The following is a 72089-nucleotide window of genomic DNA, read 5'->3' as shown; positions in this document are numbered from 1 at the left end:
CACGACCAGCCACCGTCTGACTCAGCCTTCGGACGGGAACAAATCTGGCGCCATCTGTGGGAAACACAATAGCCTGATCCGAAGCGTGAAGATGGAGGACTCTGGCCGAAGTTCCAGCAGGAGGATTAATGTCACCATGACTGCGGGGGAGTACGAGCTCTTCAAGGAGGTCATGAAACAAGCCGCCTCTGAAAAACAAGGAACGGTTTCACGACCTCGCTTGGCGCCTGAAGCGTCTAAAGAACCAGCTCCTGCCTCCGACAGGGGCTCAAAGAGGAAGCAGCAGGAAGAACTCCCTCGTACTTCATTCTAGGAGCCTCGCCGCAACTACCATCAGCCTGGGCCTCGCGAGCATAGTCCGAAGAAAGAAGAGCCACAGGCGTCGGTGGCAGAGAGCTCTCTACATCCACCCCGGGATGCAGGGAAGGGAAAAGCTATAGCCTCCGCCAGAGATCTGCCTGAAGATCCAGACGACAAGGTACCTTTCTCGGCTCAGATCCTGAGGGAAAGCCTGCCTAGGGGTTACCGAGCCCCGAACATTTGAGAATACGATGGGAGCAAGGATCCGGAAGAGCACCTGCGGAAGTTCAAGAACGCGACTATCTTGTATCAATACAGCGATGCTGTCAAATGCCGAGTATTCCTACACACCCTGTCCGGGTCGGCGCAGAAGTGGTTCAATGGGTTGCCCCCAGAGTCCATCAATCACTTCATGGATTTCAAAACGGCCTTCCTACGCCGTTTCGCCAGTAGCCGTAAGTATCAAAAAATCGACCACTGTCTTTTTGCTCTCAAGCAAGATTCGACCGAGCCCTTGCGAAGCTACATCCACCGGTTCAGTCAGGTGGCCAATGACGTCCCCTCCGCCACCTCAGAAATATTGATGAGCGTCTTCTCCCACGGATTGCGAGAAGGGGAATTCTTTAGGGACCTCATCAAGAACCCCGCCCGGAGTTTTGATGATATGGTGGAGAAAGCTTCTTGCTACATCAAGGTGGAGGAAGCTCAGGCCGCTAGGCGGAAGGCTGAAAAGACGGTGAGTCCTGGCAACCGACCGAAGGAGAGCACCACGGCTCACGCCCTTCCAGTAGCTGACCAACCGTGTGCCCCTCGGCCCGCTCAGGAGTTAGGCCCGCATGAAGTCGCCATACACGCGCCCAGGCCCCAAGGGGAGCACCATATTGCACATATCATCGGTCCAAGACGCACGATCTCGAATCGCTTCCACCCGCTCCGTGACTCCAGCGGTGCAGGCGGCTTGCCTCCAAGTTGGCGCCCAAATACGAGAATGGAAGAAGAACGGCCGCACTGGGCGTGCTCGACAGACCGGCCCGACCTAGGGCCCACTAACCCAGGTGGCCTCGGGAAGATCAAGAGATGCCGAGAGAGAACCGGCAACTGTGCCTTGAGATCGGTATGATTCGTGAGGGCCCACCGACGGGGACTCAGGCCGAGCCGTAAGTCACACAGTCGGCGATTGTATGTGGGAGCTGTGGGGTGCAGCAAGCTGCATGCCCGTCATTAGCTTTGGGCCACAAGATTTGGAGGGTCTGCACGACGACGCCCTCATAATCAAGGCCGTTAGTGCTAACGAGTGGCTCGGGTCTTTGTGGATACCGGAGCTCGGTCAACATTTTATTCGAGGCTGCGTTAGGAGATGCTGATTGGCCGTGAGCTCCAACCCGTAACCACTTCTTTACGGGTTCACGTGCAAGTCAAGCCCATGGGTCGATGGCCGGCCATCTCCTGGCACCGAGCCACCGTGCGCAAGGAGTACCTTTATAGTGGTGGATTCGCCTTCCTCCTACAACGTCATCCTGGGAAGGCCAGCTCTGCATGAGTTCCGGGCTGCCGTCTCCACTTTTCACCAAAAGATCAAGTTTCCGGTCGACGAGCAGGTCGGGGAAGTCAAGGGAGAGCAGAAGGTGTGCCGCAGCTGCTACATTGACATGGTCCGTGTGGAGGCGCGCAAGAGCCGGAGGACACAGGATGGGGGAGTACACTCCATCCAAGAGGAGCCTCTGCCTATTGCCGAGGAGCTTATCCCTTGGGAAGAAATTCGGCTGCATGCGGATAGAGTAGAGAGCATCACTCGCATTACCAGTGACTTACCACCGGAGCTTAAGTTGGAGCTGATACAGTGTCTGATCCGCAATAGGGACGTTTTTTCTTGGTCACCGGAAGAGCTGCCCGGGGTCAAACCAGAAGTAGCTGAGCACAAGCTGCATATTATACCCGAGGCCAAGCCAGTCAAGAAGAAGAAGAGAAACTTCTCTGCCGACCAGAATAAGATTATCCGGGCTGAAGTGGATCAGCTCAGGAAGGCAGGACATGTTCGAGAGGTGCAATTCCCGTCCTTGCTTTCTAACGTTGTATTGGTGAAGAAGCCCAACAACAAGTGGAGGGTGTGCATAGACTTCCGCGACCTCAACAGGGCCACCCCCAAAGACTGTTATCCTCTCCCGCGGATCGATCAGGTGGTGGATTCAACAGCTGGCTGTGAGAGGATATGCATGATGGACGCTTATCAAGGATATCATCAGATACCCTTGGCTAGGGAGGATCAGGAGAAAGTTAGCTTCATAACAGCCGACGGTACTTTTTGCTATACGGTCATGCCATTTGGACTTAGGAACGCTGGGGCTACCTACCAAAGGATGATGGACAAAGTCTTTCGGAGTCAGATCGGGCGGAACGTAGAGGTCTATGTTGATGACATCATGATCAAGTCCCCCCTGGCGTCCAGTCTAATAAAAGATGTAGAAGAAACCTGTGGGACTCTGAGGCAATATGGGATAAAGCTGAATCCCCTGAAATATCTGTTCGGGGCCAAAGGAGGGAAGTTTCTGGGCTACCTGGTGACTGAACGAGGGATAGAAGCTAATCCTGAGAAGGTTCAAGCGCTTCGGAATATGCAGATCCCTCAGAATCTGAAGGAAACACAGAAGCTGGTCGGCAGGATAACAGCACTGTCCCGATTCATCTCCATATCTGCAGATCGAGCGGCGCCCTTCTTCAAAGTGCTGTGAAGCGGCAAGTTTCAGTGGACGGAAGAATGCACACAGGCCTTTGAGGAGCTAAAGCAATACAGGAGTCCTTGCCATCATCAAGTTGTGGAGAGGCCCTGGGTCTACTTGTCACCACCGAGGCCGGGGTCGTCGGTTAAAGAGATGCGGTGTACAATGGCCGGTGTATTTTTTAGTCATCTATTGAAGGGGGTCGAGTCTCGGTACATGGAAAAGTTAGTTTACGGACTTGTTCTAATGGCTCGGCGCCTCCGACCGTATTTTTTAGCGCATCAACCGTCCGACAAGTATAATGGGCCGAGCTCTCACCAAGGTGGAGGTAGCGGGTCGGCTTATCAAATGGGCGAACGAGCTAGGGGAATATTATATACAGTATCAGCCTCGAACCGCGATCAAAGCACAGGCTCTGGCGGATTTCTTGACAGAAGTTTATCAAGCAGACTCGGAGGAGGTCTGGAAAATTTATGTAGACGGATCAGCTACCCAGCGGGGAAGTGGTATAGGTGCACTTCTAATATCTCCACAGGGAGACATTATGCAGCTGGCTGTACGGCTAAATTTTAGAGCTACCAACAATGAGGCAAAGTATGAAGCCCTGTTAGCAGGTTTGCAAGCAGCTCGACATGTGGGGGCAAGACGAGTCGTAATATACTCGGATTCGCAGCTAGTAACTCAGCAGGTGACCGGACATTTTGAAGCAAACAACGAAAATATGCAAGTTTACAAGGAAGCCTATGAGAAGATGAGGAAAGATTTTAAAGAAGTCACAGTCACCAAGATTCCCAGGTCGGAAAATGAAAGGGCAGATGAACTAGCTAAAATGGCCAACTCCCTGACTACTTGGGTACTTGACAGATCTATAGCGCAGACCTTCCTTATAGCTCAGATCGATCTACAAAATAACCTGGGAGGAGTTATTGATTGGAGGGCACCCATAATGAGTTTCCTCCAGCAGGGAATTGTACCCGCCAACCTAGAAGAGGCACGTATGCTCAGGAGACAGGCCCATTCTTATGTTATGATTGGAGATCAACTGTACAAAAGGTCTTTCTCCAGACCTCTGCTCAAGTGCTTGAATATGGAAGAAGCAGACCAGGCCTTGCGGGAGATACATTTGGGATGCTGTGGCAACCACGCAGGTGGAAGAACGCTGGCTCGGAAGAAGTTATTGGCCGGGTATTTCTGGCCTACCTTGTAGAGGGATGCACAGAAGCTGGTGAATACTTGTTTGTCATGCCAAAGGTACCAGAACCTGACGCACCGACCTACAGAGCTGCTGAGAACTTCCATAGTGTCTTGCCCTTTTGACCAGTGGGGTATGGACATCGTAGGACCTTTCCCGATGGCTACCGGGCAAAGACGTTTCTTATTGGTAGCAGTAGATTACTTCTTCAAATTCGGCTTGCCTCACAAATTGGTGTCGGACAATGGCAGACAATTTCAAGGACGCAAAATACAAAATTGGTGCAAGGGGTTCGGCATAACTCAGGCCTTCACTTCGGTGGCTCATTCGCAAAGCAATGGTCAGACAGAGGTAGTCAATCGAGAAATAGTGCGGGGGCTCAAAGTCAAGCTAGATCACACTGGAGGCAGTTGGGTGGACGAGCTGCCGAGCATTTTGTGGGCATATCGTACGACACCCCGAGAAAGTACAAGTCTGACACCTTTCCATTTAGTATATGGCAACGAAGCAGTGGTACCTCTGGAGGTCGGGATACCGTCCGTGAGAAGAATGATGTATGATGAAGGGAACGCAGAGCGACGGCTGGCTGAGCTAGATTTCATCAGCGAAATCCGTGAACAAACAGCTGCCAGGTTGGAGGCCTATAGACAGAGAATGAGGCAAAACTATAATAGAAGGGTGATCCCCCGATTCTTCGGAGAAGGTGACCTGGTCTGGAAGCAGGTGAAACCCTTGGGGGAAGTGACAAAGTTGGCGCCTCAATGGGACGGACCTTACAAAGTCATCAAGAAGTTGGCGTCGGGGGCCTATTATTTGCAAGACACTCAAGGAAGAAAGCTAGACCGACCTTGGAGTGCTAACTATCTACAACCCTATCGGGTGTAAGGGATGCCAACCCTGTTGCTGTAAGCCAGGTCGGCCGAGGGGGCTAGAGATAGCATGGTAGTCAAGCCAAAACTCAAAGATACGTATGTACATGTAAAAATTTCATCGGTTTAAGCAGTTGGTACAGATCATTTGAAAGGAGCAAAAATATCATCTGGAAAGCCTTGAATGATTTGATGGCGATCCAAAAAGTCTGTGGGGGGGGGATGGAGCTCAAGAAGCCCTGCGCGTGCAACTGACGGATAACCCCGGCCGCCGTGTATGGTATGGTCACAGAGAAGCGTGCCCCAGCCTGGGATAAAAAGTCGGAGGAGGTCAGATAGGACATTCGACTTCGCAGGCAACGATCCTCCTCTCCTTCTTGATAGACGGCCAAGGCGGTGGATACTCCCGACAGAGCCGCTCGGGGCTGGGACAGTTCTGCTTTCAGAGCCCTCAGTTCAGCTGCTTGAGTCTCCAGTTGAGCTGCCTGAACCTCCAATCTCTCGCCCCTCTCCTGTAGAAGGGTATCCTTGGACTGTATCTCTTGAGCTTGGTGGGCTAGTTGTTGCCGATAACCCGCCTCAGATGCAGTTCTCTCCTCCCTCATGGCTCGGAGCTCATCTTTCACCTGTATCAGGGATCGTTTCTGACGGTCGGTCTGATTGGTTAGGGCTTGAATCTCCGCTCGCAAAGCATAGCTGGCTTGGGCAGGGTCGTTCAGTTGTAGCTCTAATTCGGAGACTCTCTCCCGGAGTTCTTTGCTTTCATGATGGAGGGTGTGGAAGGATTGGTTCAGCACCAAAGATTCGGTGTGAGTTTGGGCGGAAGATATAACCTTCAGTTAAGGCAATACAATAGCAAGGGTAAGGTGAGGAGTACATACTTTGGCCCAGGACTTCGAGAACCTATCCATCTGGACTAACGGCGGCGCATTACCCATCTGATCCATGCTCTCTGCTCACAAACTGCCGAGGCAGCCTTTCATCATCAGAAGGCTCGTAGGGGTGTCAGACCGCCGAGCTAGAGCAGCTTCAGGGGGATGGTGGTCCTGTAACGATGGCGGGTGGAGGAGGAAGGTTGAGAAGGGTCGGCGTCAGCACCAGGAGGGGCAGGAGGTGGCTCGGGAATGGGCTCAGTAGGCGCGGGGTTTTGATGATCACCTGGGTTGTCTTCCTCTGCAGTAGTAGGGGCAGAGCGGAACGCAGCTGGTCGTCCCCTATAGGGGTTGGGAGAGGCTGCCAGATAAAGAAAACAAAAATAAAGAGGGAAGTGATGTCAGAGCCAGTCACGACGGCAGCAAGGGGCAATGTGTTAGTATAAGGAACAGAATCAAGCGTTAATAAAGTCAGACCTGGTTTTCGGCGCCGCCTGTGAAGCAAGGGCTGGTTATCAGAGTCAGAGTCATCAGAGCGAGGCTGACCCTGTGAAGAGGCTGCAGCACCCCGGTCTGGGGCGTCTTGATCAGATGAACCTCGACCTGCGCGACGAAGGGCGGCACGACCACGTCTAGAGGCTCGGAAGGCTCCTCGGAAGACACATCTGGCCGGACAAGCAGCTTGATCACGACCCCGACCTCGGCCCAGGGCGGCAGATGAAGGAGAAGCGCTGTGTGAGGCGGGGTTGGAAGTAGGCTGGGTCGCTGCCCCGAATGAGGCGGATCCAAGATGAGGGAGTAGCCTCCTCCCCAAGATTGCCTGACCGCGTCGCAGTATTTCCAGATCATCGAGGGGCAAAGGCATAACCTCTGAGGCGCGATGCAGAACCTCAGCTATAGGCACCAACACGAAAGGTTATTCTAGCGGAGAATATGATCGCAAGGGAGGTGGAGCTCAGCGTGAACTTACCCAAGGAGTACGATGTTTCAGAGGAAACGAAGCTCAGCCGGAAAAAGGAAAGTAGGTCTTCAGACAACAGTCTCGTTAGATTCAAGCGCCAATCCTCCATTCGAGTGGCAGCCGTAGCATAGGGGAGGTCCATGTGGAATTCGTCCAACGCCGGAGTCGGAGGCAGCGCAGATTGCCATCGCAGAGGCCAGTCTACTTCTTCAGGAAATCGGAGAAAAAAGAATTTTTTTTTTCCTCCAGTTAGCACTGGGAGGAGGAAGAGGAGAGAAGAAAGCGGTATGACTGCGAGCTTGGAAGTCAAAAAGACCATCAGCGTGCCGAGCAAGAGCAAAGAAGCAGTGAAAGAGGGGAGCGGACCAGGAAACCTCGCAAACTTCGCAGAGTATTACAAAGCCACACAAAATCTTTATGGAATTGGGAGTTAGCTGACCTAAGGGGATCTTAAAGTAGCGGCACACTCCAGACAGAAAAGGATGCGGGGGTAGACGAAGACCAGATACAAATTGCTCAGTAAAGAAAGTACAAAAACCAGGCGGGGGATCGAAGTACAAGTTCCCGTAGGGATGATGGGGCGAAAGCTAGTAGGGATTTCGTAAGTGTACCGTAGGTCGTCCCAATCCAACTCAGCGAAAGTTGAGCGCCTGGGAAGTGCTCCGCCAACAAGGAAACCCAAGAAGGAGAGGTCATTGCAAGGGAGATTATCTCAGGAGGTAGAAGGAACAGACGAAGAGAGGGGGTTAGGAAAAAAGGAAGGAGCGCGGCGTGATCTCGGAGAAAGTCAGTCGGCGGCGGCGGCGGCGTTTGAGTACTCCGTGGTGATGGCGAAGCATAACAGAAGGGAGAGAGGAAGAAGATACTTATAGGTATGGTGGAGGAAGGATATTCTCGTACATTAACAACGGATGGTGGATACAGGGGCGGAAATAGACAAGGAGCGCTCTACGATGAACATCGAGAATATAACCAGAGGGCATTATGGGAAAGGCAAAGGCTCGAAGTACGAGGCGCCTCATGAGGTGATTGCCTCGTAAGGACAAAGGTGGGCGGAAGCGGCCGTCAGAGAGAAAGGTGGAGCAGATCAGCGAGCTGCATGGACACGCGTCAAAGACAAAAAGTGAAAACTGGCCCTCGCCAAGCTCGGTATAAAAGTGACTATTGGGAGGAGAGCGACGTAGCAAAGACAAAATAAGCAAAAGCAAGCTAAGAACAGCCATTCAAAGTTCAGTGGGACCACGCGAATAAGTACAATCACGGAAGGTTCAGCATCAACACATAAAAGGTGAACATTACAATACATCGCTCATCATACGACATCCGGGGGAGAAGGCGCAGAATCAACGAAGGCCAGCGGAAGGAGCCCGGGGTCGGCTGGCACTATGTCGGGAGACGCAGGATCAGCGGACGCAGCAGGTGCAGCAACAGGAGGGGCCTGGGCAGAGATATCCCCGGGAGCTGGATCGGCCGCAGGGGGAGGAGCCTCCAAGAGGAAAAGTCCCTCATCCGCTTCAAAGGAAGGGAAGGTTTCCTGCGGCAATTCCCTGGTTAGGTGAGCTGTGTCCAAGAAGGTGGCAGGAGGTGCCGAGCGTAGGAAACCTTGCTCAAAGGCCTGTCTGACTCCACCAGCGGCCCCATGACAGAGCAACAAGACCATCCAGCGTCCCAGCTTATGGAGGAAGAAAGAAGAGCGGACGTAGGCCAGTCTGTACGCCTTTAGCCGCTCTGATTCGTCAGCCCGGTACACCTCCAAACTGTTTCAGTTCTCCGCAGCCTCGGCGCGGGCCACGGACAAATCGCTCTGGCCTTGAGACACCGCTTCCTGGGCCTTCGATAACTCCGCTTGCAAGGATTGGAGAGTGGCTTGGCAAGCTTCCCACTAGGTCCGCATGGTTGCTTCCCACTGAGTCTGCATGGTTGCTTCCCGGCTAGCGGCAGCACTAGCCAGGGCCTGGGCATCGGCCAACCCCATTTGCAAGAGCTCCTGACCTTGCTGTAGCAGCGCCAACTCCTCTGATTGGGAGAGCAGCTCTGCCTCTTTGGCTTTCGGCTCAGAAACTGTCGCTTGATGACGATCCGCTTCAGAAGCCATGGAAGACTCACTCGTCTTCAAAGCTGCCTCCAACTGTTGAAGTTTAGTGAAGGCAGCATGGGAAATGGCCCGAGCAGAGGCCGCCGACTCCCCGGCGGCACGCAGATAAGCATCCAGGCTTCCAAGAGAAGGCTCAGGAGGAGCTGAGGGAGCTGTAGGGTGCTCTAGTTCCTGAAGACGTTCCTTGAGCGCCGCGTTCTCTCGCTGAAGCTCAGCCGCTCGTTGCACGGCGCTCAGACTAGCGGAGCAGGTCTGCCAGTAGCCGGAAGAAGGGAAAGGAGGTTACGGAAACACATGGACACCAGGAAGAAGAAGAGAAAGAGCTTATCGCTACCAGGGAGCGAGCAACTTGATCGAACTCCTCCAAAGGGGAACTGCTCTCCCAGAACTGCCGATTGGCTGATTGCCAGGAAGTAGCCAAGGCCCCATAGAAATTGACCCTACCAAAGATAGGAGATAGGTCGGCAGCGGATGTGTAGGCCGGGTCGATCTCTGAGGGAAGCCTCCAAGAAGCCTCAAAGGCCAGGTCCGCAGATGGCAGTTCCAGAGTCTGCACGGCTGAGCTCACAGGCACGAGAGGAGGAGAAGTTGAGCGAGTTAACGAGCCCAGGGGCTGATCGCTGGAGGACGAAGGTGGGGCAGGTAATATACTCTGTATTGGCAGCGGAGCGGTCAGGTCCGATGGCCGGTCTGCCACCTCCAGATCAAAGGCCTTCTCCCGGGCCCCGCTTGTCTCTTGGGTCGAGCTCATGTCCGAGGACCTGGTGGGGGAAGAGATGCTCACTACGCGTTGACGGCGAGGAGGTGGAGGAGAAGTTGCGGCGACTGGGGCCGTCCTTTTGCCCTTGCGTGCCAGGCGCAACTTCATAGTTGGAGGGAGAGAAGGCACTTGTCCTGCAGGCGATGGCTCAGCCGTAGGTTGATCAGAGATGCGGGGTAGGGCTGGGTTTGCAGGGTTGAGAGCAGGTGGCTCAATAAGCATCGGGGCGTCCTCCGCATCAGAAGTCCGGGGTTCCGAAAGCTACGGACCGGCGGCGACGGCGGGATCAGAAGGTGGATCCTGTGTTAGCTCCTCATTCAGAGCTTGCAGAACGGCCACCGAGGGCGTCTCCTGACTGGCGAAGGAACGGAGGATGGCAGCCACTACAAAAATAAGAAGAAAAAGCACCTCAGTTAGCGAAGAGCGGTATACAAAAAGATAACAACTTACCAAAAGGAGCTCCGATTTCTGTAGAGACAGGACTAAGGCCAAAAGCGTGCAGAATGCCTTCTAGCATCAGCACAGACAGACGAACAACAACACCTTTCAGCTTGTCCACAGCCGCGGAGCATGCAGGTTCATGGACATGCGAAGGGAAGTCCGAAGCGAGGAGGAGACGCCATTGGGAAGGCCCGGCTAAGGGGTCGGGGGGCTTGAGGAAGAAAAAGCGAGACCTCCAGCCTTTATTGGAAGAAGGTAGGTCATCAAAGAACTTATGGCCCGGCTTGGCCTGAACGTTGAATACCCCTGCTTCGGCTCGCCGGAAGGAATAGAAGTGATGGAATAGTCTAGCGGTCAAGGGGATTTGGTAAATGCGGCACAAGATGATAGTTCCGCAGACCGCTCGGAATACATTGGGGGCAAACTGAGAGATACTAATGTCGCAATACTGACTCAACTCGGAGAAAAATGGATGCAAAGGAAAGCGAAGACCACCAAAGATTTGGTCCCTAAAAACAGTGATAAACCCTTCGGGAGGAGAAGAAGGATGCTCATCTGGCGAGGGAAGACGAAACTCATATGCGACGCCTAGCCCCAGATTGGATTGCAATGAAGACAGATCATGATGGTCTAAATCAGAGATGTAACGGGAATACCAGAAGAGTTCCTTACCATCCATGATTACAAGGAGTAAGCAGGCGAGGGGAAGGAAAACGAGAGGGGTCACAGGTCGGGCACAAGCAGGAGAACGAGTAGTTGCACTGCCAGAAACGGACGCGAACTAGAGGAGGAGGATAACGAAGCGTCGAAGTAAGGAAAGCGGACTGCCTTTAGGGTTTATAAAGCTCATTCAATCCTAAGAAACCTCGAGAGTCGAGCCGAGTATCTTTTTGGGTAACGCGCCTCAACGCCGTCGGATGTAAATAAGCGTCGAAGGGTGCAAAAAAGGGGTCAGAGGCTGCCGTCAGGGGGCGTGCACAGTAAAGGCGTCGGACAGGTGTCACCGCGAGAAGAAGCGCATTAAAGGTCGATAAGGCAAGGTAATCATGAAGGGGCGTGGCCTCAAAAAAGAAGCGTTCTTCATGAAAGGTTCAAGGCTAGGCGGGAAGTTTCATGAAGCTGCAGAAGTCTGGCAATTCAAAAGGGTCGCGAATGAGGCAAGCTAGCCGTGTGCATCGCGGGAACCATGGGGTCATCATAAGCTGCAAGAACACTGTGGCCCAGGGGTTGAGTAAGGTCTCTACGCTCCCTCCTCTATTCTTAATTCTATATTGTACATAGCGTAATTGCAGGAAGAAATGCGACGCGTAAAGCCAACAATAACGACCAGATCAACCAAAGTGATCAGGTCGGCATGGGCGAGACGAATGGAGGCGAAGAAGAGCCATGCATCTATGCCTTTGCCGTGTGGAGTTCTTACTGGTCTCAGACCAGCGCCATCGCCACCGGTCTCGGACCGGAGTATCATTACTGGTCTCGGACCAGCACCATCGCCACCGGTCTCGGACTGGAGTATCATTACTGGTCTCGGACCAGCGCCATCGCCACCGGTCTCAGACCGGAGTATCCTGCACTCGCCTGCATGCGGTTATAAGTGAGCTCTCTCACGCCCAACGACTTTCGTGTCGGCTACCATGCGAGAATTATAAGTGAGCCACGTGCTCATGTCCAACGACCTTTAGGTCGGTAGGTCCTCACGCCTCGTGCCAGTTATAAGTGAGCTCTGTTCTCACTCCCAACGACCTTTGTCGGCTCCCATCCGAGAATTATAAGTGAGCCCTGCTCACGCCCAACGACATTTTATGTCGGAGACTCTCACCTCAAGGCGAGTTATAAGTGAGCCTGTTCTCACGCCCAACGACCTTCTAGGCTCCCATGCGAGAATTATAAGTGAGCCCCGTGCTCACGCCCAACGACCTTTAGGTCGGTAGTCCCAGAATCTCGCCGGTCCGAGTTATAAGTGAGCTCTGCTCACGCCCAACGACCTTCCCGGCTCCCATGCGAGAATTATAAGTGAGCCCTGTGCTCACGCCCAACCCAGGATTCCAGACTCTCGCCTCAGTGCGAGTTATAAGTGAGCTCTGTTCTCACGCCCAACGACCTTTCAGGTCGGCTCCCATGCGAGAATTATAAGTGAGCCATGTGCTCACGCCCAACGCCCTTTTAGGTCGGTAGTCCCAGACTCTCGCCTCAGTGCGAGTTATAAGTGAGCTCTGTTCTCACCCCCAACGACCTTTTAGGTCGGTAGTCCCAGACTCTCGCCTCAGTGCGAGTTATAAGTGAGCTCTGTTCTCACACCCAACGACCTTTCAGGTCGGCTCCCATGCGAGAATTATAAGTGAGCCCTGTGCTCACGCCCAATGACCTTTTAGGTCGGTAGTCCTAGACTCTCGCCTCAGTGCGAGTTATAAGTGAGCTCTGTTCTCATGCCCAACGACCTTTCAGGTCGGCTCCCATGCGAGAATTATAAGTGAGCCCTGTTCTCACGCCCAGACTCTCGCCTCAGTGCGAGTTATAAGTGAGCTCTGTTCTCACGCCCAACGACCTTTCAGGTCGGCTCCCATGCGAGAATTATAAGTGAGCCCTGTGCTCACGCCCAACGACCTTTTAGGTCGGTAGTCCCAGACTCTCGCCTCAGTGCGAGTTATAAGTGAGCTCTGTTCTCACGCCCAACGACCTTTCAGGTCGGCTCCCATGCGAGAATCAAAAGTGAGCTCTGCCCTCACGCCCAACGACCTTTCAGGTCGGCCCTCACGCGGGGATCAAAAATCAACTCCCCTGCGAAAACCATAAGTGAGCTCGGCGCCCACACCTGACTACCTTTCAGAGAGAGATGCCTCACATTGAGCGGAGCATTTTCAATAATCAGGTCAGCTACATCTGGCTTTATTTTACGCAAATTGCAAATATGCAGCAAATACGCAGGGCAAGGGATGCGGGAGGCCATATACCCTACTCCTAGAGCGTCAATCTTAACTACGAAATCAGGTTTTGCACGTTCATTACAGTTTTAAGTCTCAAGCACTAGGTCGGTTTTATTATCCAAAATTCGTACATAAAAATGAGTCATGAGGCAACTCTTGTCTCTTACATATGGGCCAGTTTCTAAGAATGCTTGCTAGATGAAAATTGAGCAGGAAAGACTATGCCGGAAAAGGATAGACAGACAAGTACAGCGACACAGTGCAATGAGTAGGTGATACAGCTGAGGCTACAAGAGGGAACGTCTTGCGGGAAAGGAGCCACTGAGACAATTATCACCCAGACCAGCTTTAACTCGGGGAAGGGATTGGTCATGGAGAATGAGCACTGCCGTGTGAAGAAATGTCTGGGGACTCAGGAGCCTCTGGGGCATTCAAGGCTCGAGCCAGCCGCGCGTGTAAGGAGTCAATGACTGTTTGCTGCTGAGCGATCGTATGTTTCTTGTCGTCGAGACGCGCACGGAGGAGAGACAGCTCCGTTTCATGCTCTTGCTGCAAACGTTCCTGAAGACTAAGTTGGCGCTGCAGGCTAGCCTGGCATTCCTCTTTCCTCGCCTTCTCCGCATGCACGCAATACTTTGCGAGACGATACTAAGCTTCCATGGAATGCAGGGCGGTCGTCTGGCGAGCCCGATCTTGGGACACGCGCTCCAGTTCGCGTTCCCTCGTGGAAAGTAGCGAGGCGAGTTGATTGATCATCACTTGGGAGGGTGGTTGATCAACCTCCTCAGAAGAAGGAGAAGGCATCATGTGGCAAAGAAGCTGGTAGCACACGGGTTAGCAAAAGGAAGTAGGAAGGCATGAAAGAGGAAGGATGGAATAAAGAAGTGACCGTGAGGCTCTTTATAAAGAAGGCGGGTGGCCAAGTCAAAGCAAAACTACGTGGGCACGGTACCCCAAGCGACTGGCAAAGCAATTAAGGAGGCAAGGTATCCCAGGCGACGCGACACAAAGGTTGATGCGTGAGGCAGGAAGCAAAACGCGCAGAGATATGCTGAGGCTTAGGTCACAAAGATATGCTGAGATCTTCAAGATCTGCTGAGGTCTAGTCAGTCAGACTTTCGTCCTCCTTCGACTAGACTTGTGAGGGAGGCTTGTGATACGGGTGGCAATGGAGGGGCCCAAGAGGAAAGGGTTAGAAAAGTCAAGGCTATGTAGCGGTCAAAAGTCAAGAGGACGTGGCGGTCAATAGTCAGGGTGATTCAGCAGTCAATGGTCAGGTTGGCTAGGCAGTCAAAGGCAAGCATGTGAGGCAGTCAGAGGTCAGGCGGACTTGTTGACCAAGGAGGCCAAGTAGTCGAAAGACAAGGGGAGATGACAGGCGGAACACCGGGTATAGGTCGGGAGCGGCAGAGCTATGTAGAGACAACCCAACCTACGGGCTTACGGTCAAGGGCCAGCAAGTACTCATAGGTCGGGAGCGGCAGAGCTATGTAGAGACAACCCGATCTACGGGCTTACGGTCGAGGGCCATCAAGTACTCATAGGTCGGGAGCGGCAGAGCTATGTAGAGACAACCCGACCTACGGGCTTACAGTTAAGGGCCAGCAAGTACTCATGGGTCAGGAGCGGCAGAGCTATGTAGAGACAACCCGACCTACGGGCTTACGGTCAAGGGCCAGCAAGTACTCATAGGTCGGGAGTGGCAGAGCTGGGTAGAGACAGCCCGATTTACAGGTCTGCAATGTGAAGGCCTGGAAGCGCAAGAAACAATCATAGATCGGAAGCGATGGGGCTGGGTACAGACGGCTCGGTCTGCAAGTCTGCGACTCAAAGGCCCGGAAGCGCAAGCCATAAGTCACAGGTCAGAAGCAACAGGGCTACGTAGGGTCAGCCCGGCTAACAAGTAGCGCTTAGAGGCGAGATCTGGTTGAGGGGTGCGAGGTAGATGCCGACCGCGACAAATAGGATGAGCCAAGCTATGCAGGAATGGAAGGATCACAATTGTCCGTCAAGGTTAATCATCACATACCAGTGAGATGTGTGAAAGCGAAGGTTTCTAAAGGAGAAGATGCTCTCATGACCAATAGCGGCCTGACAGGTGTCCCTCACTACAAGACAAATCCCATGTGTAAAGGCGGAGGTTCCTAAACAGGAAGATGCCTTCACGACCAATAGCAGCACGACAGGTGTCCAGGACTACGCGACAAAGCCCAGCGTCTAACGTTTTCTGACAGGAGGGGCAGGTTCTAGAAGCGAGGCGGGTGCATAAAAAGAGGGAGATTCCTCGTACGCGGGTACGCGCACTCTCGTCACTTTTTTCCTTTCACAACTTTTCATTTTCGATTCTCTCTGTTTCTTCTGGAGAAAAAGGGACCTGACTTGAGCGTCGGAGGGCCTGATCCGGGGACTTTTTCCCTGGGTTCTGGTCTCTAACGTGAGGAGGGGGATTGTCTGAGTGTGCGCAGGGTCCTGCAACAGCGTCAGCCACCCGTGGGAGCCGGATCACCTACGACTTTCCGTCAACAACCAGACCACCGCGACCAGCCTCCGTCCGACTCAGCCTTCGGACGGGATCAGGTTCGGCCACAAAGAGAAGAAGAAGAGAAGAAGGAAGGGCCGGCCACACCACCAAGGAAAAGAGGAAGAAAAATAGAATAGAGTCGTTCACCTTGAAGCCTCCTCTACCCCCCTCTTTTATAATCCTTGGTCTTGGCAAATAAGGAAAATTTAATAAAAATTTCCTTAATTCTTTTTCCATTGAAAAGAAATATTATTTAATTAAAAATAATTTTCTTTTTCAAATACAATGGCCGGCCACCTCAAGCCCCAAATCAAGGAAAGTTTTAATTAAAACAAGAATTAAAACTTCCTAATTTGTTTCTGGAAATTTATAAAAATTTCTCCAATAATTTAATCCATTCATGATTGGTTTATAAAAAGGAAATTTCATAAATTAAAATAAACTTTTAAACATGTGGATAAAAAGAAAGTTATCTCTAAAAATTAAAATCTCTTTTAATCTACAAATAAGGAAAGATATCAAGTCTTTTCTTAATCTTTTGTAGAAACTAATAAAAGAGAATTATTAATTTTTAAACTTTCTTTTAAATCATGAACATGGTTAAAAAGGAAAGTTTTCTTAAAATTTAAAATCCTCCTTTAATCAACAAATAAGGAAAGATTTCAAATTTTAAACTATCTTTTAAACATGTAAATGATTTACAAATAAGGAAAGTTTTTACCAAAAATTAAAACCATCCTTTTAAACTACAAATAAGGAAAGAGATTAATCTCTTCTCTTAATCTTTTGTAGAAAGTTATAAAAGGAAATTTTTAATTTTTAAACTCTCTTTTAAAATCATGATATCCACATAAGAAATAATTTTAATAAAAATCCTTTTTAATATTCTAGTGGTCGGCCACCTAAGCTTGGGACCCAAGCTTTGGCCGGCCACCTACATGACTCATCCACTTGATCTTGGCCGGCCCTAGCTTGGGTTCCAAGCTAGCTTGGCCGGCCCTATTGGATGGGTAAGAAGGTGGGTATGCGGTGGTTATAAATCTCTATATACTAGAGGCTACGATAGGGACCGAGAGGAGGAATTGGTTTGTCTCCCGATGAAATTAAGCATCCTTCGCCCGAACACACAACTTCATCAATAATAATTCATTCCACTAAAGAACTATTATTGAACTATCGCACAATCCCAAATTACATTTTGGGCTCCTTCTTATTATGAGTGTGTTAGTCTCCACGTGTTTAAGATAACAATGTCCACTAATTAAGTAAGTTACCGACAACTCACTTAATTAATATCTAGCTCCAAGAGTAGTACCACCAACTTCATCATCATGTCGGACTAAGTCCACCGCAGGTTTAACATGACAATCCTTATGAGCTCCTCTTGGGGACATTCTCAACCTAGATTACTAGGACACAGTTTCCTTCTATAATCAACAACACACACTATAAGTGATATCATTTCCCAACTTATCGAGCTTATTGATTCATCGAACTAAATCTCACCCATTGATAAATTAAAGAAATAAATATCAAATATATGTGCTTGTTATTATATTAGGATTAAGAGCACACACTTCCATAATAACTGAGGTCTTTGTTCCTTCATAAAGTCAGTATAAAAGGATTGACCTCAAATGGTCCTACTCAATACACTCTAAGTGTACTAGTGTAATTATATAGTTAAGATAAACTAATACCTAATTACACTACGACCTTCCAATGGTTTGTTCCTTTCCATCTTGGTCGTGAGCTACTGTTTATAATTTATAAGGAACCAATAACATAATCTTCTGTGTGTGACACCACACACCATGTTATCTACAATATAAATTAATTGAGCAATTACATTTATCATAAATGTAGACATTTGACCAATGTGATTCTTATTTCTAGATAAATATTTATACCAAAACCTAGGCTTTTAGTATACACTCTAACAAGCGGAACCCCCTGTCATAAGGTTTGAAGTACGGCCTAGTCCTAGAGCATGACCGCTGTCAGATGTTCCTCGTCCTTCTCTCCCTATTCCATGTCGGGGCGTCCGGCCGGCCGGCACTCACCTCCCGTCCGGCCGGCCGGCACCCACATCACGTCCGGCCCTCCATATGCTCTAGTATGCTTGGAAGATCCTTGATAATGTGCTATGTGGGTTGTTCGCAGTATGCTACCTTATGTCTTCGACCGAGCGTGCCATCCGCTCGGCCCTATGATCCTGTTCAGCGAGCGTCGGAACCCCGACTCCAGCCGGGGCACCTTTTGCCATCATTTAGACACCGGTGGGCCGTCCGGGCGGTCGACCGACCCTTATCCGGTCGGCCATGTAGCCCTTTGACTTCCACGTGACGTTGATTCCCCAGAACGGGAGTCCCCTGTTCTTACCGCCGGATCACTTGCCTCCCCTTCAAGTCTAGTCGAAGGAGGCGATTAGTCCGACTGACTGGACTGCGAATATACCCGAGCGGTGCCTTTGTACCATTATCCGCCGCTTGGCCGTCCGCAGGGATATCCTTGGTAGTCATCAGCAACATTCCTTGAATCTCCTCGTAATCTGTGCCAATCTTTGACATTAAGGCTGAGCATGCGCTCATTAAATGCTTCGAATGGCTGAATGCCACGTGGCGCACTGTCGTCATCGTACGGAGGCGGCGGCGTGGTGCTTTGATGGGATCGAAGTGGTTCGAAATGAACGGCATGATGCGCGCTTTAATTCTCGTGACCTGGATCCAACGGTGGAGGCCGCCCGGCCTCCACCCTATAAAATCTTCGTTTTCTCCGCCGTTGCCTCACTCCTTCTTTCGCGTGCCCCGGTTATTCTTCGCGTTCTAGAGCTCCGGCGATCGTGTTCTCCTGCTTCCGTCGATCCCCGGTGTTCTTCCCTCGATCCTCCTTTTTCCCGTAAGATTCTCCTCTCTTCTGTTAGAGTGTATACTAAAAGCCTAGCTTTTGGTATAAACATTTATCGAGAAATAAGAATCACATTGGTCAAATGTCTACATTTATGATAAATGAAGTTGTTCAATTAACTTATATTGTAGATAACATGGTGTGTGGTGTCACACACAGAGGATCATGTTATCAGTACCTTATAAATTATAAACAGTAGCTCACGACCATAATGGAAAGGAACAAACCATTGGAAGGTCGTAGTGTAATTAGGTATTAGTTTATCTTAACTATATAATTACACTAGTACACTTAGAGTGTATTGAGTAGGACCATTTGAGGTCGTTCCTTTTATACTGACTTTATGAAGGAACAAAGACCTCAGTTATTATGGAAGTGTGTGCTCTTAATCCTAATATAATAACAAGCACATATATTTGATATTTATTTCTTTAATTTATCAATGGGTGAGATTTAGTTCGATAAATCAATAACCCCGATAAGTTGGGAAATGATATCACTTATAGTGTGTGTTGTTGATTATAGAAGGAAACTGTGTCCTAGTAATCTAGGTTGAGAATGTCCCCAAGAGGAGCTCATAAGGATTGTCATGTTAAACCCTGCAGGTGGACTTAGTCCGACATGACGATGAAGTTGAGTGGTACTACTCTTGGAGCTAGATATTAATTAAGTGAGTTGTCAGTAACTTACTTAATTAGTGGACATTTGTTATCTTAAACACAGGGAGACTAACACACTCATAATAAGAAGGAGCCCAAAATGTAATTTGGGATTGGTGCGGTAGTTCAATAATAGTTCTTTAGTGGAATGAATTATTATTGATGAAATTAAGTTGTGTGTTCGGGGCGAACACGGGATGCTTAATTTCATCGGGAGACCAAAACCAATTCCTCCTCTCGGTCCCTATCGTAGCCTCTTAATTATAGAGTACTATACCCACCTATACCCACCTTCTTACCCATCCCATAGGGGTCGGCCAAGCTAGCTTGGAGACCAAGCTAGGGCCGGCCAAAGTTTGGTTCATGGGTGCTTCAAGGTGGTCGGCCCTAGCTTGAACTCAAGCTTAGTGTGGCCGACCCTAATTAAAATAAAAAGTAATTTTATTTTTTAAAATTTTCTTATGTGGATAACATGATTTAAAAGAGAGTTTAAAAATTTAAATCTTTCCTTTTATAAGATTCTACAAAAGATTAAGAGAAGAGTTTAATCTCTTTCCTTATTTGTAGATTAAAAGGTTGATTTTAATTTTGGTAAAAACTTTCCTTTTAATCATGTTCATGATTTAAAAGAGAGTTTAAAAATTAAATATCTCTTTTATAAAGCTTCTACAAAGATTAAGAAAAGATTAGATATCTTTCCTTATTTGTAGATTGGAAGAGATTTTATTTTTTAAAGATAACTTTCTTTTTATCCACATGTTTAAAAGAAAGATTTTAATTTATTTCCTTTTTATAAACCAATCATGAAGGGATAAAAATTATTGGAGAAATTTTTATAAATTTCTGGAAGCAAATAAGGAAGTTTTAATTGTTGTTTAAAATTTTATTTGCTTGGAAAATTTATGTAGTGGCCGGCCATTACAAGTTGAAAAGAAAAATTGTTTTTAATTAAATAAATTTTCCTTTTCAATGGCAAAAGAATTAAGGAAGTTTTTATTTAATTTTCCTTATTTTCCAAGACCAAGGATTATAAAAGAGGGGGTAGAGGAGGCTTCAAGGCTTAGAACTCTATTCTATTTTTCTCCCTCTTTTCTTCCTTGGGTGTGGCCGGCCCTTTTCTTTTCTCTCCTCTCCTTTGTGTGGCCGAAACTCTCTCATGGTGGAGATAGCTTTGGTGGCCGGATCTAAGAAGGAGAAGAAGGAGAGAAAAGAAGCCTCTTTTCTAGCATCCCTTGGAGCATGGTGGTGGTGGCCGAACCTCTTCATCCTAGAAGAAGTTTAGATGGCCGAAACTTACAAGGAAGAAGAAGGTGCTTGGTGGTTCTCATCTCGGAAGATCGTTGCCCACACAACGTCCGAGGTTAGAAGAGGAATACGGTAGAAGATCAAGAGGTTTTTCTAAAAGGTATAACTAGTATTTTTCTTTCCGCATCATACTAGTTATTTTTGGAAATAATACTAAATACAAGAGGCATACGATTCTAGTATTTCGAATTTGTTTTCGATATAGTGTTCTTTTGTTTTTCTTTTCCTTGTGATTTGATTGTTGTTTTCGGTTAACCTAAAGTTATTTTAGGAAATTAAATATTAGCTTTCCATAAAAGGTTTTGTCTAGTCGGTGGTGGTTGCTCCCATATCCAAGAAGGCCATGTGCCTCGCCACGTCAGTACTGGGAACCAATTATGGAAATTAATATTTAATGGAATTAATAACTTAAGGTGATTTGGGTCGAACGTGTTAAGTTCCGCAGGAGACCCAAGTCAAAACCTAAAAGAACGAATAGATTAAGTTTTGGATCAAACGTGTTAAGTTCCGCAGGCGATCCAAAATTTAATTTAAAAGAACACATGGTAGCTAGGAAAAGGTTCAGACCTTTGTACAAAATTTTTGTACAGTGGAACCTCTAGGTTTTCCGAGTAGCAACCAACATCTTCTTTCTCGTTTCCGGTGCTTCCTTCGCATTTCTTTTCCCAGTTTTCGCTTGCTGCCGTCTTCCTTCTACCTTTCTACCTTTTTGATTTCTCCCGCTCGGATCATGGCTAGTTCTTCTCATCCGGAAGACCAGTCCCTCGGCCCATGGTACACTACCATGCAGTCCCGATTCGACCAGCGTGACTTCGATGTTCTGACAGACAATTTTGAAATCCCATTTGATTTTGAACTTCTTTTGGTCGGTCCCTCCACTCGGCCACACAGGCCGCCACGCGGAGCCTTCTGTGTCTTCCGCGACCAGTTTACCGCTGGTCTGCGTTTCCCTGTACATCCTTTCATTATAGATGTTTGTAACTTTTTCGGTGTTCCGCTCGGTAGTCTAGTACCCAACACTTTTCGCCTTCTCTGCGGGGTTGTTGTTTTGTTCAAAATCCACAACATCCCCCTCCGACCGAACGTCTTTTTTTATTTCTATTACCCCAAGCAATCCGAGTCGGGCACCTTCATGTTCCAAGCTCGGCCCGGCCTAGTCTTCTTTAACAAACTGCTTTCTTCCAATAAATATTGGAAGGAGTATTTTTTCTATATCCGTATGCCCGAGCAGGCCAATTTCCGGACCAAGTGGCAGGTCGACCTACCTCCCACTCCTGAGCTGAAGAAATTCAAGACCCGACCGGACTACCTCCATGCTGCAAATATGCTAGCCGGTCTACGGCTCGACATCAATAAGTTTCTTCACGAAGGAGTGATGTACATCTTCGGTCTGAGTACCATGCGGACTCCCCTTCCGAGCAGCTTCGGTAAGAATTTAACTTGGGCATATACTTTGATTGCTAACTGATTTCTCTTCTTTCCTATGCAGCGAACATCGTCATGGAGTCGGTAATGGCCGGCATTTTGAAGAGAAAAGCGGCGGCGCTCGAAGCCGCGGCAACAAAGGAAATGGAGACGCTTGGCATCCAGCCGGTGGGCTCTCAAGAAGAAGAGAGCGGGACACATGCTGGGGAGTCGGCCGCTCAGGCTTCTCTCCCAGAGCCAGCGGCTGGGGCAACCCTCATCCAGGAGCCCTCCGCTCGGGGTGACGGCTCAGCTCCAGAAGAAGAGCAGCCTCATCCGAAAAGGCGCCGAGTGGAGACACCCGTCCGCTCAGCCACATCTGCTGTTCAACCCTCCGCCCGAGCCACTGCAAGTGCTCGCGGAAAGGCTCTGGAGATCGAAGCCATTTCGTCCGATCGGACTCCTTCGGAATGGGACGAGCCGGAGGCCCCTATTGAGGCTATTCTGGTCAGCACCCTTCCGCCCCCTCAACCAGTCAGGCGTTCAACCATCCACTCTCAGTTTTCGGCGCCGGCCTCTGATCCTCTTCTGGAAGCCGGTCGGACGACCCAAGGTCATGGCCGTACAATACGAGTCACTCTTCATCTTCCAACGGAAGAACTGCTGCCAGAGGCTGACCAACCAACAGCGCCCGAGCATACCATCACTTTGAAGGGTCCACTAGCTGAGATGTGGGCCGACGCTCGGGCACGCGTCGCGCTCATCCCCCTCCGAAATTTGGCCAATAGCCATATGCAGCAGGCCACGGGGGTAAGTTTATTCTCTTTTTTGAGTTTTGTATGCATTCCTTCCGATCGGCTAATAACAATTTCTTATTTCTTTTGTCAGAGATGGGTGGAGGAGATTGCTGTCTCCAACCGCCTTGCCTTGGTAGATGAAGAACTAAGGCAACTGAAGGCGGCCGTTGGTCCGTCCGGCTCTAAAGGCCCCTCCTATTCTGAGCTGCAAAAGGAGCTGAAGAGAGCTCAAGATTTGTTGGCGGCCGAGCAGAAAAAGACGGCCGATCAGGCCCATGCCTTGGCCGAGTCCGAGCGACAAGTCAAGTCGCTCGACACAAAAATAACCTTGGCCACCACTCGAAAAAACACGGCCATTTCCGACTTGGAGAAGAAGAACGTGGAGGCTCGGGGCCTGGAGCTGAAGGTAAAGGAGCTGACGGAGCAGCTTGATAGAGAGAGGGCGGGCCGTTCGGCCGACGCGGACAAGCTTCAAAATCTGAAGGATTCCCTTACTGCGTCCCAGGCGACCCTCAAAGAATATCAAGAGGCTGAGCCGAGTCGGGTCGCTGCCTTAAGACAGAGCTACATCCGGTCGCCTGAATTCTCGGAGAAAATCTGCGAGCGGATGTACATAGCCTTCGACTTGGCTATGACCGCCACTACTACGTATCTGAAGTCTAAGGGTCTTCTTCCGGAGTCCACTACTATTCCGGCCAGCGATCAAGTGGCGCTCTTGGAAAACATCCCCAAGGACCTTTATGATTACATTGAGTAGACGTCTTTATATGTAGTTAGGCTGCTAGGCCAAAAAATGATCTTTTTTTGTACTTAGGTCGCTCGGCCTAAAGTTTTAATTTTAATGCAATGTTTTCCTTTCGCGTACTTTGTCCTTTTGCTAGTTAATGCGTGTTGCCCACTCGCCTATTATCACACCTCTGGTATTCGAAAAGGGTTTCTACGAAGTATTTGGCGTTGCCCTTCCGCTCGGCTATATATGTAATATTCCGCTTTGATAGCAGGGATCGCTCGGGTTCTGAACCGAGCAGAACGTAGAGACGGTCGAACGATATTGACGGCGAGTTGGACACTTGCAGTCCTTTTTATTGGCCTCTTCCGCTCGGATGATTTATAGACGCCGGCTCGTCTCTCGATATTTAACGTCGGAGCTCGACGATCTTCCGCTCGGCGGGTTTATAGACGCCGGTTCGTCTCTCGATATTTAACGTCGAAGCTCGACGGTCTTCCGCTCGGAGAGTTTATAGACGCCGGCTCGTCTCTCGATATTTAACGTCGGAGCTCGATGTCTTCCGCTCGGAGGGTTTATAGACGCCGGCTTGTCTCTCGATATTTAACGTCGGAGCTCGACGGTCTTCCGCTCGGAGGGTTTATAGACGCCGGCTCGTCTCTCGATAAGGTTTATCTCGATATTTAACGTGAGCTCGGCGGTCTTCCGCTTGGAGGGTTGCCCGCTCGTCTCTCGATATTTAACGCCGGAGCTCGATGTCTTCCGCTCGGAGGGTTTATACGCTCGTCTCTCGATATTTAACGTCGTTCGGCGGTCTTCCGCTCGGAGGGTTTATCTCGATATTTAACGTCTGAGCTCGACGGTCTTCCGCCGGGGTTTATAGCTCGTCTCGATTTTAACGTCAAGCTCGGCGGTCTTCCGGAGGGTTTATAGCGCTCGTCTCTCGATATTTAACGTCGGAGCTCGACGGTCTTCCGCTCGAAGGGTTTATAGACGCCGGCTCGTCTCTCGATATTTAACGTCGGAGCTCAACGGTCTTCCGCTCGGGGGTTTATAGACGTCGGCTCGTCTCTTGATATTTAACGTCGGAGCTCGACGGTCTTCCGCTCGGAGGGTTTATAGACGTCGGCTCGTCTCTCGATATTTAACGTCGGAGCTCGACGGCCTTTAAGGCTAACTTGACACAACCGTTCGGCGAGGCTATTTGCCATCCTTCAATTATTTTGGCTTCCTGCATTACAGGTACATGGGCGACCAAAACGTATACGAAATTACATCAGCCCGTCTTCGTCTTCCAAATAATAAGCGCCCGAGCGGAGCTTTTCGATGATTTTGAAGGGGCGCGCCCAAGGAGCTTCTAGCTTGCCGACGTCGCCAGCCGGCTTCACTTTCTTCCAGACAAGGTTGTCGACCTGGAATGATCTGGGGATGACACGCCGGTTGTAGTTTTGCTTCATCCGTTGTCAGTACGCCATCAGCCGGACGGACGCCTTGGCTCGCTCCTCGTCAACGAAATCTAGCTCCATGTTCCTCCGCTCGGTGTTGCCATCATCATAATTCTGGATCCGGGCGGACTCGACGCCGACTTCAACAGGAATCACCGCTTGGCCGTCGTACACCAGATGGAAAGGCGTGACGCCCGTTCCTTCCTTTGGGGTCGTTCGGATGGCCCACAGAACGCCCGGCACTTCATCCACCCAACTTCCTCCCAGATGGTCGAGTCGAGCGCGCAAAATATGAAGAATTTCCCGATTGGCTACTTCGGCTTGACCATTGCTTTGAGGATATGCCACGGACGTGAAGTGTTGCTCGATGCCATAGCTTCTGCACCAATCTTCGAGCAACTTTCCTGTGAATTGCCGACCGTTGTCTGAAACAAGTCGACGGGGGATGCCGAACCGGCAGATGATATGTTGCCAGATAAATTTCTTGACCATCTGCTCAGTGATCTTGGCTAGCGGCTCGGCCTCCACCCATTTGGAAAAATAATCAACCGCCACCAATAAAAATTTCCGCTGTCCGGTCGCTATAGGAAACAGACCCACAATATTCATTCCCTATTGGTCGAACGGACAAGACACAGTAGCTGCCTTCATTTCTTCCGCCGGTCGGTGAGAGAAATTATGATACCTTTGGCAAGAAAGGCACGTCGCGACGGTCCGAGCGGCGTCTGCTTGTAAAGTTGGCCAGAAATATCCGGCCAGCAGGATTTTCTTAGCCAGCGACCGTCCGCCCGGATTCCCTCCGCGGGATCCTTGATGCACTTCTTGGAGGATGTACGCCGCGTCTTCCGAGCTCACGCATTTCAACAGTGGGCGAGAGAAAGCCTTCTTGTATAGTTGGTCTCCAATGAGCGTGAACCGTCCGGCTCTCCTCCTTAGTAGCTGGGTTTCATCTCGATCGGACGGTGTAGCTCCTGAGCGGAGGAATTCCATGATGGGTATCCGCCAGTCGATCGGAAACGAGAGGCCCTCCATCCGATCAACGTGATCCACCAGCAAAACTTATTCAATTGGCTACTGGATGGCGACCGACGTTATTGAGCTTGCGAGTTTGGCTAACTCATCGGTCGCTTGGTTCTCCGCTTGGGGTATCTTCTGGATAATAACCTCTCTGAAGTCGGCCTTGAGTTTCTTGAAAGCTTGAGCGTAAAGCTTGAGCCGAGCGTTGTTGATTTCAAAGGAGCCTGAGAGTTGTTGAGCGACCAATTGAGAGTCTGAATGTAGCGTCACCCGTCCGGCCCCTACATGCCGGGCAGCCTGTAAGCCGGCTATAAGGGCTTCATACTCTGCTTCATTATTCGTAGCTCTATAATCAAGCCGGACGGATAGATACATCTTTTCTTCATGGGGAGAAAGCAACAATACACCAATACCACTCCCGAGCCGAGTGGCCGATCCGTCCACAAATATCTTCCACATGGCTTCGGGTTCTGGCCTTTGTACTTCGGTGACAAAATCCGCCAAGGACTGCGCCTTTATCGCCGACCGGGGCTGGTATTGGATGTCGAATTCGCTCAACTCCGTCGTCCATTTAATGAGCCGTCCGGACGCTTCGGGATTCAACAGCACTCTTCCCAATGGGCTATTCATCCGGACGATGATAGTATGAGCCAAGAAATAAGGACAGAGGCGCCGAGCGGCGAGGACCAAAGCGAAAGCCAGCTTCTCGAGACCAATGTAGCGAGATTCAGCATCCTTTAAAATATGACTCAGAAAATATACAGGCTCTTCTCCGCTCGCCCTTACTAATGCTGAGCCGACGGCTTGTTCAGTTGAAGATAAGTAGATACAAAGTGGCTCACCCACGGCTGGCTTGGCTAGTACCGGAAGAGAATTCAAATATGTCTTCAGATCTTCGAACGCCCGATCGCATTCTTCGTCCCAGTGAAACTTGGTGGCCTTGCGCAAGATTTTGAAAAATGGGAGACTCCGATCGGCGGTCTTCGAGATGAATCTAGACAATGCTGTTATCCGACCGGTCAAGCGCTGCACTTCCCTCAGATTTCTTGGAGGCGGCATATCTTGTAAGGCTTTCACCTTGCTGGGATTTGCTTCGATACCCCGCTCGGTCACTATGTAACCCAGGAAACGTCCTCCTTTTGCTCCGAACAGACACTTCAGGGGATTTAGTTTAACTTCATACCTTCTTAGCGTTTGGAAAGTCTCCTCCATGTCTCCAAAGAGATCGGTCGCTCGGACGGATTTGATGAGAATGTCGTCCACGTATACTTCCAGATTTCGCCCGATCTGCTCCTTGAACACTTTGTTCATCAAGCGTTGATAAGTGGCTCCCGCGTTCTTTAGTCCGAACGGCATCACATTATAGCAGTAGGTGCCGTCGGTCGTAACGAAGCTTACTTTTTCTTGATATTCCCGGGCGGGCGAGCTGCCAGTTGATCCCCTCATACTTCTCCCACTTTGTCCTCGACGGGGAACTTGATCTTCTGGTGGAAGGTGGAAACGGCCGCTCGGAATTCACTGAGAGCTGGTCGCCCCAATATGACGTTATATGCCGACGGAGAATCCACCACGACGAAGTTTGTAGTATGCGTCCTTCTGAGCGGCTCCTCTCCCAGTGATATGGCCAGCCGGATCTGTCCGACCGGCTAAAGGGGTTGTCATGGGCAGCAGCTCGGCTCGATCAATTTGCAGTTGATCGAATGCCTTTTTGAATATGATATTGACCGAGCTTCCTGTGTCAATAAAAACGCGGTGAATAGTGTAATTGGCTATTACCGCTTTGATGAGAAGAGCGTCGTCATGGGGGACTTCAACTCCTTCCAAGTCCCTGGGCCCGAAATTGATTTCGGGTCCACTTGCCCGTTCCTGGCTGCAGCCGACCGCATGGATCTGGAGCTGTCGGACGCTCGCCTTCCTTGCTCGGTTAGAGTCGCCTCCGGTCGGCCCGCCAGCAATAATGTTGATCTCGCCTCGGGAAGTATTACTTCTATTTTCTTCTTCCCGAGCGGACGGTGGGGGCCGTTCTCTAGACATCCGGAGATTCTCCCGCCTCGGAGAGCGATGCCGCTCGGGAGTCTGTTGTTGTCGCCTGTCAACTTGCGTCCGATCGGCTTCACGAGGCCTCTGTCGCATGTCGGCTGATGGCGATCGATGACCGCCACTCCGGGGAACGGGATGAGCGATCAAGGGAAGACTTCGACAATCCCTTGTGTTGTGCGTATCCGTTCGGTGAAAGGAGCAGAACATTGGGGTCCATTTCTTCTTTGGCTTGGGCCGAGCGGAAGCTACCTCTTGCACATGGGACCTAGCATGGGGGGAGCGGATTGCTTCGGCCCTTGGTCCTCTGGGTGGCTGATGAGCGGCGTGCTGCTTTCGCTCGGCAGGGGGAGCCCGCTCGGTTGGAGTTTCTTTTTTCCGGGCCGCTTGGGCTTCTTCCACGTTGATGTATTCGTTGGCCCGGTGTAGCATGCGGTCGTAGTCTCGGGGCGGCTTCCGAATGAGTGATCGGAAGAAATCCCCATCCACGAGGCCTTGTGTGAAGGCATTCATCATGGTCTCCGAGGTGGTCGTTGGAATATCCATGGACACTCTGTTGAACCGCTGGATGTAGGCTCGGAGCGATTCGCGGGCTTCCTGTTTGATGGCAAACAGACTAACACTGGTTTTTTGATAGTGCCGACTGCTTGCGAAGTGGTGGAGGAAAGCCGTTCGGAAGTCTTTGAAACTTGAGATAGATCCGTCCGGCAGTCTCCGAAACCACCGTTGAGCCGATCCAGAGAGGGTGGTGAGGAAAACCCGACACTTCACCCCATCTGTGTATTGATGCAGGGTTGCCGTGTTATCAAACTTACCCAAATGATCATCCGGATCGGTGGTTTCATTGTATTCGCCGATCGTCGGAGGCACATAGTGCTTGGGCAGAGGGTCTCGTAGAATAGTCTCTGAAAATTGGCGATTGATCCGCTCGGACGATGTGTCCGTTCGGGGGGCTTTCTCTTTTTTTTCGTCTCGTCTTGACATTTCATCTGAAAAAGATCCCCGATCTCGATTAGTTGCTGCGGCTTCAGGGGTACGGAATAGAGCCCGATGGAATGCAACTGTGGCCTGCGGTGCTTCCGCTCGGCCGCCTAATGCTGATGTCGCTTGCTGCTCCGCCCGCTCAGCTTGTGACTTTTGTCTCTGTTCCATGATCTTGGCGGCTCTTGTCTCGATCAAAGCATCGAGCTCCTCTGTGGAGAGCATCACCGAGTGCGGTCGTCCAGCTTCGTCCATTGTTTCCGATCGGATACAGGGGCGTTCCCACAGACGGCGCCAAATTGATCCTATCCGAAAGCTGAATCAACGGACGCTGGGCACGTGGCGCTCCCCAAGTCACTGACGTGGATCTCCGTCCGGTCATACGGTCCTCCGGCGAACCTGCACGGAAGTCGGGCCGGGAAGGGGTTCCCGGCGGCGACCCTCCGACGCTCAAGTCAGGCAAAGCTCAACAAGAAAGTGGCTCCAAGAATCGTAGAATACGTACCTCCAGCGAAGGATGAGAGCCTTTATATAGGGCTGTGGAGAAGCGGGTGCACATATATCGAGGTGTACACGTGTCCTCAGCCTATACCCCAGTAAAGGCCTATCAGTGAGCTTACCTGACCCCATACTGCTACAGTCCAAGCACGTCTTCGATGGGACAGCGGAACCCCCTGTCATAAGGTTTGAAGTACGGCCTAGTCCTAGAGCATGACCGCTGTCAGATGTTCCTCGTCTTTCTCTCCCTATTCCATGCCGGGGCGTCCGGCCGGCCGGCACTCACCTCCCGTCCGGCCGGCCGGCACCCACATCACGTCCGGCCCTCCATATGCACTAGTATGCTTGGGAGATCCTTGATAATGTGCTATGTGGGTTGTTCGCAGTATGCTACCTTATGTCTTCGACCGAGCGTACCATCCGCTCGGCCCTATGATCCTGTTCAGCGAGCGTCGGAACCCCGACTCCAGCCGGGGCACCTTTTGCCATCATTTAGACACCGGTGGGCCGTCCGGGCGGTCGACCGACCCTTATCCGGTCGGCCACGTAGCCCTTTGACTTCCACGTGGCGTTGATTCCCCAGAACGGGAGTCCCCTGTTCTTACCGCCGGATCAATTTGTCATAAAGTTAGGTTGACAAAATAATAAAATTAATGGATAAAATCTCCTGTTTGGATTTCTATACGTCCACAATAACGTGGCATACAGAATTCACGGGGATTTTAAGGTGTTGGTCTTGACCAAATATTTTTGTTATTCTTAGGATTTTAAATGTTAGTCAATCCCCTAGATGTTAGACTGTAGAATAAACTTAGTAGTCCCAATTATGATTGGAAACAAAACTTGGACTATAAGATGGGTTGTCCTCTCAAAAAGAGAACAATAAAAGTGTATTTAATTCATTAGTTGTTAAAACATGTTTAGTGGTATTATCTACCGGTACCTGGTGTGTAGATACGAGAGCCACTGATCATGTCTGCAATTCATTGCAGGGGTTCCAGGAAACATGACAACTATATGAAAGGGAAAATACCATCTACATGGGCACTGCTGCAAAAGTAGTAGCTGTTGCAGTGGGAGATGTTTATCCTCTGATAGGAATAAAATATGGATTTTAAGAAATTGTCTTTACGTACCAAGTTTAGAAAGAACTTAATTTCGGTTTCTAAACTATCAAAGAACTTGATATTCTGTCTCTCTTGATAACAAAGTTGTTATCAAGAAAAAGAGGGAAGTTATCAATTCTGGTACGTTGATTGACAATTTATAAATCCAATAACTTCCACGATGCAACAAATGGAAATTAATAACACATCATCTAACTTTAATAAGAGAAAAGCAACCTTTGAAAATGAACCAATCATATCTTTGGCATCTAAAGCTAGGATATATTAACTTGAGTAGAATTCAAAGGATAATAACCGATGAACTCTTGGGTTCATTGGTAGTGGAAATCTTTTCCAACCAGCGAATCTTACTTGGAAGGAAAAATAACTAAGAAGCTTTTAAGTCTAATGGATAAGGAGTCCGGAAGGGATCCAAGCGTCCAGAAGGGATCCAGGCGCTCGAAGTCGGTCCGGGCGCCCGAAGTCCGGGCGCTTGGAAGGCAAAAGTTATCCTGACAGCTAGGCGAGCGCTGATTGGATGGCCGACGTCACGGTCCAGGCAACCGAAAGGGATTTGGACGCCCCAAGCATGCCTATAAAAGAAGGCCTCCACGGAGCATCAACAACAACTGCTTCCTACGACTTTTCTATTGTGCTTTGCTCCTGCGACGTGACGACGCTTCTCCGACAACTTGCGGCTCAAGTTATTTAAAATTGTTGTTGGTATATTGTTTTAACGAGTTCTTGTACTTTCATTTGTAAACACTTTTTGAACTACTAGTGAATTATCCAACGAAAGCACTCGATGAGTGAGAGCCTTGGAATAGGAGTCGACGAAGGCTCCGAAACATGTAAAACTGGTTTGAGTTAGCGTTGTGATTTTTATTTTTCCATTGGATACTCACTTCAAATTTTTGATCGCTATTCATCCCTCCCCTCTTACGACTTCTACGATCCAACAAAAGGAAATATTGGAAACTACATCAATAGAAAAATAAAATAACAAAATAGAAAAATAAGAACAAGAGAAAAAATAAAACTAGTGTACAACCTAAAAACAAATGAACACCACTGAGTTCCCCAACAATGACGCTAAAATTGTGATCGTGTGTCTGTCACTGTCACGCCCCGGGGAAGTCCCTGCCAGAAGAAATTTCAACAGCATCTCCCCTGTACATGTGACAATCTGAAACTTATCTACATAGCCCTCAGGGCTCGCACTCATCAGCCAACACAGCTAGAATATATATGATATACAAAAACAAATAATCCACGCAGTTATAATATATCAGCCTCCGGGTGTCATCACAATATGAAAAGAAATCGAGAACAACATCCAAACTTACCTCTTCTGCCTACCGGCAGGTGCGTAGCTAAACATACCAAATAGAAAATCCACCGAGCAAGCAAAAGTTCAACCATTACAATACCTTAGACAAAACACATAAAATCCAGAGTACAAAATCAAAACAAGTCTGAAACATAGTTCTAAGCAAATAAACTGAAACCCAAAAGACCAAAGTGAAAATCCTTGTGGCAAGGGGACTAGCAGCTGGAACCTCCTAACAATTTCAACCTGAAATAGGAATAAATCAATGGTGCGAGTTCAACAACTCAGTGGATACTAGATAGACATGCATAATAAGTTATAACTAGTAGTAATAATCATGCGGTATAGTTTTATAAACAATAAAAGGGAATACAAACTGAAAAGGTTGAAGAAAAATTGTACTCACCATGACCTCCTATCTAAATATAAGGGTCATCAGACTAGATACAAAATGTCACCTGTATGTATGTCAAACATATACAACCCAAACAAATGCAGCATCCAAAATGCAGCAATCACAAATAATCCTTACATATGATGCAAAAATGACATGGTCACCCCTGACACCGGTCAGCCATCTCATACGCGATGGTGAGACCGAGTGAGTAGGGCTATGACAACTGTGCACTCTACCATCACTGCTCCTGAGTGACCGAGTGGACAGAATGTTGTCGGAGTACACCTATCCTCCTACCCCAAACAAAGTGGGGCAGCTCAATACTCTCATCTCCATGAGACAGTCCAGAGGAGGGATCCCTGCCCGCTACCACGCTGCAATCACACTACCAATGAGCGGACCAGCGAAGCTCTGATAGAGCAAACTGCACACACCCTGCCTGATATACAACTAACCCATGAGTGGTTGTGTGTGTAAATCATGTAATTGGCGACGTGCTCAACAATAATGGAGCTGACAATCGCTCAGCATGCAATCATGAAAGATGGTGCATGACACTAAATATGTAGATACCGACAGTATACACCTCCATATAATATGTACCAAAAAGGAAATAAATCCACACAAATATCTAGGTAACAATAAACCAAGTAAACAAATCAGATATGTCAAATAACTAGTCTACTACATAATAGGGCAATGTATGTCACTATTTCTTTGAACAGGAGTAAACATGGTAACAATCAAGATAATATAAGCATGAATGCATAACAGATAAGAATATAGGCAACTACAAGAACTAAATAGTGACATACCAAAGCAAATACAAACATAATCATTACTACTAGCTATAAACTACTATGTATATCTAAAATGACCATATCAAGGAGATAAGTCAAAGGTACCCGTCTCAAAAAGAAGATCGAATAAAAAAATCCTACATCGAGACGCTCGTCTCTAATCAGAGTCCTGCATAAATCAATATATATATATATATATATATATATATATATATATATATATATATATATATATATATATATATATATATATATATATATATTATTTAGCTAAATTCATATGAATTAAATAGTTAAATAAAATCCCCAAAGCTAGTTAAGGAAAACCCTAATCAATATGATCATTAACCCTAACTACATATAACTCATTGGTCAACTAGCTAGGGTTAGTTTCCTTAACCCTAGACAACCCACTTTACAATTTTGTTTTAAGTCTAAACCTAAATCAATTCTAGTGATGATTCATGCTTCACTTAGCTACCAAAAACCTAAATCAACCTAAATTAAGTATCTTACCTCAACTCACAGCCTCTGCACAGCTAGGGTGTTGCTGCCGGAAAGAAGTAGCTGCTGGAACTAGAGGAAACCGCTGTCTGCCAAACCAAAAACCCTACATTAGCAATCCCACATCCAAAACAAGTGCCCAAACCAACCATAAGCTAGACAACCCACCTTCAATCAGTCCTTGTCAGCGAAACGGAGCCGCATAGGAGAGACGAAGAACATGGGTCGGGCTTGAGGCAATCGACTGCAGGGATCTTGGGCAGAAACGCGAGAGGAAGCTCGGCACTTGCTGGCTAGCCCTTGTAGCGGCTGGAGGTGGAAGATATCTTGTTGCCGGCACTAGGACAGGGAGAAGTTGACCGGTGCTAGGTCACAAGGACGGCGGCACTGCTCAGGTCGAGAGACAATAGCAGTGTTGGTAGGGCGGCACAGGTCAGCGAGCAGGAAGCAAAGATGGCTCGATTTCCTTTCCAACGAGCTTCTGGTGTCTACGAGGAGAGGGAAAAAGAAGCTCGGCAGCTGGCGATCGAGGCGACGCGAGAGAAGGATGGCTGAAGGAGATCAAGAGAAGAGGAAGCTTGGCCAACGGTGGCTCGAACGTCACCGGCGGCAATGGATGTGGGGAGACGCGAGGAAGAGGAAAGAAGAAAAAGAGAGAAGATGACAGCGTGCGGCTCGGGAGAGAAGGGAAGATCGGGCAGCGATGAGTTGAGGAGAGGAAAGTTTTCGGCAGGGAAGAAATAGGGCATGGGAAGGAAAATAAGGAAAAAGGAAAAGAAACATTTAAAGAAATTAAACATTTCCTCGTTCAAATAGGGTAGGTTAAACAAGCTTTTCCTTAGCCCAATAATTTATCCCCTTAACATACGTCATACGAGCTCCGAAAAATTCTCAGAAAATTTATAAAAATTCCCTTAAGGTTATATTTAGGTACCGTATTTTACAGTCACTCACTCAAATCAAAATTAACAATTTATAATCAATTGAACCCCTTAACATATACTAAACAAGTATAGTAGAGGACTCGGGTCATCTCTCTCTCTCGCTCGCGGAACCAATAGTAGGACATTTGCTTCCAGATAAAATCACATAAAAGCGGTTTTATTTAGGGGTTTTATTCTCTAAACCTAATGCAACAAATAAAGTCCTAACTAACAATCAATGATGAATTCATAATCATTGTCACTATACACTACAGATAATACCATCAATAGGAATAACATGCAAGAAGAAGTAACTAACAGTCCTATCTAACTATTAATAATAAACCTTCATCGCATTATCACCCTACAACACAAGCATCATCATCAATAGACATGATATAAACACAAATGGAAGTGCAAAGCAATAGTCAAACAAATGTAATTGAACTAAACAAACTTAAACAACAATTAAACCCTAATTAACCAATCCCTATTCTTGAGCAACCACAAAAAGTATCCCTCCTATCACGAACGGAATCGTCGAGGAAGAAATCTGCTGTCACTTGGAACCATCCTAACTTTGATGGATGGTTGACATTGCTAGTCGGAGTTGTAATCTTCGATGGTGGAATGACAACTTCCTACAAGCCACCACTCCTAGAAAGTCAACTGAATGAACAGAAACTCTGACCAAGACCCAGTATCCCTAACTTCGGACTCTTCACCACTTTGCCCAACGTAAGGTGGTCTAGAAATCTGAGCTTGGAGAAAAACCATGGAACTTCTCCGGCAAAGGTGAAAATGGTTGTTGAAACTTTAAGTTGTTGCTACCTTCTTCACTACTTCCAGCAGAATACTCTGAGCATAGACGCTAGAGAAGCGATATGAATGAACAGTAGAGAAGAACCAAAACTCAAAACCCCATTGGGAAGTCACTACTTTCTTCACCGTTTCCAGTAGAAGCTCGCTCAAAATGGGATGTGAGAGAGATGGCAAACCTCGCTAGAGAAACCACTCCGACAAAGTCTAGTGATCCTCGTTGATGTAGCTCAACTAGAAGTTGCCTCCGTCTACTTCGTCGATGGTTGCTCGGGAGAAATAGGAAGGGGGCTGTGGGAAGAAGAGATGTACAAAACCGAGCCCAACCCCTCCTTGAACCAGAATTGCCTTTTAAAGCTCCAATTGAACCGGACCGGTTCTGATGAACCAGATTTAAATGAATCAAACCAAATCAGTTCGATTGTAATAAGGATTTGGTTTCTTTTTGGATTTTTGCAATTGGGCTTTGTATGAGGCTTTGATATTTGATTTCTATATTGAGCATTTCTTATCCTTTTATCTAACAATTGAACTAAATAATAATTTGAACCATTTTAGACTAAACTATCATTCTTCTCCTCAATTATTATCTCCTTCATTTCCTATAAAATAAAATATAATCTAATAATAGTCATAATATCCATCAAATAAATAGGAATTCAAATGAATACTACAAAATATCTAAACTCATGAAACACACTAAAAACCTAGTTTTTGATACAAGAGATGATACAAACATTGAAAAATAACACTAAAATAATCGGTCCAGATGCTAGTTATAAACGCTACATCAGCAATGGTCATTTTTTGACCAGTGTGCTATAAATAGAGCCCTTGAGCTCGAAATGATTACAACACACTCATTCTTAATCTCTGTAATCAGTTTTTAAATCTGTACTTTTAACTACTGTAAGAGGCTTCTCTGCTTCTAACCATTGTCGAAGAAGGAGATCTTTAGTGAGGTATCATTGCTTTAGATTAGCAACCTCTTTGGTTGTAAAACAAGTAAATCCGGAGTCCCTACTTCCAATTTTATGTTATTTTTTAACTAACCTATAGTGTGTCCTTACTAAGTAGAAAGTAAGATATTTGAATTTTTATTTTCAGGCTGTTCGTCCCCTCTAGCCGGTCCAACAATCTTAACAAGTGGTATAAGAGCCTAACCATCTTAGAAAGACTGACCATCGACTAAAGCAACAAAGAAGATGTCTGAATCAAATATTCATCCACCAAAGTTTAAGAGGGAATTCATGCTTTAGAAACGTCAAATGGAGATATTTTTCAAAACAGACTTTGATACATTGTTAACTATTAAATATGATTTTGAAGTACCTAAGGATGAAGATGGAAAAGAAAAGGAAGAGTACCAATAGAACAAAAAGCAACAGATCGACTTCATGACTAATAGTAAGACTGAGTTTCATCTCCTAAGCGTACTACTGACTCAGGAACTCAATAGAATCAGCACCTATAATTCTGCCAAGAATTTCTAGGGGAAATTCTTGGAATTATATGAAGGCACTTCTGAAGAAAAACTAGCCAGAAGAGATCTCCTCATAAGCCAACTTAGCAACCTATGCCTTAAAAGGGAGACACGGTTACTTAGCTACAGGCTAAGCTAAAAGAGTTAATCACAGAACTTAATAACCTTGGTGAATTAGTAACAAATCAAAACTCACTTAGATATGCTCTAAATTTATTTCCAAGAACTCAATAGTGGATTGCAATAGTCTATTCCTATTATATTTCAAAAGATTTAGAAGTAAGTACGTCAAAAGAATTGTTTTCTATCTTGGAATTACATGAGTCAAGATGTGCAGGCTCAAGAAATGAAGATAAGTCAACTTAGAACCTAGCACTAAAAGACAAAAAAAGATAACTAGAAGCATAATCTGACTCTACAACGAACAGTGATGAGGAGGTCTTTATGGTAAGAAAAAAATAAAAAGTTTTTAATTCTAACAATTTTAATAAGACACGAGCTAAGAAGCTTCTATGGAGAAGAAGAAAAGTAAGGTGTTAAAACTGTAATAAAAAAGGGTATATCAAAGATAATTGCCCAAAATTGAAAAGAAAGAGAAAATATAAGGACAAATGGACAAGAAGGTCCAAGCACAAGAATCTTAAGGTGACTTGGAGCGAATCACCGTTAGAAGAATCTGAGATGGAAGAATATGTCGGACTAGCTCTAACAGCCAACCAACCTAAATATGACGAAAGCTCTTCAAAGAAGAGCATTGATGAAGGGGAATCCACTTTAGAGGAAAGCATAAATGAAGGGAGAGAATAGAACTATAAGTCCGACATGGTAAGTAAGGGTCTTCGACCTTCTGACCAACTGTATGATGATATTAAAATGTTGTCTAGGTCATTATACAAATTGAGAACCAAGTAGATAGAATTGAAAAAGATGAACATTGATTTGAAAATTTAGTTAGCAAATGCATATCCACTAGGAGAATTTGATAAACTAAAAATTGAAAATGTAAAATTAAAAGAACAAATAGAAATATTAAAATTGAAAACAAATCTATATGTTCAAATTCATATGCTCCATAAGGAACATTAAATATTATGGAGGGCTTAATTGGTATGTTAGAAATCATAAGAGCCAAATTGAAAAAAAAATGTAAAAATATGATATTCCATAAAAATACTTGATAAATCTAGTAGTAGGTAGAAATTTATTTTAAGTTTCAAAATCTATTCTAGCATATTAAATCATCTTTATTTGCTTGTTAGAAATTAATCTGATTAAATTATTAATATTTTTGAAAAAAAAATATTTTTTTCATAAACTTTATTTTCAATTTTTTTTGTTTAAAATTTTCTTCTATAAATAAGTATGTTATCTATTAGCATAATTTTTTTTAAAAAAAAATAACTTTTAAATAATCTTTTATAATTTTTTAATGAAAACAAAATTTTTAGAGATTAATTTTTGAAAAATTTGATTTTTCTATAAATATCCGTTATATTTTGAATGTTCAGAAAAATAGTAAGTTGGTTTGACGTTGAAATCTATTTTTAAGTATTTACTTTCAAAAATATTTATTCTACAATGAAAATTATTTTCTCACTATAAGAAAAATAGTTTTATTATGAAAATTTTTTCTATTATCAGTTTGATTATATTTAATATTGACAAAAAATTTTAATATTTTTAAAATTATTTTTTAAAAAAAAATATTTTTTGATAAATCTGTGATTTAATTCTTAAATATTAGTTTATTAGTAAAATAATTGTGATAAAAATACATGAATTTGCATCAATCGAATAAAGTTAAGTCCTATGTGTTTGATGTCTTGTATCTAATTGTACAGAGACTTAGAAAAACAAAAAGTACAGCAAAAGACGCAGCAAACAAGAAAAATGACACAAGAAAGGAGCTAATGGATTCGGTGCATCCAAGGGACAAGGAGCTGTGGAAGAGTACACCGATAGAGCGAGAAGGATGCGCACAATGCATCCGAGGGACGAGAAGCCGAGAGGAAGTCTGCTTGAGGAGAAGGTCAGAGTTGGGTTTGGGTGAGCTCAACTCCAGATGGCTGGAGCATCACCCAAGTGTGCGAAGAAGTGGATGGTCAACTTCCAAGTTGACCATCCCAGGTGCCTCAATTTGACCGAAGGTGCCCTGATCTGAAAACCCAAGGTGCCTTAAATGGATCTCATGCGCCTTACATGCATAGAGGAGCAGATGGCATCTACAGGACTTAAGGCATCTCCGATAAACTAAAGCACCTCCAAAGGTTTGAAGTAATTGCTGCGAAGATAAATAGTGACGTCCATGTCAGTCGAACTAAGGCACCTTCAATCCACCAACTTAACTAGAGGAACTTTGTGGAGTAGATCACGTTTAGCCGAACTGAGGCACCTCTGTTGGAACTCAGGCGTCTCCGTTGGAACTAAGTCGCCTCCGTTGGAACTAAGGCGCCTCTGATGTGTCATGTCAGCAACATTCACTTTTTGACCAGTGGACTATAAATAAAGTTCTTGAGCTCGAAATGATTACAACACACTTGTTCTTAATCTTTATAACTTGGTTTTAAAGTCTGTACTTTCAACTGTTGTAAGGGGCTTCTTCACCTCCGACCTTTGTTGAAGGAGACTTTTAGTGAGCTATCATTGTCTTGGATTAGCAAGCTTCCCTGATTATAAGTAAATCTAGAGTTCCTACTTTCTTTTTATGTTTTTTTTTATCTAACCTATAGTGTGTCTTTGCTAAGTAGAAAGCAAACGATTTAAATTTTTATTTTTAGACTATTCACCCCTTCTAGCTGATCCTAACAAATGTGATTTGCAACCTTATAAAAATATATAAGTAGTAAACCACAACCATAGCCATAGAAGTATAGAACAAATATTCAAAAGAACCATCAAGATCAAACAACAAAATAAATGACATTAATTGTAATTTAGACAATATACATTAAGAACTAATTCCAACATATTATAGTTAACATAACACAAACACTAATTACAACATATTATAGTTAACTAACACAGATAACTATTTGAATTTGACCAGCTAATATAGATAACATTGAAAGCATTATGTATCTTCAAAATATATAGAACTAGAGCATATTGTTAGAATATGCAATAATAAATACAATTATTAACTAAATTTTCTAAATCAATAAACCATTATAATTAAATAAAATGGTGTTGGTGTAGGGAAATACCATAATCGAACCTATATTTTGAAGTTGTTAAAGGTTCAAGTTAAGTCTTGTTGTGATCTGATGGATTGATCAAGTGTGAAGGATGCTCAACTTAGAAAGTACTAGTAGGTCAATTGGATCTGATACTAGGCAAGGAAAGTCTCAGCTGATCATGAAACCAGGCCCGAAATCCATATGGGTCAAATGGACTCAACATCTGGCAGATGGATTCGATAGGTCTGGAGAATTCAATATCAAATCAAGTGAAAGCCCTAGCAAGTCGATCCAATGCTGAGCAATTAAAGTCTTAAATATGTCTGGAGTGTTGGTGCAACCTTAGGTCAAGGTTGACCTGGTTGATCCGACTCGAGTTGACCTGACTCGAGTTGTATTTTGATGTTTGACGAGAATAGAAAAGTTGTATCTTGATGTTTGAAAAGAATACAAACTTGGGAGATTGTGGGTGCAACCTTCAGTCAAGGTTGACCTGGTTGACCCGACTTGAGTTGACTTGATTCGGAAAAGTCCAAGCAGGGAGCTTGGCACGGGGAAAAGTCCAAGTATGGAGACTTGGCACGGAAAAGTCCAAGCAGGGAGCTTGGCATGGGGAAAAGTCCAAGTATAGAGACTTGGCACGGAAAAGTCCAAGCAGGAAGCTTGTCACAGGAAAAGTCCAAGTATGGAGACTTGGCATGGAAAAGTCCAAGCAGGGAGCTTGGCATGGGAAGTCGGAGAGGGCTCGGTAGCTCGTTCTCCGGACTAGGTCAGAGAGGGCTCGGTAGCTCGTTCTCCGGACTAGGTCAGAGAGGGCTCGGGAGCTCGTTCTCTCGACCGGACGTGGAAGTCGGAGAGGGCTCGGTAGCTCGTTCTCCGGACTAGGTCAGAGAGGGCTCGGGAGCTCGTTCTCTGGACCGAACGTGGAAGTCAGAGAGGGCTCGGTAGCTCGTTCTCCAGACTAGGTCAGAGAGGGCTCGGGAGCTCGTTCTCTGGACCGGACGAAGTCGGAGAGGGCTCGGTAGCTCGTTCTCCGGACTAGGTCAGAGAGGGCTCGGGAGCTCGTTCTCTGAACCAGACAGAGTTGGAGAGGGCTCGATAGCTCGTTCTCCGGACTAGGTCAGATAGGGCTCGGTAGCTCGTTCTCTGGACCGGATGAGGAAGTCGGAGAGGGCTCGGTAGCTCGTTCTCCGGACTAGATCAGAGAGGGCTCGGTAGCTCGTTCTCTAGACCGGGAAGGCTTTAGGTTTAAGGCTGGGAAATTGGATCGGTCTGCAGACTGATCCAGTGATACTATGAGTTATCTGATCGGTCTGGTGACCGATCAGTAACCAAACAGTGGCTCACTGTAAGGTATCTGATCGGTCACCAGACCGATCAGGAAACGATCAGGAAGCAATGTTATCTGAGGAAGTGAGGGGATTCAGATCGGTCTGTGGACCGATCCACCCATATCCTGATCGGTCCACAGACCGATCAGGGATACAGGACCGATGCCTGATCGGTCTGTGGACCGATCAGGGACCTCCTTGACCGATCAGGATGGAGCCTGATCAGTCCAGGCTTAGCCGTTGTGACTCAACGGCTAGATTTCTGGATTCTTCCTTGTCTTTTTCGCAGGTGCAGCATAAAAACCTCTCCAGTGAAGGTGGAAATAACTTCTTGCTCTTCCTCCTTACAGTGATTTGAGCTTTGCTGAGCTCCTCTTTGCTGAAGCTTCGTGTGAGCTTCCCTCGACTGGTTGATCAGCTGCTGTTGGCATCATCCGTGAAGTTGCTGCTTCATCAACGGACTCCAGTCGACGAGAAGAAGACAAGCAAACTTGGTAGAGTGTATTTACATTCATATTATCCATTGTTTCTTGCTTTATTTCTTGTACTCCTTTATTGCTGTTGCAAAAGAGATTGTGGCGAGGTTTCTCCACCCAGAAGGAGTTCTTATTAGCCGATTTTCCGGGGTCTCATCCACCGACGGATTGATAGGCTTCGTCCACCTTACGGACACGCCGAGGAGTAGGAGTATCATCTCCGAACCTCGTTACATCATCGTGTTTGAGGTTTGATTTTCTCCACTTTCGTTTCTACATTGTATTTCCGCTGCGCTAACCTAAATTGTAGGAAGAAACGATAATTTGAGGTCGTCTATTCACACCCCCCCCTCTCTAGCCGCATCCGAAGGTCCTAACATGGAGGACCTGATGTTTGGCAAATAAGTTGAGGTAAGTTCCTGGAGAGAGTGTAGTGAGTCGTGTCCCAGAAGGGACAATACTTTAGGCACTGATCCAACTGAAGAAACTAATGGAGATTTCTAAGTTGAGATCAAGACAATCAAGTGTCTCATACGTGTATTTATATATATCTTACTCTATTTTGTAGGACTATTAGTATATTATTATTATGCTAACTTTATTTTATAAATTAAGCAAAGTTTGAATTAACTGAGGGTTTGGTCGACTGAATAGGAGGTTCAGTCAACCGATTCCGCCAGCGTGGAACAAATACAATCATGTTCTGCAAACTTGGAAACACAATATTATCGGTCAACCAAAACCTTGGATCAATCGATCAATACATAAAGGGAAATGATAAACAGTCAGATCAAATCTCGTAAGAAAGGAAATCTAGAGTTTCGGTTGATGGATAAGCTTGACCAATCGATAAAATAGCGTGATTTACGGGATCAGATAGATCAAATCAAAGCAAAGAAGGAAAGACACGAGGTTCAGTCAACAGATAGATGGATAAGTCAATTGAAAGGATTAGTCAATCGAATGTGGATTCAGTCGACTGAACAATGTCTATAAAAGAAAGCCTTGAGGTCCGAGCTCCATACACTTTTCGATTCGAAAGAATTCACTCTGTGCTCGTCTCTGCTACCACTGCGTCGTGTGCAAGCTTCAACTCCTTTGATGCTTCGACAACCAATTAACGCTTCATCATATTCATTTGTTGTCGGTATATTGTACTTACACTTCAATCATTTAGTGGATTGCCCAATGAAAGTGATCATTGATCGTAAGCATTGGAGTAGTAGTTAGCTGGGTTATAAACCAAGTAAAATTGAACGAGTCTTTGTCTATCTTTTATTCCGCTGCTATTCACTTTGATTCAATTTTACGCAAAGCAAAGAAAAGATTTAAAATGAACGAGATTCACCCCTCCCCCTCTCGTCTATTACAATCCAACAAATGAAACTTTGATAGTAGTAGCTATAAATGTCAACTCTTCTTCATATGTATTATCATCATTGTTATGATGATTATCTATACTTGATCTGATAATCGACACATCGTCACATTTAGAAAATTTCCTAAAATTACTTGATTTGCAAATAAAATTATTATATAAATATAAAATTAATTGACGCATACCCTTGCTACATGATCTGTCCAAAAACACTTATTAAATCTATTATTTGAATCAGTCTCATAATAAAAAAAAAAGCTAAATTCTTCTATTTCTCAAATGCAAAAAAACTCGATTAGTGTTTCTACATTGATACCCTTTTGTTTATCCCTTAACTATTTTCAAAATTTCTAATATCTCTTTCTGTGCAACCTACCCACTCAAGCCCTCCAAACTCTATCTCTATTAATTGCATTTGTTGACAAGTTGACACATTGACCATTGAAAATTGTTGAGTCAATGTTTTTTTTTACTGTTGAAATATTACAATGTAAGTGTAGCAAATGCACCTTTGAAGGATTCGAGACTGGATGATTATAACTTTTCATGAAGTTAATGGAAACCCAATTAAGTCCAGTTTGTTCCTTGACAATTAAAATATTTGACATACAACCAATTCTAACTTCACCACATGATCTTTCCTTTTTCGTCGATCCCCTTTTGCTTATTTATTTTGTTGATCTACCCTTGCTACATGACTTTCTTTAAAGCATACAAATATTTTTCAAACAACTTCATTTATTCTCTTTTTTATTATTATTATTGTTCATCCTTGCGCTAAATCTGACTTCTCGTGCATATTGATTATAGAACGAAAACTTCTAGTAATGAAAATTCCATCCTAATTTTTTACTTTTGATCATTTGCAACTTGGGGAATGTATAGTTGTCTCTCGCTGTCATTTTCTTCTATTACTAGGGAATGATAGATTCTTTAATTATTTAAAGTTCTGAACTAGGTCTTGCTGCAACACAAATATATAAGTTTGTACACCAAAAGTAGATGTTTTGCTCTGGATTACCAATCTACTATAAGCATTACATTTCAATTGGTAACTCAACAATTACATGTCTCATATATATTGTACAACTAAAGTCACATCTCATTTATTATACAACTAAAGTCACAATAATCACGGAAATGTATAAGTTCTCATAAATTAAAGATATTACTTAAGCATTTAAATTTAAAATTTGAACGTTGTAGCAGCTACAACGTTCTTATTTGTGGTCCTACCACATTGTAGTAGCTGCTACAACATGATTAGACCAGAATATTGTAGCAACTAGGATTTGGTAGCTATTACAACGTGCTAACCAAAACAAGAATGTTGTAGCAACTATAAAATCGTAGCTACTACAATGTGATTATATCAAATACAGTGTTGTAGCAGCTACAAAATCATAGTTGCTACAATGTTCTTATTCTGAGACGTTCTGGTGTAACCATGTTGTAGCAGCTACAGAATCGTAGCTACTACAATGTGGTTACACTAGAACGCCCAAGAATGTTGTAACAACTATCAATCGTAGTTGCTCCGTGCTAAACTCTAAGACGAGACAGGAGTAAACAGTTAAAAGATAGATAATAAAATATAACCACGTACATAAGCAGATGAATAGCCGCAGGCAAGTGCGGTGAGGTGAGGCAGCACTGAGAGAGTTGATCGACGAAGATAGTAAAGAACGGCGCAAGGAAGCTCAAAGGAGGAGGATTCAAAAACTTTTTGAGAGGGAAAGGGAAGACGAAGAGTTCGAAATGTTTGTATTTTTGATAGAGAAAGAGGTGATGAAAGAGCTTTTTAATTTCTGACAAGATGGTGCTATAGTAGAAATTTTAAAAAAAAAATAACGGGGCCACAGTAAAAATTATGCATAGATGCGGATGCAGAGTCGCATATCTGATTAATCATAAAGTAAATGGTTTGACCAATATTTTTCCATAAAATAAATTCTAACTTCTCACACGATACCTCAATTTTTTTGTTAGTAGTTTCGTGGATTACTTCTAGGGGTGAGTATTCGATTAAAACATAATCAAACTAACCGAACCGAATTGAACTGATTTTTTTCGAACAAATCGAATCAAACCGATTTTCGATAAAAACCAAATCGAACTGAACCAAATTTTCAATAAAACCGAACAAACTGAATAAACCAATTTTTTCTAAAAATTTTGTTTAGCTTAATAAAAATTTTGTTTGGTTTAAAATTTATGGTCTAAAAAATCAATTTGATTTAAAAATTCGGTCTATTCGATCTATTTGGTTTAACCGAATAAAAAAATTCAAAAATGAACCCGAACCGAATTAACTGATTTTTTTAAAATAAAAACCCAAATTTCCGATTAACCAAATCAAATTTTTAAATTTGATCGATTTATTCGATTTAATCAAATTTTTACTCACCCCTAATTATTTCAGAAGGCACTTACTTTTTATCACCGTACCAAACGGGCGTTTCTAAATACAATTCATTAATTAAAAAAAAGATAATTATGTATTTTAGTCTCGCAGAGTATTTTAAAATATTAATAAATAAAACTATAATGAAGAGGGCATAAGAATGTGGTGTATGCTCACTTCATTCGTCACTTTGGACACGTAGACAAATCCTCATTTTTTTAATAAATATTTTCTAACAAAGTTTTGTAGGATTCATAGGGTATAATTAAGAACTTATATAAATTTATGAATGAATGTATCATAAACATATTCAAGGGAAAGAACTTATAGTTTATTTTCTTTAATTAATTAATTAAATTAATCGACTTCACAAATTTTGAATATATATATATATATATATATATATCCTTTTTATAGTGAAGCTTGACTAATTATCCAACCTAATACTCCATAATTAGACTCTAACAATAGACATCCATTATTTAATTTTTTTTTTCAAAAAAAAAGGACTCGAATTGAAATACACTAAACAAATTCATTCCTCTTTGCCAACTCACAACTTAATGAATTTTGTTGTACACAACACAAAATTAGTCTTTCTCTAAAGCATAAATCCACAAGAAAATTAGTATTAATGTTAATTAATGAAAAAGCAATTCTCTAAATTCTACAATCTCTTCCTCTAACAAGAACAACAAGAACAAGATTATAAGAACAAAAGGGTTCTTTGGTGTTGAAATGTGTGGATCTTCATAACAAAATCAGGTACACATATTTCAATCCGATCCCTTTCAATTTAGAAAGAAAAAGATTATGTTGGTCTTTACCTACGCTTCGATCTTCTTCTACAATAGGTGATGGGTAAGAATGAAGAAGATAGAGCCCCCGCACAAGTAAGTTTTGTGCCAAAGCATTCATCTTCCTATTGAGGATTTAAGAACAATGTTTCGAAAAAAATATTGATTTTTTTTTAATATTTAGCCCTCTTTGAATAAGTATAACTGTAGTTTATTCTCATCAATTACCACTACTAAAGGACTTGTACACGGTATAGGAAATTGTCTTGGAGCTCAAAGTGTACATGCATTGCAAAGCTTGCGCAAGGACAGTACTGAAGACTCTGAAACAAATCAAAGGCATGAACTCATCGTCACCTTCTCTAAATACCCCTGCGTAAAATTGTGATTTTACGATCAACCCTTTCGTTCAGGTGTGAAGAGTATAAAGGTAGGCATGGAACCCAACCAGGCAATCGTGGCAGGTTCGATTGAACCAGAAGAGGTGGTGAAGAAACTCAAGAAGAAGACTGGAAAGCGCGCGGAAATCATTAACATTCACAATGTGAATGAAGCAGTGGAGGCAGATGAGAGCGAGAATGCAAAGACAGATGTTGAGACAGATATTCATGTCCCCTTCGATGGTTATTCGGATCAGGGAAACTATGTGACAGAAATGTTAAGCGATGAAAATCCTAATTCTTGTTCGATTCTTTAGGGTCTATAGATGCTGCCGAACTCAATTAGTTTCTCTGTCAAGTGGTTGTGAAGCTTCGATATTGCTTATTAGGATAAAGCAAACTTACTTCGAATACAAAACAAATTCACAATTTGTATCTGATCTGAGTGTCGAGAAGAGAAAAAAGAGGCAGAACACAAGTATCTAACATAGTGAAGATATGAAGGTTGCGGGATTGTTAACCATGTATTCGTAGATCACAAATCTTAAGGTCGGCTGTCGATGATGAAGCAGCCGTCAATGGCTGAGATCTTCAACCAATCTAACAGTTGAAAGGGATTCCTACATAAAATTTGTATTTCATATGGAGATTGATGATGATTGACCTTCAACCCGACTAACTAACGATTTCACATCTCTGAACTGATGAATGCTACCTAGATCCATAAACTGTTGTATGCTTCCTCTATCGCCCTCCTCTTGCTCAGCTCAATTGTCCATCCACCAGCTCTGGCTGCCCTCTCAGCTTGCAGCTTCATATTCTCATCCTCAGTTGCATTCCCTTGTATAGGACCTGATGGAGCTCCGATGGGGATTGGCTATGGTGCCATGCCAGTAGGACGCGGTTCCATAAGCCCGCCTGGAACAGCAGCAGGCACATACTGTCCTTGATTGGCAAGGCTAACTGCTTGAGTACTTAGTCCAGCTCCCTGATGGTTCAGAATTTGATTATAGTTTCATTACAATCTCAAGTTAACAAAAGCAAGGGCATCTTTTTCTTGAAATGTTTCCACAATTTTTTTTTTCTCAAAAATGCATGGATGCATGGACAATATTTAAGAGTGTGATAGAACATAAATTCCTGCAGGAGGCATCAAAAAAATACCAGAACATACCGGCAAAAGTTAGTACATGCTCGTAGCAAATATGGTATATGTTGCTATGAAACAAAATTTAAGAATTTTTTTTAAGGTATGTCATTTAAAAATTCAAAAACGAACCGAATCGAATTGATTTTTTAAAAATTAAAAACCAAATTTCCGAATAAACCGAGCCGAATTTTTAAATTCAATCGATTTAATCAATTTAATCAAATTTTTACTCACCCCTAATTATTTCAGAAGGTACAATTCATTAATTAAAATAAGGTAATTATGTATTTTAGTCTCGTAGAGTATTTTAAAATATTAATAAATAAAATTATAATGAGGAGGGCATATTATCCAATTAATTAATAAGAATGTGGTGTATGCTCACTTCATTCGTCACTTTGGACACGTAGACAACTCCTCATTTTTTTAATAAATATTTTCTATCAAAATTTTGTAGGATTCATAGGTATAATTAAGAACTTATATAAATTTATGAATGAATGTATCATAAACATATTCAAGGGAAAGAAATTATAGTTTATTTTCTTTAATTAATTAGTTAAATTAATCGACTTCACTAATTTTTTAATATATATATATATATATATCCTTTTTATAGTGAAGCTTGACTAATTATCCAACCTAATGCTCAGACTCTAACAATAGGTATCCGTTTTTAATTTTTTTTTTTCAAAAAAAAAAAAGGACTCTGAATGAAATACATTAAACAAATTTATTCCTCTTTGCCAACTCACAACTTAATGAATTTTGTTGTACACAACACAAAATTAGTCTTTCTCTAAAGCATAAATCCACAAGAAAATTAGTAATTAATGTTAATTAATGAAAAAGCAATTCTCTAAATTCTACAATCTCTTCCTCTAACAAGAACAACAAGAACAAAATTACAAGAACAAAAGGGTTCTTTGGTGTTGAAATGTGTGGATCTTCATAACAAAACCAGGTACACATATTTCAATCCGATCCCTTTCAATTTAGAAAGAAAAAGATTATGTTGGTCTTTACCTACGCTTCGATCTTCTTCTACAATAGGTGACGGGTAAGAATGAAGAAGATAGAGCCCCCACGCAAGTAAGTTTTGTGCCAAAGCATTCATCTTCCTATCGAGGATTTAAGAACAATGTTTCGAAAAAAAATATTGATTTTTTTTACTATTTAGCCCTCTTTGAATAAGTATGACTGTAATTTATTCTCATCAATTACCACTACTAAAGGACTTGTACACGGTATAGAAAATTGTCTTAGAGCTCAAAGTGTACATGCATTGCAAAGCTTGCGCAAGGACAGTATTGAAGGCTCTGAAACAAATCAAAGGCATGAACTCATCGTCACCTTCTCTGAATACTCCTGCGTAAAATTGTGATTTTACGATCAGCCCTTTCGTTCAGGTGTGAGTATAAAGGTAGGCATGGAACCCAACCAGGCAATCGTGGCAGGTTCGATTGAACCAGAAGAGGTGATGAAGAGATCAAGAAGAAGACTGGAAAGCACGCGGAAATCATTAGCATTCACAATGTGAATGAAACAATGGAGGCAGATGAGAGCAAGAATGCAGAGATAGATGCTGAGACAGATACTCAAGTCCTCTTCGATAATTACTCGGATCAGGGAAACTATGTGACAGAGATGTTTAGCGATGAAAATCCTAATTCTTGTTCGATTTTTTCGGTTCTATAGATGCTGTCGGACTCAGTTAGTTTCTCTGTCAAGTGGTTGTGAAGCTTCGATATTGCTTATTAGGATAAAACAAATTTACTTCGAATACAAAACAAATTCACAATTTGTATCTAATCTGAGTGCCGAGAAGAGAAAAAAGAGGCAGAACACATGTATCTAACATAGTGAAGATATGAAGGTTGCGGGATTGTTAACCATGTACTCGTAGATCACAAATCTTATGGTCGGCTGTCGATGATGAAGCAGCTGTCAATGGCTGAGATCTTCAACCAATCTAACAGTTGAAAGGGATTCCTATATAAAATTTGTATTTCATATGGAGATTGATGATGATTGACCTTCAACCCGACTAACGATTTCACATCTCTGAACTGATGAATGTTGCCTAGATCCATAAACTGCTGTATGCTTCCTCTATCGCCCTCCTCTTGCTCAGCTCAATTGTCCATCCACCAGCTCTGGCTGCCCTCTCAGCTTGCAGCTTCATATTCTCATCCTCAGTTGCATTCCCTTGCATAGGACCTGATGGAGCTCCGATGGGGATTGGCTGTGGTGCCATGCCAGTAGGACGCGGTTGCATAAGCCCACCCGGAACAGCAGCAGGCGCATACTGCCCTTGATTGGCAAGGCTAACTGCTTGAGTACTTGGTCCAGCTCCCTGAAAGTTCAGAATTTGATTATAGCTTCATTACAATCTCAAGCTAACAAAAGCAAGGGCATCTTTTTCATGAAATGTTTCCACAACTTTTTTTTTCTCAAAAATGCATGCATGCATGGACAATATTTAAGAGTGTGATACAACATAAATTCATGCAGGAGGCATCAAAAAATACCAGAACATACCGACAAAAGTTAAGTACATGCTCGAAGCAAATATGGTATATGTTGCTATGAAACAAAATTTAAGAATTTTTTTTTAAGGTATGCCATTTAAAAATATTTTTAATCAACTGAAAGATTGAACATTGTTCAAACCTTACCTGGTGAATTTAATTAGGCACTCGCCAATTAGTTTCGTTGTGTTCTCAGTATTCCCTAACTGTGAACTAAATGGCGGTTGGTGCAGGAGCACCAGATAATCGAACCTGAAATTTAATTATGACAAAGAGGTCAAAAGTTAAGATATCTTACAATCTAACAAGTGTGATTGATCTTGCAAGAAAGTTCTAAATGTTCTTAGGCAAAAGTCCTAGTAGATTCTAGTCAGGTGGAAAACTATAAAAGGAGGTAACTCTAGGTCCTAGGGAGAGGTAACTCTAGATTATGGAAAGTCCTAACTGCGGTTAGGCAATAAAATCCTGATCCGGGGGACTAGGTGAAGTCTTGACGAGTTGAGAATGTTGGCGAAATCCTAGTGTCGAGGACACTAAGTGAAAATCCCGGGAGTCACGGACACCGAATGGAAGACTGGACGGGTCGGGATCAAACGTTCAGCATGAAGTCCTGACCTCTCGGACGCTGGGTAAAAGTCCAGTCGGTCTGGAGGACCAGTCTGGTAAAAGGTAATTTCTCCTGAGAGAAGTAGGTGATGACGCGTTCCCCATTGAGGAAACAGTAGGCGGTGGTTCAACCTAAGATTTCCGAAAAATTTGAAAGTTAGAACCGAACAATTTGGAGACTGTCAAATAATTTATTATTCATATTTTCTTGTGCTAACTTTGTCTTGCAAAGTATACTTTGTATCTGGACTAATATATCTTGCAAGAAGTGATATGCACAAAAAAAAAACTCGGATGAACAGTGTCTGAGGGGCCTCCAAGGTTGTTGGAAGCGCCTCGGTTGCTTTGATCGAAGCTCCGAGTGGAGAGGAGCCAAGGCACCTTGGAGCAGGGATGGAAGGCGCCTTTCATGCGTTTGAAGGCGCCTTCGAAGGGATAACTTTCGCAGATTGTGGAAGTTATCATCTCCGATGTTGCAAGGATAAGCTGCACCGCTGGAGGTGCCTTCAACAGCCCATAAAAGGCTAGTTCGAGTAGAGTGCCAAATATAACTCATTCTCGCAATCCTTCACTTATGCTCTGCTTCAAGGACGATCCTACGACTCTGCAACGCGACTCCGACGACCGAAAGCGCGACTTTCCGGATCCTTAGTTGCCGGTATATTTTACTTAATGCAAAGTTGTAATTCAATATAATTGTAATATTTGAACTGATAGTGGATTACCCAACGAAAGCGATCGACGATCGCGGGCCTTGGAGTAGGAGTCATCAAAGGCTCCGAATCAAGTAAAATCAACATGTGTTAGCGATTGTTTTACTTCCGCTATTTTGCTTACTATTTCTGGTGCATTTATTCTGCATTTTCCGAAAGTGCGAAAAAGCCGCGAGTGCTATTCACCCCCCCCCTTTCTAGCATGTCTCGATCCTACAATTGGTATCAAAGCGGGATCACTCTGAATCGGTATAACTATCATTCGAGTATTTTTTTTTCATCGCTTTTTTTGTCCGTTTTCTTTTAAAATAAATTCTTACGTCTTTTTTCTATTTTTAAATTTTTACTATAAGTCAGGATTAGTCTAATAACCTCTCCAGATAAATTTATCGATAGGTCAAATTTTTTTCTAGAAATTTGTGCAATACCATTCAAACCAATTTATTACCTTATTTTCCTACCGCACTACAATCCAAGACTAAGTCTTAGAACAAGTTTCATTATTTTTGTCTTTGCAAGAGTTTTTTTTAATGGCCCACTAACAAGGCTACAACACTACAAGGCCATCACTATTCTTCGGCGAGGATTTTGACTACTGGAAGAACCGAATAGAATACCATCTCAAAACGCAAGTGAAAATGTGGGTAATTATCCAAACGGGATTCACATATCCCACCGAAGACGGAGCTCTCAAATGGGGCGCACCAACCTGAAAGAAGATTGAAGTCGATGCAAAGGCAACCCAGACTCTTCAATGCGGCTTAATCAAAGAAGAGCTGAACCGGGTCACCCCCTTCAACAGCACCAAGGAATTATGGGAAAAACTAATTAAGCTGCATGAAGGCACCTCTGACACTAAGCTAAGCAAATGCGACTTGATTTTAAATAAGTTATACAATATTAAATTACAGGATGGTGAGTCAACAAGTCAACTCCATGCCAGAATCCAAGATCTGTCGAACGACCTCCACGCAATCGGACAGCAAATAGAAAACCGCGACATTATCAAGTACACACTCAATGCTTTTCCGAGAACACTTTGTGGGCATCCATGGTAGATGCCTACAAGGTTTACAAGGACCTTTCTATAATTAGATTAGATGAATTGCTTTCCGAATTTGAACTTCACGAACAAACTAATGCACACCCAGTCGAGAAAGGTATTGCTTTGATTGTAGGAACAAGCAGAACGTGAGAACCAAAAAGCAAGCATCGAATCGAACCCGACCCCGAAGACGAATCAAACTCAGAAGACGACGACGTAATTACCGCCGAGCTCGTGAAACTTGTACGAAAAATGTACAAAAAGAAGAAGGTGACTCAATCGAACACGAAGGCCAAGTCCGAAGTCACCTGCTACGGCTGTAACAAGAAGGGATATATCAAGCCTGAATGTCTAAACCAGAAGCAAAGAAAAAAAAAGGCTTTGAAAGCAACGTGGTCCAAATCCTCGGAAGACTTGGACGAAGAACATGAGCAAGTAAGCTTCGTTGTTCTACCAACACAAGCGTATGTTGTTGAAACCGAGTCTAAGTCCAAAACCGAAGCTGAATAAAAAACCGAGTCAGAAAGAAGCCACGGATCCATATCCATTTCTGAAAGGTCAAATAACATTGTAAGTTCTCTGGTCACTGGTACTCAAGTAGATGAATTATAAAACTTAATTGAATACTTATTAAGAAAATTAGCTAAGTCTAATATCCTGGTCAAGTCACTCCAAAAGGAGATTGAATCTCCTAAGGAAGAGACTAACTCAAGCTCCTTGACTAAACAAGTTCAAGATGGAACCTCAACTCCAGTCCAACAACTTAAGGAAGAGAATTCCAATTTAAAAACTCAAGTCAAAGAACTCAAAAACTCATTGGAACGGTTCACTTTGGGTTCTAAGAACCTTGATCTGATTCTTAGAAAACAAAAGGTCGTATACAATCGACCTGGACTCGGATATAAGGCAAAATAAAGATTTAAATCATACCTATCATTAGTGAATCGATCAACTAAGAACCTAGTCCAAGCATGAGTTCCTTTGACTAATCAAGTTGGACTTGATCAATATTTAATTCCCAATGATCAAATTTACTACTTTGATAAACCTTATCGAAGTTATGATCCAGAGAGAGCAAATAGAAAGACTATTTTCAATAGATAACCTGATTGATGCTTGATTTACTGTTATTTATGTATGCTTAGATTAAGATAGATAAGGACTTAGGCTTAATCGACACTTGTTTAGTTAGACCAAGAATTCTCAGAAAGAAAATTAAATATTTAATTTTTTTAAAAGGCTTTGTCTAGAAATGGTTGTTGTTCAATATCCAAGAAGGCAGTGCCTCGCCACAGCCTGGAAGTCAAATATTGAAATAAATGTTTAATTGACAAACAGTTAAAACTTAGTTTAACTTAAATGTAAATCAATCGATTTTAATTAAACTTGAAGATATAATTAATTATCTCATAAAACCTATAAGGTTCCCTGATTGAAAATTTAGAAAGTGTGAGATTAATTTAAGTTTAAATTGAGAATTAGTCTAATCTAATTAAATTCAAAATTAATTTTAAAATGTTAATTAATTTCAACATCTTATTGACTTTCAAATATTAATTAATTTAAAAACCTTAATTAATTTTAAAATTTTAATTAATTTCAATTAACTTCAAATTTAATTATTTTCAAATATTAATTAATCTTTAAATCAAAAAATAATTTTAAATTAATTCAAAATTAATTATTTTAATTTTAAAATTAATTATTTTAATTTCAAAATTAATTATTTTCAAATATTAATTAAAATTTTCAAATTTCAAAATTTAATTATTCAAGTGTAAATATTCTGAAAAAATCAAACTTAATTATTTTAGAACTTAAAATACTTTTTACAAATTCAAAGATATATATTTTGAAAATTTAGACTTAATAATTTTTAAAATTCAAAATCAACTTCAAAATTAACCTAACTCCATCTCACACAAATTCAAAAGCTTAACATGTTTGGCAACTTAGAAATGATGAGATGAAAAATCAAGAAATTAAATGATTATTTTAAATATGTTCTTATAGACTCTAGGATTCTCAAACTTAAATAAATTACCTAATTTTTCTTTGGGCATTCATAAAGGGAAAACAGAAGTTAAGTTAGTTGCAAATATCAAAATATTTTTCAAAACGGAAGTTAAGGTAGTTTCAAATGTCAAAGTATTTTTCAAAAAAGGAGTTAAGTTAATTTCAAATGTCAAAGTATTTTTCAAAAAGAAAGTTAAGTTTTTTTTGTTTAACTATTTTTGAATGTTTAAATATTTTTGAAAAAACAAGTTTAAATATTTTTATATATCGAAAAATAAGTATTTGAAAAAGTGTTTTTAACTAAGTTTTTATGAAAATTCTCAAAAGTAAAGTACTTGACAAAATTTTTTAAATCGAAGAATTTAGCAAAGTTTTTTTTAATTAAAAAAAAAGCTAAGTTCTTTTCTCAAAACCTTAAGGTATTCTTTAAAAATTCTTTCAAGGTTTTATACAAAGGCTAAGTTTTTCCTAAATTAAAAGTTGTAAATTATTGAAAAAACTAAGTTTCAAAAACTATATTTTTAGCCAGGTTCCTTCTAAAAACTTAAATATTGTTCAAAAACTTCTTTCACAAGTTTTTAGCTATGTTAAAATCCCTATTTGAATTTTTTCTCTTTCACTCTCCTTTTCAAAGTTTTTCAAGACAAACAATTCTACTATCTCAAAAAGAAGAGTTTTGTTCCAAAGTATTTTTCAAAGACAGTATTTTTCAAAGTACTTGAAAAGCTAAACTATTAAATTTTGAAATTAAGTATTTTTTCCTCCCTAAATTATTTTTGATATATGTCAAAGATGGAGAGAATATTCAAAAGTTAAGGGAGAGAGAAAGTTAGGGGATTAAGGGGGAGCTAACATTCTTTATGAATGAATCTCTTAACTTTTATTATATGTTGCATTTTTTTCATATGTTGCTATATATTTTACTTAACTTTTGAATCAAGTTGTCATAATAAAAAAGGGGGAGATTGTTGGTGCAGAAAGTACCAAACGATCGAACCTAAGTTTTGATTATGACAAAGGGGTCAAAAGTTAAGATGTCTTGTAATCTAACAAGTGTGACTGAGCTTGGAGGAAAGTCCTAAGTGTTCTTAGGTAAAAGTCCTAGTATATTCTAGACAGGTGGAAAACCTTAAGGGGAGATAACCCTAGGTTATGGAAAGCCCTAACTACTCGTGGTCCGAGAAACTAAACGAAGTCTTGGCAGGTCGAGGATGTTAGGTGAAATCCTACTGTAGAGGACACTAGGTGAAAATCCCAAGGGTCGTGGACACCGGGTGGAAGATCGGGCGTTCAACATGAAGTCCTGACGTCTCGGACACTGAGCAAAAGTCCAGTTTGTCTGGAGGATTGATCTGGTAAAAGGTAATTTATCCTTAGAAGAGTACGTGAGAATGCACTCCCCGCTGAAGGAACAATAAGTGTCGGTTCAACGTAGGATTTTTTAGAAATCTGAAAGTCAGAACCGGACAGTTCAAAGACTGTCGAATAATTTATTATTTATATTTTATTATGCTAACTTTGTCTTGCAGGATATACTTTGTATCTGGACTAATATGTCTTGCAGAAAATGAGATGCATAAAGAAAAGCTCGGATAAACAATATCCAAGGCGCCTCCAGGGCTGTTGGAGGCGCCTCGGCTGCTTTGGCCGAAGCTCCACGTGGAGAGGAGCCAAGGTGCCTTCCAAGCGGCTAAAGGCGCCTTAGAGCAGGGATGAAAGGCGTCTTCCATGCGCTTGTAGGCACCTTCAAAGGGATAACTTTAGCAGATTGCGGAAGTTATCATCTCCGATGCTACGGGGATAAGCTACACCGCTGGAGGCACATTCAAGGGGGTTGAAGGCGCCTTCAATAGCCCATAAAAGGTTGGTTCGAGTAGAGGGTCAAATATAACTCATTCTCGCAATCCTTTACTTGTGCACTGCTTCAAGGACGATCCTACGACACTGCGATGCGACTCCGACGACCGAAAGCATGACTTTCCGGATCCTTAGTTGTCGATATATTTTACTAAATGCAAAGTTGTTATTTAATATAATTGTAATATTCGAACTGATAATGGATTTCCCAACAAAAGCGATCGACGATCACGGACCTTGGAGTAGGAATCGTCAAAGGCTCCAAACCAAGTAAAACCAACACGTGTTAGTGATTGTTTTACTTCCACTATTTTACTTACTATTTCCACTGCGTTTATTCTGTGTTTTTCTAAAGTGTGAAAAATCCGCGAGTGCTATTCACCCTCCCCCCACCCCCAAACAAACCCTTCTAGCACGCCTCGATCCTACAATGGCTTTCTAACTCCCATGAAAAACTAAAAGCCCTCCTCACCTTCTCTATCTATACAAGAGATGAAAGCGTAAAGCACTTTGGTGTCCCTTTCAAGCAACAATTGAGACTCCAAAATTCCCCTCCCTGGGGTTAAGATAACAACTTTAGGTTGGCTAGCTCCCATATTATAAGGGTGCGTTTGGTTCGGGGTTATTCTTGATAATCTTGGTTATCTATCCAAGGTTATCAACAAAAACCTTGTTTGGTTTAGGTATTCGATGATTCCCAAGTAATGTTCCATGCCTGACACGTCAGCAAAAGGGTCATGCAGCCAGGAATCGGAAAACCTCAGAAAACTAAGGTTTTTGTTGATTCCGGGGTTAATGAATTTTTTTTACCAAAAATACCCTCCGATAAGAAAAAACATGAAAAAAAAAAGAAAAAATATTAAAAAATATTAAAAAATATTAAAAAATAAAAAAATGTTTTAAAAAATTTAAAAATTTATTTTTTAAAAACTAAAAATTTTAAAAATAAAAAATTTAAAAATGTTAAAAAAAATTTAAAAATAAAAAAAAATTTTAAAAATTTAAAATTTTTTAAAAATTAAAAAAATTAAAAAAAAATAAAATAAAATAAATAATTTAAATTTAAAAAATGTAAAAAAATATAAATAATATAAAAATATAAAAGCATTAAAAAATAAAAAAAACACATAAAAAAGTAAAAAAAATATACAGGAAAAAGAAAAGTAAAAAAACATTAAAAAATAAATAAATAATAATAATAATAATAATATTATGTATAGTTGGTTTTGTAACTGAGGGTAATACGGTAAAATATTAAACTAGGGTATTCATTAAAATCTTCAAACAAACAAGTTTTTGTTACATTACCTAAGTTGAACCAAACAACATTTGGTTATGTTTTATTCCCTATAACCTTGGTTATGTGATTACTTGGTAATCACATAACCAAGGTTATACATGATGACTTGAACCAAACGCACCCTAATAGTTGGTATAGATAACTTCAAGCTGAAGGGTGATTTATTAGCAATTCTGACTTCAGGCAGGTTGTCCTCTCTCCTAAAAGAGCTTTCTAATCTTGGGATATATCCTAAAGCTAGAAAGTGTGGTTTGATCTTCTTTTTTTTCTTTCCAAAAGTACCAAAATTAAACACGGCCTTGTTAGAAGAGATATTGGAAACGTGTATGGATCTAGGTATCAAGCACATCAGTCTGATTAACAGAGATGATGATAATAACTATCATAATTGGTTTCTGCACAACTCACCACATCAACTGGATCAGCTTGGGCAACATATTGACTTGCCCTTAATGCTGCAGCAAATTCTTCAGCCTGTGAAAGAATATTAAGACATCAGAGTAATTTATGGATAATACGTAATAGGAAAGTGTCTATCATTTATGTCAATCAAATTATATAGAATATGACAGAAGATCAAGGCCAAAATCTGAACTCAAATTTAGACCAAGAAAAAATAAATAATCAAAATACCTTACGTGCTCGGGAATTGACAATTTGTTCAGCATTTTCTTCTTGGTATTTAGCAATTTTCGCTTCAATAGCAGCCACATCGATTCCATCAATTAAGTTAAAAGCTAGTTCCAAAAGGTAACCAAAGTCAATTAAACAACAGGTTAGACAGGTAAATGTACAGAACAAGATGAATCAAAGCATACTCATGTCCTCAACTTCCTCCAAGTAGTCATTGTACTTCCTCAGAGATGGGAAGTCCTCTTCCCGCTTATTATATCTACAAAAGGGGGAAAATAAGAAATAATTGTCCCAGACGTATTTTCTTAGGATAAAAATTCATACAGAGGTAAAAAAAAAATTGTGCATTTGCTCTTCATAAGCAGAAAATCATCCAAAGGGCTGATGAACTATTCCGAAACAAAACTCTAGAAAATTTGTGCATTTGCTCTTCTTGAAGGCGAATCTATTTCAAGATTGTTGAACAATCTGTTGCCAGAGATTTTGAGAAAAAATACTACAAACTAAATTCAGACTTATCTATTGAGATGAACTGAGCAGATAATCTCAGTTGTCAAGAAGATTGTTGTTTCGTATCGCCGAGTCTGAAAGCAGAGTCGCTAAGTCGGGAGCTGAGCCGAGAGTTGGAGTCATCGAGTCGGAAAGGAATTTGACGAGGGAGATGCTGAGACCTGCACTCAACACAATTTCCTTAAATAGATTCACCCCAGCTCCAATTGTGATTGGAGGTTCTCTCGAGTCGTCTGTTCCAGGTATACAACGGCAGAACCACACAACCAAACATTGACTGTTTGTGGCGAACTGAGAATGCACCTGAGTATTATCACAAGTAGTTACGAAGGTGGAAGAATTCTTTTGCTTTCGCTTCTCTTCTCTACTCTTGCTCACGACCTCCTTTTATAGGAGGGCTCACCCATGGCTACAATGAATGACTGAGTTATGATCATTCAATGTTGGGTTTAATGTCGGTCATTATTCCCAAGACGTTACGGAATCACCATTAATAGGTTTAATGTCAATCATTAATTTTAGATTAATGCTTTTGTTACACTGGTAGCAAAAAGAAATTCAGGTGGCAAAATATTAGTTCATTCGCTTGGACAAATTTTGTCTCGACCAATTTGGTATTCGACGCATGAGAGAGAGTTTCTCCCCATATATTTGTTCACATCATCAATGCATGTGCAACAATATAAACACAATGCCTTGAAATAAACTCATACACAAAGGAATTTCCTTCTTCCTTTCCACCTTTTTCATTCACATTTCTAACAACGTATTCATATATAATTTGTTCTTGTACCATAGCCTGTTTGAAAAAATTATTCCATATTTCAAATGTGATTGCCTTTATATTCATGAAAATAACTCCTCTATGACCGACGATGCACTAAAAGAGAAAAAAAAAAATCAACCGGACACTTATTTACAGTAATAAATAGGTATCCCGTGTTCTACCATAAGCATACTTTGTAGGTAAACAAAAACAGAAAAAGGGTTCCTGAGTCCTGACAGCAATGATTGGAAATTAGACTTACATGTTGGCTATCCTCCTTCGAATGGCCATTTCTTTAGCGCAAGAATTGGCTCCCGAGGCGACCCCCATCTCTATACCGCCGCCGCCACACGCAAAAACGAAAGACTTATATTGATGGAGATCGATGGAATAGCGAGGAGAGCGCAGATAGAATCGAAGAGAACGCTTGTATCAGAAGACCAGCTGGAGATCGTGCTCGGATTCGACGGCGAAGCAGATCGATCTGGGAGGGAGGAGGCAGGCAGGCAGGCAGAACGGCGAAAAAGAGAAGCGCTTGGGTGGGCGTGGCCGGCACGAATACTCGGTGGGTATGGTGTTAAATCAGCCGATAGGAATTCAATAATTGGGCCCGTGAAGCGATCAACGGGTAGCTAATTGGGCCCATAAAGCTATTAACGTGTAGCTAATTGGGCCCTAAGGCTTTGAATCGGGCCTATCAAATACTTTACCATTTTTCACAATAAAGCACGCACGGTCACGGGGTCGTCGACTTCCTCAAACGAAATGGAGCTCTCGGCACCTCCTCGCGGCCTCCTCTCCCTCCGCCACCTCTGCCGCCCCTTCGTCGCCGCCTCCACTTCGCCCCTCCTTGCCCTACACTTCCCTTTCCCCATTCCGACTAAGCCTCTGCTTTTGTCCCGCTGGTCCGATCCCAGCCCAGTTCGTCGCTCTGTTCTGGGTCTTGACCATCTCTCTTAGGGATTTAATGTTCTTGTTCTTAGCGCTGTCTCAGATCTATTCGATACGATTGAAACCTTATGAATCTTTTTATATTTGATTTTTGATCCAGGGTTTCGCGATCCTGGAGCTTGTCTGCTGCGGGCTACTGTCTCCGATGACGAGATCTCCACGGCCGGTGTGTTGGACGATGATGCCCCGAAGCTGGTCGAAGGGCCATCGTTCCTGATGAACTCGAACCCATCCGGAGAAGATAATCTGGATGGCGGCGAAGCGGTTGATGAATCTACAGACAGTCCTTTGTCTAAGTTCGATATAAAGGTATATGTTTTAGTTATAGGGTTCTCTTTTTGCACCATGAATTGTTGAATTTTTTTTCTCAGTGTTAGTGTTTCATTGTGGCTAAAGTCAGTTAGTGCTTGTGCATCAATTATGCTAACTTTAGGTAGATTAGTTAGCTTAACATGCTTGTGAAGCTACAATCTAGTGAAAAGAAACAATGGTAGCTATGCCTGAATATGATGATACTTGAAATGAGTAGTACCAAATCATGCTAGGAACTTCCATGGTGGCATACTGCTTAGGTCCAGTGTGATCTGGCCAACACCAACTTCAAGATACTTAATTGCTGCAAAGAACCTCCTCTAAGGTATTTAAATATAAGTATCAGAATACAAGTATCAGATTAAACAATAATGAGAAGAAACTTTCATCTTGCTTTTCTTCATTATACTTTCTGTAAGCAGCATGACTAGCATTATTTACTGACTGCTCACGTGGTCTAGCAGCATATATTTTGTCTTGATGTGAAGAAGCTGTATACATGATTGTTTTGAAACGTACTACATTATCTACATATAATTGTTTTTTAATGAATTGAATGGTTGTTGTCTGAATGAAACTTCAGAGCTCAGACCTCTTGTTACCTGTTTTTTCATCCTATCAACACTTTGTTGTGGTATCCATTCTTCTCATGATATCTCTCAAACTTACCAAGTGTTGATTTTTGTGTTAGCTGTGATATCTGGTTGTTTTCTTGTTAATTATGTGATTATAGAGGTGCCTCATTTCCTTGAAGTCTTGGTTCAGTTTGTGTTTCTGTGGATCAATTCTGGCTTGAGAGTGTAAATGTTAAGATGAGTGATCCAAGCAATCTATATCCACCAGATGTTTCAAAAATGGCACAAATGAAAGAGGCATGTCAAGACTTAAAATAAGTCTCTTTTCCCCCTTTGTCTACAAGTTGCATGACCTTTTGATTTTTAGTCACTCCTTTTAGAGTTTCTTCAGTTGGAATGAAGATTTTGTGCATTTAAACAGACTTTGGTTGGAACTCAATAGGGTTTATACAATCTTTATGAAAGGCTGATTCATTATGCTTCACGGTTGCCTGCTGTGGTTATTAAATCAGACTTTAGCAGGAATTTTGATTTCATCATATTAAAGGACCGACTAGTTAACAACCATTGACATGGAAGATATGTGGTTGTCATGGATTTGTGTGTATCTGTATCTTCCATCAGTCATGACTCATGCTACATCTCTTACTGTCTAAATCGACTCTAGGATTTAGGAAATGATATTTGTTGATAATAAGCAAGTGTTTAGAAAATTTGCTTCTATATGTTTTGGCTTTAATCAAAATTTTGATAAAACTTGTATAATTCAACATAATATTTTATGGAACTTAACCAATTAATTTCCTCCAGCTTTCCTTCCTCCATGAAATGAAAAGACTGAAACAAACAGGTACAAAATGGCTGTAATTTTGTGATCTATTGGTGATTTACTAACTGTATTGACATGTAGCCAATACTTTGGCATTGGTTTTTTTGAATGTTATTTCACAATCCTTTATTCTTGTACATCCTGTGTTTTTATTAGCTCACAGGAATCATTTCATTGTGCCGCAGATGGATTCTGAAGGCACTTATCCCATCCTCTTCTTTGGCGCCGGTTCTCTTTTTGCACTCTGGATTTCATCTGCTGTTATTTCCGCACTGGATTCTGTACCCGTGGTATTCTTTCCCTTCCAAATTTTTGTTAAACAAACTTTGCGCTATTACAAAACTGATTTGATTAACACAAACTACCTCATGAACCAGGTTCCTAAGGTCCTCGAAGTTATTGGCCTCGGCTTTACAGCCTGGTTCACCTCGAGATATTTCATCTTCAAGGTACATTTCCCTCCCTTTGTTCGATCGCCTTTTTGTTTCTCCAAATCCTAAAACCACTGATACATTTGCAGGAAAACAGGGATGAATTTTTCTTAAAACTTCAAGATGTGAAGGAGAGGATATTAGGCCCTTGCGATGATTGAAAAAATGAGTTTTCTTTACCATTGTGTGTTCTTTCAACTTCAACTACTAGTTTAGTTCTTAGTTTTTTGTTTAACAGGATTGGGGATCCATCATTTCTGCTGAAATAATAGGAACCTGTCCGGTTCAATCGAAATTTGACCGTTTCTATCGGAAATAACCCCTTGTGAGTCAGCATTTTCCGGTTCAAAACCGGCTGCGTTTCCAAATGCTTGATGGGGATGGATTCAGGCCGGACCACATGTTTTTGAATATTCCATTTCTATTATCAAATTCAAATAAAAAAATATTAATCAAATTCAAAATTCAACCTACAAAAAAATTAAAAGAACTTTCAATCTGCGTGATGAATGTGAATTTTTTTAAAAAAATGATCAGCAGCGTCTCCCTCTATTGGCCGTCCATCGTGGAATCTGATGGATGTAAGGCGACTTAAAAATCCTTAAGGAGCTTGCGCACCTGCTCGAGCGTGACGAAGAGGATGACGGTGAAGGGCCCCTGGCGGATCACGGTGGGCAAAAAACCCTTGTAGAACGCCGCCACCCCCTCTGTCCTCGCCGTCTTCACCGCGCAGTCCAACGCCCCGGCGTACGGAGGCGGCGCACCCTCCTCCACTTTCATGTTCATCACCCGCGTCTTGATCACGTCCACCGGGTTGGACGCCACCGCCGCCACCAGTCCCGCCGTGAAGCTCGCCGCCACGTGAGTGCCCAGACCGTCCGCCTTCGCCCCCCTCCGCCGCAGGATCGCTTCCTTCGCCTGGTCGTACGTCGCTAGCTGCGCTGCCGTTACGATCATGGCCCGGTTCACCGTCAGCCCCGCGCCCCGCCACAGTTTCCCTACTCCCTCCTCCCGCGCCATGCGCCCCACCGCGTCCACCACGCTCCGGTAGTTCCGGCGCTGCTCGGGTGGGAGCCGGCCGTCGGCCTGCATCCGGACCATCGCAACGTCGGCAGGGTTCCCCACCGCGGCGCCGATCGCTCCGGATATCAGCCCCGCCGTGACCTTCCGGTGCAGCGGAAACGTCCCGCCCTCCTCCGACCACCGCGTCTTGAACATGTCGTAAAGCCCCATCCGGGTGGTGGAGTAGAGGCTCTGCCGCAGGACGGTGGCGGAGACGCCGGAAAAGAACCCCACGGGGCCCTCAGCGCGGAGAATCTGCCCGCAGACGGCGACTGGCCCGGGCCGGCGCAGCAGCGGCGGAAAGGAGGGAATTTGCTGGGGGAGTGCGGCTGCGGAGGGGCCACCGTAGACAGGGATGGCTGGGCGGAGGGCGGCGGAGGCGGACTCGCCCTGGAGCTGCATTCGGACCTTAATGAGGTCGAGGGGGTGGGTGGAGCAGCCGGCGACGATGGAGGCGATGCCTCCTTCCACGAATCCTTTCAATCCCATCTCGATCGATCACCGAGACACTAAATTACTGATCAAAATCGCTGCTTAGGCGAAATTGAATAAAAAAATTACTTCTTGCGATCGATAGAAGGTGGAACAGAGAACAGAGACCGCGATGGAGGAGGAAGAAGACGATCGAGGAGGAGGAAGACGATGGAGGAGCGTGAATTGCTGCGTTGTTAATTTGCAGGAACAGGAGGAGCGGTTTTATAGTGTCTGATTCAGAACAGGAATATTATTATTATTATTATTATTATTATGACAATTTTGTTTCCTTTATCTATTTATTTTCGATTTCTTTTTACCAAAACTCCTAACACTCACTTCTTTCTATTTTTTTATACAATAATTGATTCCCATTTTGAAACCCCTTAAATTTCAATGTATATATATTTTTAAAAAAATAATTATGGCTTACATTTTCATCCTTCTACAAATATTCTTAAAAAAAATATCATCCTTCCAAATATTACATTTTCAAAATATTATACATCACCCATTTCTATAAAACAGATATTTAAAAACATTCTCAATTTCAATGAATTAAAAGATAAATTTCTTTTAATAGTCAGTTGACCTAAGAACATTAGTCTGATGGGCTACCTACTGTACTTCTTAATTTATTCTGATAGCTAGTAGAAAATTTTCGTAGAATCAAGTCGATCATTTCCAAAATTAATCGATGTAAATGGGATATTGGGCGTTGATGGTTCCTTTTTCTACTCGCTCGAGCTCATCTTTCTCCACAAGTCTTCCTCTGTTGCAAGGACAATTAGATTTGAAATGATAAACACCAGTTAGAGTCAGGTTGGCTTCTTCGACGTGGCTCTTTCGATGCTCAAGTCAGTGATCGATTGGAAAAAAAAATGAATGAAAACAGTAAAAGAAGAAGGACTTAAGGAGTTGTCTCCACAAGTGAGAAGAAGAAGACCTCGTACCTAGGAGTTACCATTCAAGGTGTTTATATAGTTGTAACAAAAAGAATTTTCACATCCCCTCTTCTTCGTGCCTTTCTACTTATTCCCATCTAAGTTGATGAAGACGCAATTCTAATGGTTCGTTATGGCGCGCTCAATCCATGACTGCCATATAAGATGAAGGGGAGGGTTGAGGAAACCATCTCTGACAAGGTTTGTCCACCAATCACTAGTTGCCATGTACTTTGAAGAGGGAATCGGAGGAACTGTCTTTGACATCCCTCCCTTCAACTATCACCACGTGTTAATAGTTGAAAGTCTAATAATAAAATCCTTGCTTAACCATATTGCTCCGTGGACCCATGTGTTATTGCTCTGAGGGTTCTTCAGCCTAGCCAATCCAATTATATTGATCGACAATCCTTTATAAGATTGCTCTGTGGAGCACAAAGTTATTGCTCAGTGAACCTTTGTAAGGTTAATCTGTGGAATGTAGAATTATTGCTCGGCTCATCTCTTGTGAAGTTGCTCTATGGTACATAGAGTTATTGGTTAGTACCTCTCTATTAAAGTTGTTCTACGAAATGCAGAGTTATTGTTTGGCGCATCTCTTGTGAAGTTGTTCTATGAAACACAGAGTTATTACTTGGCGCCTCTCTTATGAAGTTGCTCAATCAATCGCAGAGTTATTGCTCGGTGCCTATCTTGTGAAGTTGCTTTATGAAACGCAGAGCTATTGCTTGGTGCCTCTAGCTCTTGTGAAGTTGCTTTATGAAACACATAACTATTGCTCGGTACATCTCTTATAAAGTTGCTCTATTTACTCTAAATAATATTTGTTGTGCAAAGAGAGGGGGCAACACCTCTAAACCTCTAATGCCGAAGAAGAGGAAGAGAGAAAGAGATCACGCGGAGCAATGATGGTAAGACACACAAAAGGAGAGCAAACACAAGGAAGGAGAAGAAGAAGAAGAGGAAGAAGAAGAGTTATCATGGTTCGGCGATGTGCCTACTCTACAAAAACGGCAAAAACTTTATTAGAATTCTCTCTACACAAGAGAATCACATTAAATGATTCTTGTGATTGTTGTTGTACAATAAATTTACAATAATCTCTATAAATAATGTATAAACTCTAGACCTGGTAAAATATAACAAAATTTTATTATGAAAAATCGTAACAAAATTCTGTTTATAAAAAATTGTAACAGAATTCTGTTATATAAAATTATAACAGAATTTTATTACGAAAAATCTTAACAAATTTTTCTTCCATATTATCCATCACATTGGCCTTCGTCCAAATATGAGTCACCTGTTAACAATCTCCACCTTGGCGAATATTTACCCCTTCGAAGAACATGAGTATCTGAATAAAGCTCCATCTGGATTTCTAGGTTTGAGCCTCCTTCCTCTATCATCCAAAGATATGGATTAAGTTCAAGCAATACTTGAACTTCTCTGTGGTTACTGGCTTTATCAGCATTTCTGTAGCATTATTTGCAATGTGAACCTTCTCAAGTTGAATTTCTCCAGAAGCAATCAACTCTCTGATATTGTGAAACCTCACATCAATATGCTTGGTTCTCGCATGATACACCTGATTCTTCGCCAAATAGATGGCACTTTGACTATCGTATAACAACTTGACTCCACCTTGCTGAACACTCAGTTCTTTAACCAACCCTGTAAGCCATAAAGCTTCCTTCGATGCTTCAGCTGCTGCCATATACTCTGACTCCATAGTAGACAATGTAATAATAGATTATATTATAGATTTCCAACAAATATATCATCTTGTCACAATGAACATGTATCCTGTAGTACACCTCATGTTATCTAAATCTCCTGCATAGTTCGTATCTACATACCCAACAACTGAAGGATCTTCCGATTATCTACTGAACATGATGTAATAATCAGTTGTATTTCTCAAGTTTCTGAAAATTTACTTCACTACATCCCAATGTGATTGACCAGGATTTGAGAGAAACTTGCTTACCATACTAACTACTTGCACCAAATCTGGTCTTGTGCAAATCATGGCATACATTAGACAACTAACTGCACTGACATAAGGAACCTTTGACATCTCTTGGATCTTGTCATCCATTTTTGGATACTGTGTACTGGATAACTTAAAATGATATGCCAGGGGTGTGCTCATCGACTTTACATTTTTCATGTTGAACCTATTTAGCACCTTCTTCACATAGCTATATTAAGACAACCATAATCTCCCTATAACTTTATCCTTGTGAATCTCCATCCCAAGAATCTTCTTGGCCTCTCTCAAATCTTTCATATCAAATTCCTTGCTCAGTAGCCTCTTCAATTTGTCAACCTCTCTCAACTTCTTTGCAACAATTAATAGTCATACTCACATCTCCAATATCCGTTTTGAATCATGTATGAATCAAAACATTTGTACCATTGCTTAGGAGATTGTTTCAATCCATAGAGTGATTCCTTCAATTTGTAAAACAACCGCTCTTGTTTGGGCTGACTAAATCTCTCAAGTTGTGATATAAAAATCTACTCCTCCAAATTTCTATGAAGAAATGTCGTCTTCACATCCATTTACTCCAGCTGCAAATCGTGATGTGCCACCAAAACCAGCACCGCTCTAATTAACGTATGTGTTGTATCGAGTCGCACGTGAGAGGGGGTGAATCACGTGGTTTTGAAAATCTCATTCTTTTTGGTTTTCAAATCAAAGTATGAACACAGTGGAATAAGAGAATAGACAAATGAAAAATAATACGAACACAAGCGGTTTACATGGTTCGGAGCCTTCGACGACTCCTACTCCAAGACCCGGTCTCGCGGACCTACTGATGAGTAATCCAGTATAAAACCTCTTCCGGTACCTCCGGAAGAGAATATCGAGTATAAAAAGATTGAAAAAGTGTAACAAGCTACACTTTCCATTTGCAGAAATGAAGTACAAAAAAATAACTTTGTTACCGACACATAGGGATCGAAGTGAGAGCGCACAAGTATCGGTGTCAGTCTGCCAGCCGTGATTGAAAGTCCTTGGAGCAGTTGTCAGGTGTAGCAACTTCACAACAGAGTCGCAGCAAGAAGTCGGAGCAGTCGGAACCTCAAATAGATGCGTAGTAGCTTGTACAGTAGTTGTTAGTTGATGCTTAGTCGAGACTGCCTTATAAAGGGCATGGAAGGCACCTTCCATAAGCATTGAAAGTGCCTTCAACATGGTAAATCTGATCCCGACTTCGCTGTGCCTTATCTACGACGGGGTCCAAAATTTATCCCTTGGAAGGCGCCTTCAAGCCATTGAACGCGCCTTCTATGAACAGTGCCAAGGCGTCTTCCAATGCTTGAAGGCGTCTTCGGGTACTGTTCATCCGAAGGTTTTTTGCTCCTTTTGCCCTGCAAGTTGTGTTTATCCAAATCTAAAACATGTAACATATAAAACAAAGTTCGCACAATGATAATAAGAAGTAGCAATTAGCTCCTGTCCTCCTAGGACTAGGAATTAGTCAAGGTCTCATATTAGAGATACAAAGTGGACCTAACCTGAACTGACGCATACTGTCCCTCAACTGAGATGTGTTCTCACTTAATCACTCTCCTCCAGTGACTTACCTTTACTTATCAATTTGTTGTTGGTTGACTAGCCTCTTGACCCACCAGGTCTTCATGCCAGCTGTTCGATCTGCAGACCCAATTAGACTTCTACCAGTTGTCTAGTATCACAAACTCAACCGATCTTCCTACTAGATATATGGTCTTTCCGTTAACCTATTTGGACTTTGTACCAACTATCTGGTCCTGCAGACCTAGTTGAATTTCTGCCTGGTGTTCGGTCTTTCAGACCATCAATTCCTGCACACTTGGTAAAGTAATCAGACCACAAAAACATCTAACTTAAATCACTTGTCATTCATCAAAACTTGAGTTACACCGTTAGTACAAACTGCACCAACAATCTTTCTCTTTTTGATGCAATGACAACCTGGATTAAAATTAGGAAAAGACATGCAAAATATATATGAAAATAACAAAAGAATAATCTAAGTTAGTTTTGTTTCTTTCTCTTGATCATTTTTAGAGTTAAGTTATTCTGAGTTTCTTTGATTTCTAACTTAAACCCTTATCGTCCCCTTTACACTCTACTTTAACTAATTGATTGGTAGGATATAAGAAAATTGAAAACATGTTAACAAGAATTTTTTCAAAAAGGTTTTAAAATTGCTTCAAATTACCCCCTCCCCCACTATATAAAAATATTTTAAAAAATCATTCTTAAATGTCTAACCACTATTTACTAACTCAATAATAAATAATTTGTTACTAACTCAATTAATAATTTAATATTTATTTGATTAAAACAACTTAAATTTCATATTAATTAATTGAGTTAATTGATTAATGAAAGTATTAGTTATAATTTAATTTTTTATTTACTTCATCTTTAACTTTTGATTAGATTTAACTTAAGTTTCATTAAATTAGGATTAACTAAGTTTAGAGTTAATATTAATTTAGAGTTAAATTTGTTAAAGTTATTAAACAAAGTTAAATAAAGTTAAGGTTCAATTTGAGTCAATTTTTAATTAAGATAAATTATAATTTAAGTAAAGTTAAGTTTTTGATTAAGTTTGAAATTAAAATTTATTAGGTAAAATTAAAGTTAAGTTTTAATTATCTTTTTATTGTAAAGTCAAGTTTAATTTAAAGTGAATTAGAGTAAAGTTAATATTTTAATTATGTTAAATTAGGGTACTAATCAAGTTAAGTTAAATAATTTTTAATTCAATTAAGTTTTAATTATCCACTTATTAATTATTTAATTCAATTTAAAGTTTAAGTTAATTAAATTTTAATTGATTTAATTATTTGTTGAATCAAGATTTAGGTTTAAGTTAGTTGAATTAATTAAACTTTTAATTTATAATTTCATTAATTTTTTAAAAATAATTTTTAAATATTTTTAAAAGGATTTTAAAAGAATTTTTAAAAGTAATTTTAAAAATATTTTTAAAAGTAATTTTAAAAATATTTTTAAAATAATTAAAAGATTTTTAATAAAAAATTTTAAAAAAATATAAAGTAATTTTTAAAAATATTTTTAAAAGAATTTTTAATAGATTTTTAAAATGATTTTTAAAAAAACTTTTTTTAAAAAAATTAAAAGCAATTTTAAAAGATTTTTAAAATATTTTTTTTAGAAAATTTTTTAAAAGTAATTTAAAAATATTTTTAAAATAACTTGTAAAATAATTTTTAAAAAGATTTTTAAAATAATTTTTAAAAAGAATTTTTAAAAGGATTTTAAAATTAATTTTTAAAATATTTTTAAAGTAATGTATTATGTTAATTAACATATGTTTAATTCAATTTTGTTTTTAGGGTTAAATTAAATTAATATTGGTATTTAAATTTAATGTTTGTAAATTTTGTTGAACTACCTTTGTTCTCTGCAACATATTTCTTTATTTTTGGACAATCTCTCTTGATATGACATTTGCCTCCACATTTGTAGCACATGATTATCTTCTTCCTTCTCGACTTAAAATGAGATTTGTTGTCATTACTAGATCCATGTCGAGATTTACTCCTATCATGCTCTTGGTTGCTATTTATCACAAGTCCTCCCTAAGAAACTTCATCCTTGTTTTCTTCCTTTGGTAAAAACCTAGCAACACACATGTGATCTCCTCCAATTTGAGAGTTTCCTTACCCCACATTAAAGAAGTAACCAAATTCTCGTATGTAGGAGATAAAGGTAGAGAATTCAACAACATCAGCACTTTGTCTTCATCTTCGATCTTCACAGTAACCCACTTCAGATCACTTACAATCTGGTTGAATACATTGATGTGCTGGTTTAGATCAGTTCCTTCTGTCATTTTCAACCCGAATAATTTCTGTTTAAGATACAATTGTTTGTCAATGACTTTGATATGTACCAACTTTTCAGCTTTAGTCAAACTGCCACCGGTGACTCCTCATCCATGACATGGAATATCATATCATCTGTAGGACAAATTCTAATTGTTGTCACTACCTTCGCCTGAAGTTCTTCCTAATCTGAACTCTCCATGCTTTCTTGTTTACTTTCTCCTAGCGCCTTCACCATATCTTGTTGCACCAATAAGTCCTTGACCCTTCTCTGCCATAATCTGAAGTTCCTGGTTCTATCAAACTTCACCATATCAAACTTCACAGAAGTCATCCCCGATATGTCGAAGAAATCCGTAAAATCTGTAGCTCTGATACCAATTATTGTGCAAAGAGAGGGGCAGCACCTCTCAACCTCTAATGTGGAAGAAAAGGAAGTGAGAAAGAGATCGCGTGGAGCAATGAGGCAAAGACGCACAAAAGGAGAACAAACACGAGGAAGGAGAAGAAGAAGAAGAGCTACCGTTGTTAGGCGACGTGCCTACTCTACAAAAATGGTCGAAGCTTTATTAGAATTCTCTTTACATAAGAGAATTACATTCAATGATTCTTGTGATTGTTGTTGTACAATATGTTACAATGATCCCTATAAATAGTGCATAAACCCCAGACCCGGTAAAATTATAACAGAATTTTATTATGAAAAATTATAACAGAATTCTGTTATGAAAAACTGTAATAGAATTCTATTATATAAAATCACAACAAAATTTTATTATGAAAAATCTTAATAGA

At 42.4% G+C, this 72089-nt stretch overlaps 3 protein-coding genes across 3 annotated transcripts; 1 reads left to right on the top strand and 2 right to left on the bottom strand.

The window, feature by feature from the left end:
- Window positions 1-49637: 49637 nt before the first annotated feature.
- Window positions 49638-60410, bottom strand: LOC121974057. Its single transcript, XM_042525234.1, has 5 exons — window positions 60123-60410; window positions 58770-58843; window positions 58585-58688; window positions 58360-58425; window positions 49638-50239 (listed from the first exon to the last, which is right to left on the bottom strand). The coding sequence occupies exons 1-5, from the start codon at window positions 60188-60190 to the stop codon at window positions 49967-49969; spliced, it is 585 nt and encodes a 194-aa protein (XP_042381168.1). The 5' UTR covers window positions 60191-60410; the 3' UTR covers window positions 49638-49966.
- A 184-nt stretch (window positions 60411-60594) lies between these two features.
- LOC121974040 lies at window positions 60595-63277 on the top strand. Its single transcript, XM_042525233.1, has 5 exons — window positions 60595-60800; window positions 60912-61120; window positions 62713-62817; window positions 62905-62976; window positions 63048-63277. The coding sequence occupies exons 1-5, from the start codon at window positions 60626-60628 to the stop codon at window positions 63117-63119; spliced, it is 633 nt and encodes a 210-aa protein (XP_042381167.1). The 5' UTR covers window positions 60595-60625; the 3' UTR covers window positions 63120-63277.
- Window positions 63278-63353: 76 nt separating this feature from the next.
- Window positions 63354-64548, bottom strand: LOC121974024 (mitochondrial uncoupling protein 5-like). Its single transcript, XM_042525232.1, has one exon. The coding sequence runs from the start codon at window positions 64507-64509 to the stop codon at window positions 63550-63552; it is 960 nt and encodes a 319-aa protein (XP_042381166.1). The 5' UTR covers window positions 64510-64548; the 3' UTR covers window positions 63354-63549.
- Window positions 64549-72089: the final 7541 nt, after the last annotated feature.

The sequence above is a fragment of the Zingiber officinale genome, chromosome 1B, assembly GCF_018446385.1.
Source record: "Zingiber officinale cultivar Zhangliang chromosome 1B, Zo_v1.1, whole genome shotgun sequence".
NCBI classification, from domain to species: domain Eukaryota; kingdom Viridiplantae; phylum Streptophyta; class Magnoliopsida; order Zingiberales; family Zingiberaceae; genus Zingiber; species Zingiber officinale.
Note: the sequence above shows the minus strand (reverse complement) of the source record. Positions and strands in the feature narration are given on the sequence as shown.

Bases quoted from the DNA above. Each gene is read 5' to 3' on its own strand.
- LOC121974040 (XM_042525233.1), top strand. From the start codon at position 60,626: ATGGAGCTCTCGGCACCTCCTCGCGGCCTCCTCTCCCTCCGCCACCTC. The intron at 60,801-60,911 runs GTCTTGACCATC...TTTTTGATCCAG, and splicing joins AGTTCGTCGCTCTGTTCTGG to GGTTTCGCGATCCTGGAGCT. The intron at 62,977-63,047 runs GTACATTTCCCT...ATACATTTGCAG, and splicing joins CGAGATATTTCATCTTCAAG to GAAAACAGGGATGAATTTTT.
- LOC121974057 (XM_042525234.1), bottom strand. From the start codon at position 60,190: ATGGGGGTCGCCTCGGGAGCCAATTCTTGCGCTAAAGAAATGGCCATT. The intron at 58,689-58,769 runs GTATGCTTTGAT...TTTTGGAACTAG, and splicing joins GGAGGAAGTTGAGGACATGA to CTTTTAACTTAATTGATGGA. The intron at 58,426-58,584 runs GTATTTTGATTA...ATTCTTTCACAG, and splicing joins TCAATTCCCGAGCACGTAAG to GCTGAAGAATTTGCTGCAGC.
- LOC121974024 (XM_042525232.1), bottom strand. From the start codon at position 64,509: ATGGGATTGAAAGGATTCGTGGAAGGAGGCATCGCCTCCATCGTCGCC.